This window comes from Gossypium hirsutum, chromosome A11, assembly GCF_007990345.1.
Source record: "Gossypium hirsutum isolate 1008001.06 chromosome A11, Gossypium_hirsutum_v2.1, whole genome shotgun sequence".
Classification (NCBI taxonomy): domain Eukaryota; kingdom Viridiplantae; phylum Streptophyta; class Magnoliopsida; order Malvales; family Malvaceae; genus Gossypium; species Gossypium hirsutum.
In genome coordinates this window covers 14168882-14240970 of record NC_053434.1, presented here as the reverse complement: position 1 = coordinate 14240970, position 72089 = coordinate 14168882, and the positions used below count along the sequence as shown (strand labels likewise).

At 34.5% G+C, this 72089-nt stretch overlaps 3 protein-coding genes, 1 long non-coding RNA gene and 1 other non-coding gene across 8 annotated transcripts; 3 read left to right on the top strand and 2 right to left on the bottom strand.

Annotated features, from left to right (window-relative positions):
- The first annotated feature begins 12861 nt into the window (after window positions 1–12861).
- LOC107923651 (sulfate transporter 3.1) lies at window positions 12862–18359 on the top strand. 2 transcript variants are annotated; one of them, XM_016853834.2, is made up of 12 exons: window positions 12862–13350; window positions 13470–13677; window positions 14199–14370; window positions 14786–14851; window positions 14997–15110; window positions 15649–15765; window positions 15885–16011; window positions 16100–16386; window positions 16477–16667; window positions 16794–16879; window positions 16978–17054; window positions 17136–18359. In XM_016853834.2, the coding sequence occupies exons 1-12, from the start codon at window positions 13008–13010 to the stop codon at window positions 17319–17321; spliced, it is 1974 nt and encodes a 657-aa protein (XP_016709323.1). In that variant the 5' UTR covers window positions 12862–13007; the 3' UTR covers window positions 17322–18359. The 2 variants fall into 2 exon arrangements, with proteins under 2 accessions (XP_016709323.1, XP_040937064.1); XM_041081130.1 differs by having other exon boundaries at window positions 16100–16667.
- A 175-nt stretch (window positions 18360–18534) lies between these two features.
- LOC107923649 (protein NETWORKED 1D) lies at window positions 18535–31323 on the bottom strand. 3 transcript variants are annotated; one of them, XM_041081127.1, is made up of 5 exons: window positions 30972–31323; window positions 30535–30614; window positions 30146–30422; window positions 25517–29757; window positions 18535–20026 (listed from the first exon to the last, which is right to left on the bottom strand). In XM_041081127.1, exons 3-5 carry the CDS (start codon window positions 30246–30248, stop codon window positions 18824–18826), a joined length of 5547 nt encoding a protein of 1848 aa, XP_040937061.1. In that variant the 5' UTR covers window positions 30249–30422; window positions 30535–30614; window positions 30972–31323; the 3' UTR covers window positions 18535–18823. The 3 variants fall into 3 exon arrangements, with proteins under 3 accessions (XP_040937061.1, XP_016709322.1, XP_040937062.1); XM_016853833.2 differs by having other exon boundaries at window positions 30918–31319; XM_041081128.1 differs by lacking the exon at window positions 18535–20026 and adding an exon at window positions 24528–24772 and having other exon boundaries at window positions 30918–31319.
- Window positions 31324–50304: 18981 nt separating this feature from the next.
- LOC121210655 (small nucleolar RNA R71) lies at window positions 50305–50411 on the top strand. The gene has a single exon (XR_005905769.1). It is a non-coding gene; the product is annotated as a small nucleolar RNA R71 (small nucleolar RNA).
- A 1927-nt stretch (window positions 50412–52338) lies between these two features.
- On the bottom strand, window positions 52339–54893 carry LOC107923081 (uncharacterized). The gene is made up of 3 exons (XR_005904876.1): window positions 54347–54893; window positions 53904–54264; window positions 52339–53807 (listed from the first exon to the last, which is right to left on the bottom strand). It is a non-coding gene; the product is annotated as an uncharacterized lncRNA (long non-coding RNA).
- Window positions 54894–68466: 13573 nt separating this feature from the next.
- On the top strand, window positions 68467–70670 carry LOC107923267 (type IV inositol polyphosphate 5-phosphatase 7). Its single transcript, XM_016853480.2, has 6 exons — window positions 68467–69007; window positions 69133–69241; window positions 69341–69489; window positions 69594–69936; window positions 70044–70113; window positions 70207–70670. The coding sequence occupies exons 1-4, from the start codon at window positions 68805–68807 to the stop codon at window positions 69817–69819; spliced, it is 687 nt and encodes a 228-aa protein (XP_016708969.1). The 5' UTR covers window positions 68467–68804; the 3' UTR covers window positions 69820–69936; window positions 70044–70113; window positions 70207–70670.
- Window positions 70671–72089: the final 1419 nt, after the last annotated feature.

The window sequence follows — 72089 nt, the reverse complement described above, 5'->3', positions numbered from 1 at the left end:
AAAGCTCATGTTAATTATTTATAGTGGGATTTGAATCAGGACCGAATTGAAATTAGAGGGAGTGTACTGTATATCGTTATATGGGAGAGGCCGGAACATATATAATAGTAGAGGAAAGACAGATTAGGTGCTGCCACTGCTGCTCTAAATAAGCTTTAAGTTGGGCCCACCAAAAATTGTATCGAACATAGAATATACTGTTAGAAAACAAAATTTTTGTTTAAAACATTTGGAAATTTTACGGAAATAATATTAAAATAATAATTTATTATAGGTCTAATTTTATGTATGTAATTGTGCCGATTTCGGCATTGGGAAACCAAAATAAAAATTTCTTTAAAATTTAAAAAATATAAAAATAAAATAAAATTTAATGTTATCTGAATTAGATACAACGTGCCTTAGACAATACCGATGATGTATGTGATCCCATAGGCTTTCATGTCGCTCAATTGCGGCTAGTATTCCAGTGCCCCGATTCGATATAATGCAAATATCAGGTTAGGGGCAGACATGCCTCCTCAACCTAAAAAGAAAGAAATTCTAGTCGTCACCTAACTCCCCTAGCGTTACTGCAAACGCAATTGGAAGGATTCTCCCATCGCCATCTTGTGTCACAGCTAGCAATAGCCGATGGATATATTTACCATATATAAAGGTACTGTCAATTTGTACCAATGGCTTGCAGTACACAAAAGCGTTCCAACATTGCTTAAAGCTCCAGAATAGATGTTTGAACACTTGGCATCCACGGAGCAAGTGGTCGTTGTAGTACGCAAGGCCCATTTCAAGGTCTATCACGCAACCTGAGACGTACCTCTCCAGCACCTGACACCACTTTCACACTTCATTATATGAAGCGTTCCATCCACTATGCATCTTTTTCAATGCTTTTTGCTTAGCTATCTAGTCCTTGCGGTAAGAGGGCGTGTACCTCAATTGGCTACAAATATTAGTAATTAAAATTGACACAGAAGTCTTAGGATCTGCCTTTACCATCAGTAGTATTAAGCCAACTATCATATCTGAATCCATATTGAGATGATCTTGTGAAACATCTGTCAACGAAGTACGTTAAATAATGCAACATTAAGTAATAATAGTATTATTCAAAAACCTTAAACACCTAGTGATACTGTACCGACAACACACGTATGTGAACCTTTGTACTTCTTTATCTCCCACAACCCTGTCTTTTTCCTAACTGAAGCCATGATTTTCCATTAACAAGTACCGTCTTGCACTGTACACTTGGCCTTGAACTTTTTAGACTTGAATTTAACCACGTGGTAGTTAACCCTGTTCATGATGCTATATTGTTTCAATGCACCAAGAAAATTATCCTTCCTGGAAAATTCTTTAACAACTTTCAATTCACCCGAATCCAACGACGAACTTGTACAGTCACGCCTTCTGTGTGGTAAATCTAGAAACTCCAACACATTATCTGCCGATAGATCGACATTATGCATGTAGGTTGGAGGCGAGTATGTTGTGAATCGCAAATCTTCTTATTCTTCATTTGAACCCCCTTCACCGTCTTCAGGTTCAGTTGGATCATTCTCCAGTTTAGAAAATAGTGCAACTTCTGCACCATCGGAGCCGGGCTCTCGAGGTGGATCCACATTAGACTCATTATCCAACCCTCTATCATCTACAACGTACGAGGTCCCCTCATCGGTGGACATCATAGGGAGTACATCATCCCTTCTTGTGGATGTTTCGTAACGTTCCCGATTAGATGTGGATTGCCAACCACTAGAAGTTGATGCCATTCCCTAGTATGCATTTTCAGCATCGAACATCGACCCACAGAGGTGCATGTCCCATCCACTAACCGAGTGTCATGTAGGAGTTGTGTATTTCATGCTGCCATTAAACACGGGCGCTTCCTTATTCTGCCTCTCACTAACGGAGTGTCAGATAAGGGTCGTGTATTCCTCTCAAACAGCAGTAGATGTTGAAGTCAGAAATGCTTCATTTGACAATGAAAATTGTACATATAACTCAAAAAAGGGTGATCCAATAGCGAGATGAGTCTAAACCATCGCCTCCAACTATGACCACCTTTGCTATCAAATGATTCATATGTCACGAGATTAATCGAAGCACAAAATCGATACTTAATAGACGAAACTCTCATTGGCATCATTTTAAAAATTTTGCGCATAATTCTTTTACGAAGTTTTGTCAAATCTATGTTTTGGTTAAAAACTAGTCGTGCTGTGTTCTCGGATAAAAAATAACATCGTTCTCGGTGTCACGAGCATCACCATCATAGTAAATAACAGTACTATTACATTCACTAATCTTCAATTTCTATTCTGCTTAGCCTCTCTAATTTTTCTTGCTGTAACTTATACAACATGAGAATGAAATTTGGCTCATTTATAGCCTAAGGCTAAGCAGGAGCTACTGTAGAAAAAGAGCGTCCATGTGGGAGTTTTTTTCAGTAATTTTGCTGATAGTGCATCCTGTTTAAAGCGTTTTTGATACCATTTTTTCAGAACTGTCTACTCAAAATTATTTTTTCAAGAACTACTATAGAAAAAGAGCGTCCACGTGGGAGATTTTTTCAGTAATTTTGTTGACAGTGCATCTGTTTGAAGCGTTTTTGACATTATTTTTTCAAAACCGTCTTCTCTAAATTATTTTTTTAGGAACAACTGTATAAAAAGAGCGTTCACGTGGGAGCTTTTTTAAGTACTTTTGCTGACAGTGCATCCTGCTTGAAGCGTTTTTGTTACTATCTTTTCAGAACCGTCTTCTCAAAATTAATTTTTCAAAAACGACTGTAGAAAAAAAAATCTTTCTTGTCAATATAATTTTTTCAAGACTCAACCCTAAACCCTCTTACAAAAACCCTAAAAGCAAAACACAAAATTATTTTTAAAAAATCTTAAACCCTAATTTAATTAATTTACTTTAAACCCCTAAAACCTAACTTAATTAATTTTATTAAAATTTTAAACCTTGATTTATTTTTTAAAATTTCTAAACCCTAAACAAATAAATTTCAAAATTATTTTAACAAAATACTAATCCTAAATCAATAAAACCCTAAACCCATAAATCCTAGGCACTAAACATACAAATAGCCCTAACCCTAAAAAAACACGGGCTAAAACACGTCTCTGAGGGAGCGCTTTTGCCATGTTAGCAAAGCGCATCTACATCAGCGCGTTTTTTACTGACATCGCAAAAGCACTCCTTCATAAATGCGTTTTGCTAGAATTTCTCCTTAAAACACTTCTACGTAGACGCGTTTTAATGTTTTCGACTCATTTTTATAAATAATAATAAATAAAGTGACTCATTTTCATAAATAAAGTAAGAAATGAGTAAAATGGTCACCAAAAAATTTATTGGCGTTTATTATTGGAAAAAGGTAAGACAAAATTCAAAATTCAAGGGGTGATTTAAGATTTTATCTCCCTAATGTCAATGCAAGTTTAGGTGGTGTCACTGCAATCGTGATGTTGACACGTGGGAGACTTCTAGGGTTATGACCCTCGATTCCATTTCATTAGGCCGGATAGCAAAGCAACCGCCAGTGTGCAGCAGCGTCAACAGTCAAGTGCCCTCCACCATGCATTTAATGTATGTTGTTAATCTCTTTTTTTTATTATAAAGAATTAATTTAATTTAGAGAAAATTTTTAAAATTATATATTAATTTTAATTTATGTATAATTTATTATATAAATTTTAATTTGGTGTAATTATATTTATAAAACTTTTATTATAATTCAAATAAATATCTGATATTTTAATTTTAATTCAATTATATGTATTTAAAAAAATAAATATACCAAATTATTTTATATTAGATAAATATAATTATTTATATATATAATATATAAACATAAAATTATTAATTTCTTATTATATATAAATTAATTGAATTATTAGTTTTTTTATTATTTCATATAAATTGTTAAATTATTAAATTTGAAGTCAACAATTCAATAATAAAATTTAACAACATTACTCAATTGAACTAACTTTTGAAGTTTGACTCAATTACAATTGAATGCATGTTGTTACTATAAACAAACAAAAACATCCACACACACATGTTGTTAGTATTTGTGTCTTTGCAACTTAAGCCGGGTTGACAAAATATAAACATACATTGTTTTCGTCCTTGAAATAATGGAAAAAGAGGAAACTTGTTCGAGATTAGAATTTGGTATTAGTTTTGGTCAATGTTATAGTATCTAAAAAAAGGAGCCATTCACATTAATAAGCAATAATTGTAGATCAAATGACAACGTGCACACCTAATAATGCGAACGTCACTTTTGGATTAACCCTAAAATTACAAGAGGCTAAGGTCAAACAATTCAAATTTGTGTTGGGTTTGGACTCTTTTTTAAGTTTACACAAAATAAAATACCTGGGCTATCTATTACCGACGTTGTTGTATGTCATGTCAGCCATCACTGTGACAAAATATTTTGGCTAATTTGACACCATCCAAGCGGGTGAATTATGCATTTTGATTATATATATTAATATAATGTTTAAAATTATTTATAATTTTTTAATTTATAAATAGATAATATATTTCAGCATATTTAATTTTACATTTTTATGTATTGATAATAATATTTATAAAAATTAAATTAAGATACAATCGATTTTTAATTTTTAAGAAAAGACTGAATTCATAATTTCTTATATTGGAGTTTTATTGCATGCGAGACGCTAGAACCAAAAAAAATTGCAGCAAAAGGATTAAAGTCTTGTAAGAAATAAATTAACTTTTGAAAGATAAAAGCATCTAGAAGGATTCAATTTTTAGTTAAATACATTAATCAGACGCCCAAAACAATCCAAGTTAGATGTAGTGTTATGTTTTTGAACAAAATTACATATACGAACACAAATTGGATCAAGCAAATGTTTGCCTTTTTTAAATGTTTAAATTCACGATTTTTTTTTATGGACCACGTTTTAATTTTTAAAGTACATTGTTTTCTTATTATAGTTTTTTTTTTGTGACTTTTATACCTAAAGTATTTTTTCCCTTATGATATTTACTCCAAACTTAATTCTCGTCCAAAAAAAACTGATCAATTAAATCATGTGATGTATCTTTAATTTTTCATTAAAATTTGGCTCTCTATTTTATTTGGTTAAATGACATGATTGGTTAAAGTTTTTTAAAAATATTAATTTCAAATATTACAGTTTTGAATATTATAAACACATATATAAATATATATGTATTTAGATTTATTGTTTATATAATTAATATTTTAATAATAAATATATGGTTCAAATTATAAATAAATAAATATGAATATTTTAATAATATAAATATTTGTTATTCTTTTTCATTTCATTTATCATTTTCTGCTCTCATATTTGTATCTCTATCTTTATCTGTACTTATATTAAGCTTTTAATTGAATTAGTGCCACGAGTTAATCGGAGACCAATTTAATTTAAAAATATAAAAATATCTTTCTATATAAAAAGTAATAAATATTAAGTATTACTATACCTTCCCTATTCATCGCGGGTTGGTTATTCGTCAGCACATGTTTAGCTTATGATGTGTTTGGAAGCCCTCATCCAAACGAGTATTTTGCAGAGAGCCAATAAAGAATTCCATTAATAATTGACCATTTTGATTCTTTGGAACAACTCGATGAATTTAGTAGATCTTTTTAGGAGGACCTAATGACCATGGATTAAACCTATCCAATTTTTACAGTGCTGATGGTTGGCTGTTTATAGACTAGTTGTACCTACCGTTTCTTTTTTGGGCTCAATATCAACAATGCAGTTCAACCAACGATAAACCTAATTCGAATTAATTATAGAGCTATGACACAATCAAACCCGAACAAACAAAATATTGAATTGAATCGTACCAGTTTCCACTTTGGGTTATTACTCATTTTTATACTTGCTATTTTGTTTTCCAATTATTTCTTCAATTAAGAAAAAAGAGAGTAGTAAAATACTAAATAATAGTAGGAATTCTCTTATCCTATTCAGACGGATTGTATCTCATAATTATCTATAATAATACAATCATTGGAGCTAACTTGAGAAACGAGTTAACCTTTTAGTTTAGCCATTGCAACCAAGACCACACATGGTTTTAATGTAATTTTTTTATAAATAGATTTTTTCTTACCTATATTATGGGTTTGTCATAATTTAGTTATTATTAAGAGTTTAACTGAGTTGATTTTACCCATCAACTCAGTTATGAGATTATCAAAATCTCATTCCTTTTACGAAGCAACAAATAATATTTTGAGGATATTTGTATATTTTTATACTTCAATAAATCTAGAAAGTACTCAAGTAATGAAAATCACAATATTTGAACCCAAACATTTTGATTTATACCGGTTCAACTTTATCATTTCAACTAAAACTATATTTTATTTTTATATAATTCTTTTATAAATTTGTTACATAAATATTTTCACTCATATAGCGGTGTGCCATAACTTAGTTCTTGTTGTTGTTGTTATTTAAGTATTTGACCAAGTTGGTGTCACCCATCAATTGAATCTCAACTCAGTTGCAAATTTACCCAAAACACATTTCGTTTACAGAATAAGAAATATTACAATGAGAGTATTTTTGCCTTTTTCTATTTTCTATAAAATTTATAGAAAATAACCATATGATGAGGTTTGAACCTAAAACATCTTAATCTTTAACATCTTATCTTTACTTAGTAGGTTTGAGTTTAAAAATAATAGTGAAATGTAAGGTTTGGAAATAATAAGAATAACAATACATATAATATATATGAAATAAAAATTAAAAAAATTAAATGGTAAATAAAAGGAAATTTAGATAGGTAAATACATGAAATTAAGAATATTAAATGTATTTCAATTGTTTATCATGGTATTGTCATTATTTTTAAATTGGTATGGAATTGACTTGTGACACTAACTCAATTAACGACATTATCAATATATATAAACAATGTATGAACCAATATATATATATATAAATAATGTGGGTCTTTTTATATATCAAAATAAAACATGAAGTGCTTAAAAAATATTATGCTAGTGGATTCAAACTTCAAACCTTAATATCCACAATTTTTTATTGATTTTTATTAAAAAAGAAAAAAATATAAATACTCTTGCAATTATATTATCACATCCCAAGATCGGGGCCGAAAGTTTTGGCCATGCGAAGTGAAGGTTCACTAGTGTTTCGACAAACTGGGATCATCAATCAGTTGGGCGAACTAGGGGTTTGTTAAGATTCAAGCAAGCTAGGTGTTTGCTAAGGAAGTTTCAACAAGGATGTTCGCTGAGCAGCAGAGTACGCCAAAAGAAGTGGTAAGGGGTTTGCTAGTCTCACTACGAGCCAAGTTCGCTAATATGTTGGCAAGCTAGGGGTTCACCAGTTTGTTTGACAAGCTGGGTTCGCCAATTTGTGTGGCAAACTGGATTCGCCGATCAAAGATACAATCAGACTCAAGTTAGGAAAAAATTGATTTTGTGAAACAAGGAATATTTTACGTGCAGGTAACGCATTTCCTAAATCAGATAAAGTATCTAAAGATATCTAGGACTCTTAGGTCTATAAATAAGACCCTTGATTCGGTGAAAATCTTCACTGAATATTCTGTTGTCAAGCCTCTATTCTGAACATTCTGCTCGTAGCAATCCGGGTAGGTTCTTGTCTTGTTAGGGTTGATTGTATTTAGAGCTAGGTTCGCATGCATGTGTGGATTTTGAATGTTCTGTTAGTAATATGTTTGTTCGTTGCAAACTAGTCTGACCATCTTCTAACAAAGTTAAAGGCAAAGCCAAAATCGTTTAAGTTCTTTGTTTTCGGTGAGTGGTCTGAGATTATTTCAATTATCTTCAGGTTATGATATTTTGTTATGATTCTCTAAAAAGAACTCTATTTTCGAAAAACAAGTTTCAAAGGTAAGTTTTCTAGAAGACCATTGATACTCTATTTTTAAGTTATGAACTCTATTTTCAAAATTATGATTTTAAAAAGATGATTTTAAAACACATTTTTATGCGAGTTTCTATAGCTTTTGATAATAAGAATGTTTTGAAAGAACGATTTTAAGATGTGTCTTTTTAAAGGCACTTAACGTGCGAGATTTTTATAAGCAAATGTTTTAGCTCTGCTTTATGCGAGCTCTTTGCTAAGTTCGCTCGGTGCAAGCTTTCTATTTTGTGAGCTCCTTAGTGAGCCTCCTAATTGGTATACCAATAGTGTGAGTATTCACCCATAAATAAGTCTCACTTTGTGTGCTCCTTTGGGAGCATGAGCTTTTGTAAGCCTCACTCTGTGTGCTCCTCGAGAGCATGGGCTTTTGTGAGTTTTGTGATATGTCTCATTGTACATGCTCTTTGTGAGCTAGGTTGGATATAACTTATTCAATGAGACATGTCTTCTATTTGACGAACCAGTTGTGTGACCTAAGACCAACTCTATTCATGAATTATGTTATGTGTGAGTTGGTCTCGCGACTTTATTTTAAACTCAAATTTAGTTTTGTTTTTGAAAAACAATATGGCCTCACAAGATTTTAATGTGAGTCTCTTTTGTAAAGCATGTTTTTAGAAGAAAGGATTTGTAAGCATTGTTTTTAAACTATTTTTACAAAATATGTTTTCAGATGCGAGCTGGGTCTCACATTCTCACCTGCAAACCTAGCACGCGAAACATGTCCAAACTAAAGTTTTCTATTGTTTTCAAATATTGCTTTAAGGCATGATCTAATGGTTTCCGATTATGCACTGAGTTCTCTCTGAACTTATCCACTCCTCTCTTACTTCTTAGGTAAGTAGATCGCAGATAACATAAACGAGATCGATGATCTAGTGAGACACCTGACTGATATAGACGAACCATAAAGATGGGCGATGGGCTTTTTTTTATGCTGTTTAAAACAATAAATTACATTGTTAGTTAATTTTCGAATTATTTTCTTGGTATAAAAGTACAATATGATATGCTATTAAGTTTACTCTATTTCTGTAAAACATGTTATGGATTTTTCCTTCTATTTCATAATTAATAAATCAATATTTTTCATTTATGTTTATTTTGTTACTTCACAATCCATGCATGTAAATTACTTGCGTACCCTTATGGTGTAGTATTATTTACATGCGAACTATTGGATATTGCAAACTATAATGGCTAGCATGCCCCTGTTGCAATAATTTTATGATATGCGAAACCCTAAGTATGTTCATCACAATAACTTGTTTACCCTTAACTTTGCGAACCCTTACATGTGTGTGAATGTAACACCCCTAACCCGTAACCAGCATCGGATTAGGGTTACGAGGCATTACCAGACAGACAGAACATTTCAGACCAATTCAATATCACAGATATTATTTAACATCATTTCATAAGCAATCATCTCCAAATATAGTCTACGATACCTAAAACATACATTTACGGAAAGGTCGGAACTAAACCGAACCTATTCAGAATTTTCTGAACTTAACCAAATATTTCAAAACTGTCAAATCCACAAGTCCGTGTGACTAGGCCGTGTGTCACACACGGGCACTAGACACGCCCATGTGAACCAGCCGTGCCAAAAATAGGTCTTATACTGACTTTTTCACACGGCCAATAGGCACGCCCGTGTACTATGGTTGTGTGATACTTAGCTAGCTACTGACTTTAGCCCACGGCCATATGACACGCTCGTGTCAAGGCCGTGTGATTTTTAGGTGAATACTATTTTTCTTACACGGCCACAAGGTACGCCAGTGTCCTTTGACCATGCGGCATAATGCAGGTTTGGTTTAAGCCAATTTGCCACTTCTCTTTGGGCCAAACCTACAAGCAATTCTAAGCAACATTCATACAACAAATTTTCAGCCAATTTCATGCTCCAAACATGCTTCATTACAACTATATCATCATCATTCAACAACCCATTCAAAACCATACCAAATCTTAACACAAACATACCATTTTCTAGCCAACTCTCATTGCTTAACATATAAACAATTCAAAACTTAATACATGGATATTCTAGCCTATACATGCCATACTTAAAAGTATTTATACTTTCAAAAGTACCAAACTGAGATCGATAGTGTGGTGACGATCCTCAACTATCCCCAAGCTTTCAGTAGCTACGATAACTGTAAAACAGACAGTAATCACATAGAGTAAGCTACAAAGAGCTTAGTAAGCCAAATACAATTATTCTAACTATTAAAGCATATAAATGGAAGTCAATAGCAAGAATTCATAGTCAATTCATAGCAACAGAGTCTTCTCTATTCAGAAATTCAGTACGATACAAACGTACCTGTAAAGATTATACATTTCATATATATATATATATACATTCTCATATCTTGTACTCTACCATCAGACGGTTCAGAAGTGATACAAATACTTATAATGGAGTACAATGCCTACGTCTCAGACGTGGTCTTACATGTAATTCAATATTGATGCCTCTGTCCCAGACAAGGTCTTACTCGAAATCAAATACGATGTCAATGTCCCAGACATGGTCTTACACGTAAATATCAAATCGAGGCCTGTGTCCCAGACACGGTCTTACACGATATTTTAGATCGAAGTCAGCGTTCCTTTAGAAGCATACAGATACTTTTCAGATACTAACATATTATCAGAATTTACCCAGAGTTCATTCATCAAGCTCTCAAAGCCATCCAATACAGATTATATTTTATATGCGCAAAATTTAGTCAATTTAACACGTAATTGTAATTTGACTTACCTCGTACGAATTTCTGATAAAATGAATCGTCTATTCAACTATTTTGGACTTCCCCCGATCTAAGTATGATTTTCTTTGTTTTTGATCTAATACAATTCAAATTAAACCATTCAATCATGCATTTCATTCAAAATAATCCATGAACACATATTTAGGGCACTTTACATTTTAGCCCTTATATTTTCACACTTTGACAATTTAGTTCATTTTTCACAAAATCACAAATATGCATAATTCATTAATATTATAGCTTGGCCAAATATACATGGCTTCCATACAAGCCCAAATAACACATTTAATACAAAATTTAGTCCTTCAAAACCTTATTTTCACAAATTAGCCCAGATAGTTCTATTTCATAAAAAATTCAAGTACAAAGCTTATAAATCATCTACTAAACCTTCATAATTCATCCAAGAACATTACAAAACTCATGATATCAACAATGGAATTTCATGAAATCTTTAACAGAAATAGAAATTCAAACATGGGCTTTGAAGAACACAAAGCAACGATCATAGAAACGTAAAAATTATCAAAAACAAACAAAAATTTGTATCTTAATCAAGGTGAATAAGAGCCAAACCCTAGGAAGCCCTTTTTCTTTCTTTTTCCTTTGATTTTTGGTAAAAACAATGTGTTTATGGCCATTTTCATGTTTTTTTTATATATATTAACTTAATATACCTTTTTACTATTTTACCCTTGTCTTTTAAACATTAATAAACTATTTACTAATGTCTAACAAGGTCATTTAATACATTACATGGTCAATTAACTACATAAGGACTTATTAGTCCAAAGCCATTTCAAAAACATACATTAAAATGTAGCATGCTAATTTTACCTTTTATGCGATTAAATCTTTTTTGTAAAATCGAGCACAGAAACAGACAAATTAAATCACAGAAATTTCACAAATACAAATTCATATATCACAGACATAGAAAATAATATTAAAATATTTTTCGGACTCAAATTTGTGGTCCTGAAACCACTATTCCGACTAGGGCCTAAACCGGACTGTTACAGTGAACCCATAAATTTATGCGAACCTTGTTTAAATATGATACTTTTTTGCATGCATGTTTCTCCTTTTTTTGTGAAGCATGTTATTTAGTGAAGCTATGATGTATGAGCTATTTAGGTGTTAAGTTAACTATTAATATTTTGTGAACTTAATATTCAAAATTACTGTATGCAATTTATCAAATCCTGCGAACTCATGTAATTTTGTGCGAACTTATATTTGTGTGTTGGTTTGCAATCTCTTGTGATGATAAGGCATGCGAGCTATGTCTAATTGTGATGCGAAGCCTTTAAGTGTGATGTGAATCTATAAATATTTTTTAAGTGTTGGAATTATTGTATTGCATAATAGTGAACTCTGATTTATTTTGCATGTGAACCCTTGTGTTTTATGAATATATGGTTTTTCGCTGCTTTGTTAAAGAGTAACACTATGTTTGCATGCTATGTATAAGTAGTGTCTTGGAGGTTAGGTTTGAAATTATCAGAGAGTCACTTTAGTTACTAATATGGCACGTCGGATTCGGGTCGAATCTTCCTGACGAGGTTTAGGGTGTTACATATATAATTTATTTAAAATATATAATATTATTTTATAAAAAAATATTTAACTGGGTTAATAACATTAATTCACTCGCATAGTTAAATATTAGCATGGATATTTAGTTTCTATATAAGGTAGGTTCGTAAGACAGAATCACCAGAAATTAACTGCAATTTTTCTACGTGGCAAGCGCAGACTTGTTTAGGTAGATTTGCAATGAAAGGTTAACACGTACCATGGCGTCGCCGTTAACGTAGTCTTCCTTCCAAAGTAGAAATTTGGAAACTAAAACAAACGTGAACTTCCAGGATTTTGCTCTCCATTCCATCTTTAGCTGGCTGAACAGACCTCCCCCTTAACACAAAAAATCTGCACGAGGTGGCCAACCCCAATATTTTTTATTATTAAAATATAATAAACTTTGAATGCTTGGTGAAGGAGAGAGGGACTTAACATTCAGGCGGGCCCCTTAACCCACTCACCCTACTGAATCCAATGAATCCTCTTCTTGCATCATTGCCCCTTCTATAAATACATCCACCTAAGGTATCCCATTTCACATCCCCCCAGCACTTACTCTCCCTTCCTCTTTCCATCTTCTTTCTTCTATTCAATCTCCTCCACACACACACACACACACACACACATATATCTCTGCTGCTAAACTCAATTAATAACAGCATATACTTTGATGGGCAACGCTGATTATCTGTACCCTTCCACCAATGAGTACCGTCAATGTGCTCACCCAGTGGCGGTTCCTCCGCCACAACCATTCTTCAAGTCATTCAAAAACTCTCTCAAGGAGACGTTTTTCCCAGATGACCCTCTTCGACAATTCAAGAACAAAACACCCTCTCGGAAGTTTTTTCTGGGACTGCAATATTTCTTGCCCATTCTTGAATGGGGTCCTCGTTACACCTTCCAGTTCTTGAAATCTGACCTTATTTCGGGGATCACCATAGCCAGTCTTGCTATCCCTCAGGGTATTAGCTATGCAAAGCTAGCTAACTTGCCGCCTATACTCGGCCTATGTAAGTTCCTAAATATTAAAAACCTAAATAGATTACTACACACAACTCTTTTGTTTCAGTGGGTTGACTCGTGAATAGTAATTTACTGATCAACTTTTTCTTCGGTGGGAAAAATAAAGATTCAAGCTTTATTCCACCACTGATTTATGCGATGATGGGAAGTTCAAGAGATTTGGCAGTAGGGACTGTTGCAGTTGCATCACTTCTCATAGGTTCTATGTTGGGGGACGAAGTAAACGCTACTGAGAATCCTACGCTTTATCTTCACCTTGCTTTCACAGCAACTTTTTTCGCCGGCCTTCTGCAAGCTTCCTTAGGCCTCTTAAGGTACATTAATTCAGCCACCCACTTACTCTCTTGTTTCCCGTTTTGGAGGACATTGGTTAATAATATAATGAAAATTACACTTAAAATATAAGTAAAGTATATGCCAATATGGGTTAAAAACAAGATCTAGAAAGGCGGCATTTTTTGTTATAGCGTCTTAAATTTGACAAAAAAACAGAAGGGATTACAGCACAACATACGTACTTTGTCTTCTCGCTGCTGGAATTATTGTCCTCTGCTGCTGGCTGGCTGGATATGTATTTTCTAAAAAATTTCATGTCCAGTAAGAATTTTAAAAAAATTAAGGAATTATTGCTATATATGTCATAGAGAATCTACACAGAATACGATTGAACCATTGTTTTCACAATCGCAATTGTCATTTATTGTTTGATACAACTAAAAAAGCCTAAAAAAAAAAGAAAATACATGGTAGAAATAATAATTAAATTAGCTGATATTCTATTTCTTCATGGTAAATTCTAAAATTTACTTAAAATTTTTTGTGGTGTTTTTTGCAGGGTAGGGTTTATAGTCGATTTCCTTTCACATGCGACGATAGTAGGGTTCATGGGAGGAGCAGCCACCGTAGTGATATTGCAACAGCTAAAGGGAATTCTAGGACTTCAACACTTCACTCAATCTACTGATATTATCTCCGTCTTGCGCTCTGTGTTTTCCCAGATTCATGAGGTCAACTTTTATTTTATTTCTCTATATATCTTTTATAATTTCATTCCATATAGAAATGAAATTGAAGAAACAATTTTTTTTTAAAAGGCCTGTTTTTATAATTTATTCGTATGGAAATATGCGTATATAACATTTTCCTTAAATCCAAAGTTCGAATATATCATTAGAAACCTATATGAATTGTGTTTATAAAAAATTAATATTTTTATTATATAGTATTTTTTTCTATAAATCTGAACTAAAAGTTTTATTATATGATATAATATATGGTATGGGTCACAGCTATATAGAATTAATTATAAACAAATTATTTTTTATGTGCTAACTATTATGACAGATGGTTTGCATGCGGTAGTTTTATTTGGTAAAAATATGATTGTCTGACTGACAGCCGTAATTTGTAATATCTATACAGTGGAGATGGGAGAGTGGTGTGCTGGGCGCTGTTTTCCTTTTCTTCCTCCTCCTCAGCAGATACTTCGTAAGTAAATCTTATGATTTATAGGGGTTGTTGAGTGGTGTAACTTTTAGCATCTAAAGCAGCTCCCTCTGAGAGGGATGGATATGTTTAATTAGCCTTTTTGTATGAAGAAATCTTATAACATATATTGGTGGATGACAAGCAGAGTAAAAGACGACCCAAATTCTTCTGGATATCAGCAATGGCACCTTTGACAACGGTCATTCTTGGAAGTCTACTCGTTTACTTGACCCATGCTGAAAAACACGGTGTTGATGTGGTAAGCCGCCTTTTGTCTTTTTCTTATTCTTTTATATTTAAACGATTCATTACACGACCCTTTTCTCTTATTTCACTTTTAAACTATGGATCTGTCTACTTTTAAGTTTTTATATCTATATAATGATGTACCTTTTGCAGACGAAAAGGGTCATTAGAATTTGTAATATATAATTTTATGTTACGAAACTTCCAATAAAAAAATAATTACCACAATGAACTGCAACAAAACAGTCCAATAAGAACCAACATACTGGACCACCAGAACAAGTAAAGTTATATCTTAAATGAATTTTGCTGCGTTCCATCAATTGATTTCCTGTTGTTTCTTGCTGTTTTGGTTAAATTATATGATCAAAATTCTCTATATTTCTTGTCTTAAAAGAAAGTACAAAAGGAAGTGGAAAATGTAACATTTTTATGATCAACTACAAAAATTATACTTGTCTATTTCGTACCATACAATTTAGTTCTTTTTTATTTGGTGAAAGATGAAGAGTTGTGACTTTGTTGCAACCTTGTTGATGTGACAATGACAGATTGGAAACTTGAAGAAAGGGTTGAATCCACCTTCTTTTGGGGATTTCGTATTTACCTCTCCCTATTTGACAACAGCTGTGAAGACTGGCATGATCACTGGCATCATTGCTCTTGCTGTAACCTAACCTTCTGACCTATAACTTTTATCTCTTCTTTAAATGTTACACATTTTCGTTTTCATTACTTTAACGACAAAACATGGACTAATTCTAGTTGTTGGTTATCGTTAATACAGGAAGGAATAGCAGTAGGGAGAAGTTTTGCAATGTTCAAGCACTACAACATTGATGGGAACAAAGAAATGGTAGCCATTGGGACCATGAACATTGTTGGTTCTTGCTTTTCTTGCTATCTCACAACTGGTAAATCCCATTTCCTTTCTTTTATAAGTTTTGAAGTTCATTCTGCTTTTAATTTGCTAATTATGGCATTGGTGTTGCATGTTTTCAGGGCCATTCTCTCGATCAGCTGTTAACTTCAATGCGGGATGTAAAACAGCAATGTCAAACGTTGTAATGGCCATTGCAGTTATGTTCACATTGCTGTTCTTAACACCATTGTTCCATTATACTCCCCTCGTAGTGTTGTCTGCAATTATAATCTCTGCAATGCTTGGCCTCATTGATTACGAGGCTGCAATTCATCTTTGGAAAGTCGATAAATTCGATTTCGTGGTGTGTATGGGTGCATATACCGGTGTTGTTTTCGCGAGTGTGGAGGTCGGATTAGTCATAGCGGTATATATCTACGAAAACACAAATGAAATGAACTTATTTCCTTCATCCAAACAACAAAATTCTGTAATAATCCTTTGGTGTAAAATGCAGGTTGCTATCTCTGTTCTGAGATTGCTGCTGTTTGTTGCGAGACCGAGGACCTTCGTTCTTGGAAACCTTCGGAATTCAACCATCTATAGGAGTGTTGAGCAATATCCAACTACAAACGATGTTCCTGGGATTCTTATACTTCAAATAGATGCTCCAATTTACTTTGCTAATTCAAGCTACTTAAGAGAAAGGTACTTGAATTTGATATCTTAAATACTATCTCAAAACGAGTACCAAATCAATTTCAAAGTTATAATCAGACATCATTATTTGATCAAATTGAAGTTACCCTTATCATGAGATTGCTGATCTATCAGGATCTCAAGGTGGATTGATGAAGAGGAAGACAAGTTGAAATCTACAGGGGAAACTAGCTTACAGTATGTTATATTTAATATGAGTGGTGAGTGATTTATAGATCCAGCAAGAACTGTGGCATGCTATTTGCAAATATTAAAGAAAAAGTTAATCTAACGGGGGTTTACATTTTTGGTTTCACAGCTGTTGGTAACATTGATACCAGTGGAATAAGCATGCTCGAAGAAGTGAAGAAAATAACTGATAGAAGGGGGCTCAAGGTATTCCCTCCTACAATTTACTGTAATATTGTGTAAAATTAATGGACAAACTTAACAAAATTTATCATTCTACTTCTGCAGCTTGTGTTGGCCAACCCTGGAGCTGAAGTGATGAAGAAACTGAACAAATCGAAGTTCATAGAGACAATAGGTAAAGAATGGATATACTTGACAGTAGGAGAAGCTGTTGAAGCCTGCAATTACAAGCTTCATACATGCAAACCAGACACCACCAATGAGGACTCGCAACCATGGAACAATGTCTAATCTTGATAGATTTTTTATGCACCAAAAACATAAATTTTCTTTTAAATTAAAGCCCAAGTGTGTACCGGTTAGTACTCGCTTCTGCATTAGAGAATCAGAATGTATGATGTTAGGCATTGCTGAATCAACAAGAAATAACCCAATTGTGAAGTTAGGCTTTTAGAGATGCTTCAATTGGAAGTGAAAGGGCTATTTTTCCTCTTCCAGGTATATGCAAGTTGTAGAGTGATACATATCATGGCAATGAAGGTTTTTAACAAAAAGAAAAAAAAGCATAAAGGAATGCTCAATGCTGTTGACAACAATACAATTAAGTAATTTGCTTTCTGAGCAAATTTCGCAACTCAAGCAATGGTTAGAACCATTTTGGCAGCAAATCAAGTGACAATATGATGCATGTTGAGAGATGGCACAGGTTGATATGGGGTCACCTACTTCTTGGCTGCAATTACTTAAAGAACCAGATGGCAAAATGTTTGGTCTTGGGTCCCACTATGTGTAGGAAAGTTCACTTAGCCCTCGTACTAGCTGGCTGACCATTATAGTATGTGTAGTAAACTTACTACTAGCTGGGTGACCACTGGGTCCCACTATGTGTAGGAAAGCTCACTATGTGTAGTAACTTTACTACTAGCTGGGTGACCATTGTAGTTCCACGGTGATTTGTTAGTCCCAACACAACGAAACAAAACTTTCATATAAGCAAGAAGTGGCTAACAGGAGCAGGGAACTACAGTGGGCTTATACATAGCAAACTTAATGGGAAAGATATGCTATATCCATCATTCTTCCCTTTACTTCATCATCTACTTAATTTGGAGGGGGAGAAACAACAAACTCAAGGGATCAGAGAGTCAGCTGCTTGATCAAGTCAACATGCATCTTTATGGTTTTTCAAACATTGTTTATGACACAGTAAATCTAAAACTTGTGAATGCTTGGAAACTTGACATTGATTTTGTATAATTGCTGTAATTTTGTAGCAACATTGATGCTTGCTTTGGATAATAAAATAAGACCAAACCCATCTGACATGTACCAATTTGAGCACAGCAATTGCAGCAACTTGGCCACAGTTCCAATTTCCAAGCGTGGTGTTTCCTAAATTTCCTTGTAAGTGAGCTAACATCACTTCAGAGTGAAACACTTAAATAAACAGCTCTTAGTGCAGTACACAAAAGATTAAAGCATACGAAAACAATATTTGTTGACCTTGAAGAAAACCATTTCCATTGAAATCCAAATTTTATGCCAAAGTAAACAAACATATACAGAAGGGAACTTTTAGGCTATAAAAGTGCATCTTCTTCCATGAGATCAGAGATATTGCCTGCCTTTAATATACAGCAGAAATGGATCTCTAAATTGAAAGAAGCAAGCCTGTATAAGAAAGTATATATGTGAAACACAACTAGTAAGGCAGATTTATAGACACGATGCAACTAAAGTCAAAATACTGGTAACTACTGAAAATGTAAATGTGCTGATGATGAGCAATTGCCTCAATCTCCGTTAGTTGGGGGATGCACGCATGCACAGAAGGGCAATTTCTTCTTCTTCTGGCTACTTTTTACCCCACCATATAGATAGTCCCGCAACAAAACTCTTTTTCTACGCTCAGTTATTCTGGTTTGTGCTTTGCTTTCTTTTTTATCATCAAGATTCAGTAAGAAAAACTGTATCTTCTGCACCTCCAACTGCAACCGGCCAATCTTTTCGGACGCTCTTCTTGCTTGTTCTGATACTCTTTGTCTCGTCACGCTCCCATTCTCATCTGGTTCTAGTGCAGATTTCCCATCAAGCGACCAGAAGCCATCTTCAACGTGTGTCATCAATTTGCGATTGACATCAAATAGCTTCGTGATGGCTTCTTCAGCTTCTTCTAGCTGCTCCTTAACTGTACCATATTCAATTCCTTTCCCCTTTTTGCCTGTCTCAATTATCTCTACCTTCTTCTTAAGGTCCTGCACAGTTATTTGAAGGTTAGCCAACTTTTGCACATCAGAATCAAGTCTTTCTAAACTCTTCCTCTTGCTTCCGTTATTGTTGGGCTCTGCAAATCTCTTAGAGCTCTCTTTATCTACACCCAACTCCTTCACAAGAGATTCTGTAGAGGGAGTTCTGCCCTTGCCTGTCGTCACAGTTCCAATCTGTCGGTAATCAGTTGGTGCAGTGGCCATCTTCTGGGCCTTGCTGACTTTCAGGTCGGCATTAGCATCATGGTCAGCAGTTTCCCACAACTCAAGCGTCTCAGTATCAACCTCTGCAGCAGTTCCTCTCCTGCTTAACCCATAAGACGAGCACTCAGATACCTGATCAAGTATAATGTCTTTTGTCATCATCTCATTTTCTTCAGATATTTCAGGTGTTGGTCTCTGCATGTTGACATTGTTACTGAGCCCATTGCCAAGTTCCTCCTCTTCTTGTCTAGCACTTACGTGCCTCTTTGCTCTAACACTTTCTCCACTAGAGCTGCTTCCATATCTTAATTCCTCAATCTGTCTTGTTGCAGTCTCTAGTTTGGAATTGAGATTTAAGTTCTCCAGCATTGCAAGCTTTTCCATTTCCAGAACTGCTTTTTCAATAGCTTTAATTCTCATATGGATACCCTGCAAGTCGGAAAAGGCATTTGGAACCAAGCCAATTTGACCTTCACTTGTTGGTTGACAGTTTTCAGCATGAAATTCAGTCCCCAGATTGGGGTCCTGGAAAACAAGACAATTGTAAGTCAAAGATTCAAAGTTCATAGCCATTCAAGATCCATGGCACTGTTAACATAGATGATAACTTACTGACAAAGTCCCATTTACATCCAACTTATTAAGATCTAAATAGAACTAGCTAGGCCTTGCACAAGTAAAACAAACCCAGAAACACACATATCCCAGTTAACACAAAGATTAAGAAAACAAATAGTTGGGGGAAAACAAGAAGAGGAATTTTTCTATATGGTGTTGAAGCCGTGGCCTGCATTGCAACAAAGAACCAACAGCAACAAATTGGTCAAAAGACCAGCAGCAGCAAATTGTACAATTTTAGCTGCTATACTGTTTTGTAGCAAAGAAATGGAGTTGGTTCAGTTATAAAATTACTTTTTGAATATTAGTTCCTATGGAACTTAGCCTAAATCTTTGTAATGAGTTAGCTAAGTTAGTAGGAAAGATTGACTGATGTAATAGCTGGTATGCCAGCTTTCTTTTGTATACAAGTTGCTATATTTTTAGTAAGTAAGAGTAGTTAAATTAGTAGGTAACTGTCAAATACTTTTGTAACCATCATATATTCAAAATTTGAATGAAATTATGATGACTTCTCAGTTACAAATTTTCTTGCTGAGTTCTTTTCTTTTGTTTTTCTTTCATTCGTTTTTGCTTTCTTTGCTACTGCCATTTATCCAACAAATGGAATCAAGAGCTTTCAGTCTTTGAGGGCCTTGGTTGTACACTGTCACTAAGCAAATTGTGTTTGAAACAAAAGAAGAAGAGGTTGTTTTGCTTGCTGAAAAATGAGTTTTACACCACCTCCTCCACCTGTCTTTGCTGGAGAAAATTACAACATCTGGGCAATGAAAATGAGAACATACCTGCAAGCACACGACCTGTGGAATGTTGTTCTCAATGACACTGAGCCACCACCATTAAGAGCCAACCCGACCATAGCCCAGATTAGGCAGCACAATGAAGACTGTGCCAAGAAGTATAAGGCTATGTCGTGCCTTCAAAGTGGAGTTTCTGATGTTATTTTCACAAGAATAATGGCTTGTGACACTCCAAAGCAGGCCTGGGACAAACTCAAAGAGGAGTTTCAGGGGTCTGACAAGACCAGACAACAGCAACTGATCAACATGAGAAGAGATTTTGAAAATCTCAAAATGAAGGACTCAGAAACCATCAAGCAGTATGCTGACAGAATCATGACTACTGTCAACAATATAAGGCTGCTTGGGGAGGAATTCAGTGACCAAAGAGTGGTTGAGAAGGTCATAACAACCTTGCCAGAGAAGTATGAAGCAAAAATTTCTTCTCTGGAAGATTCAAGGGACTTGTCAACAATCCCTTTGACAGAGCTTATAAATGCTCTTTATGCTCAAGAGCAGAGAAGGACAAATAGGCAGGAGGACCACTATGAAGGAGCTTTTCAGGCTAGAAGCAGAGAAAGCTCAAGTGCAAACTTAAATGCCAAAGGCAAGAAGCCCTGGACTGAGAAGAAGAAGAAAGAACCTGTCAAAAGGAAGTTCCCACCTTGTGTCCATTGCAAGAAGACTACTCATCTTGAGAAATACTGCTGGTACAGACCAGACATTCAATGTAGAGCCTGCAAGCAATTTGGCCACATTGAAAAGGTCTGTAAGAGCAAGCCAAAACCACAACCACAATTTCAAAACCAAGCTCAAGCTGCAGAAGAGGTTGAATCACCTGAAGAGCATGTCTTTTCAGCATCATGCTTTGCAAGCTCGAGCAAAGTTAGTAAAATATGGTTGATTGACAGTGGATGTACCCACCATATGGCTTCTGAGAAGAGTATATTTAAGGAGCTTGACACCACCTTCAAGTCCAAAGTTAAAATTGGCAATGGTGAGCTGCTAGAGGCAAAAGGGAAAGGCAAGGCCTTGATAAGCACCAAGTCAGGTATTAAAACCATTTCAGAGGTTCTCTATGTACCTGACATTGACCAAAATTTGCTAAGTGTTGGCCAGCTATTGGAGAAGGGTTACTCTCTGATTTTTGAAAGCAAAAACTGTTTGATCAAAAATGCTGCTGGTGAAGTGTTGACTACAGTGGCTATGCAAGACAGAACCTTCATTGTGGATGTGAATCAACTGCAAGCCAAGGCATATGCATCTCAGTCTGATGAGACAGACTTGTGGCACAGGAGGATGGGGCATGTGAACTACAATTCACTGAACATGCTGCACAAAATGGATTTGGTCAGTGATATGTCCAAAATTGAGCCAAAGGATGCTGTATGTGAGGTCTGTCAGCTAGGCAAACAGACCAGATTACCCTTTCCAGTCAACAAGGCATGGAGAGCACAAGGGAAGCTTCAGCTTATTCATACAGACATCTGTGGACCAATGAAGACTACCTCCTTAAATGGCAGCAGGTACTTTGTACTCTTCATTGATGATTATTCAAGGTTCTGTTGGGTAAATTTTTTGAAGCATAAGTCAGATGTTTATGACTCCTTCTGCAAATTTAAAGCCTTGGTTGAAAACCAAGCAAATTGCAAACTAAAATGTTTGAGGTCTGACAATGGTTCTGAGAATGTATCTCAGAAGTTTCAAAAATTGTGTGATGATGCTGGAATTCAACACCAATTGACTACTGTGTACACACCACAGCAAAATGGTGTTTGTGAAAGGAAAAACAGAACAGTCCTTGATATGGCTAGGTGTTTGTTATTTGAGGCTAAAATGCCTAATGTTTTTTGGGCTGAAGCTGTGAATACAGCTATTTACCTGTTGAATAGGTTGCCAACTAATGCAGTCAAAGGAAAAACTCCCTTTGAAGCCTGGTTTGCACAGAAACCATCTGTCTCTCATTTGAAGGTATTTGGCTGTCTATGTTATGTGTTGGTACCTGAGGAGAGAAGAACTAAGTTGGACAGGAGGTCCATGCCTGGGGTGTTTGTTGGCTACAGCAACGTGAAGAAAGGATACAGTCTTTGATCCACTGACCAAGAAGGTTGTAGTGAGCAGAGATGTAAAATTCAGTGAAGCAAGTAGCTGGAAATGGGATGGAATTGAAGCAAATTTGCCTGATGGAGAAGAGATTGATGTTGATCTACAGCAAGCTGAAAATGAAGAAGTAACTGAAAATGGCTATGATGATCAACCTGTTCGAGGCACCAGGACATTAACTGACATCTATGAGAGATGTGCAGTAACTATAGTAGAGCCTTCATATTTTGAAGAAGCTGCAAAAGAAAAATGTTGGCAGGATGCTATGGAAGCTGAATTTAAAATGATTCAGAAAAATGATACATGGGAGCTTGTAAACAGACCTGAAAACAGAAAAATTATAGGTGTAAAGTGGGTCTATAGAATTAAGAACAATGCAGATGGCTCTCTTAATAGACATAAGGCCAGACTGGTTGTTAAAGGTTATAGTCAGCAGCAAGGGGTTGATTTTTCTGAAACCTTTGCACCTGTTGCAAGGTTGGATACTATCAGATTGCTGCTAGCTTTGGCAGCTCAAAAGCATTTGAAAGTGCATCATCTGGATGTTAAGTCAGCCTTTCTAAATGGCTTTCTTAATGAAGAAATATTCATTGAGCAACCTGAGGGTTTTAAGGTCACTGGTGAAGAACAGAAAGTCTACAAGCTGAAAAAGGCTTTGTATGGTCTAAAACAGGCTCCAAGGGCCTAGTATGAGAGGATTGATGGCTACTTAGCAAGGCTCGGGTTCACAAAGAGTATCAGTGAGCCTACACTCTATGTTAAGAAGGACCAGGAGGAAACCTTGTTAATTGTTTCCTTGTATGTTGATGATCTGTTGGTTATTGGCTGCAAAGATGAACTTATTGAAGACTTCAAGAAACAGATGCAACATGTCTTTGAGATGACTGACCTTGGTCTGATGACCTACTTTCTTGGCATGGAGATAAAACAAGAAAGTGATGGCATTTTCATAAGTCAGCAAACATTTGCTTCCAAGGTGCTTGAAAAATTTTGCATGTTGAAATGCAAATCAGTCACTACACCAGTTGCATTGGGAGAAAAATTGTCAAGTGCCAGTGAACATGATCGAGTAGATGAGAAGACATATAGAAGCTTAATTGGTTGTTTGCTTTATTTAACAGCAACTAGACCAGACATTGTCTATGCTGTTAGTCTACTTTCAAGGTTTATGCACTGCAGTAATGTGGGACATCTGAAGGCAGCAAAAAGAGTGTTAAGGTATGTCAAAGGAACCATCGATACTGGTGTGAAGTTTTGGAGGGCAAAGGAGCTGAAACTCGTAGGCTATTCTGATAGCGATTGGGCAGGGTCAGTTGATGACATGAGGAGCACTTCAGGTTATTTTTTCACCTTAGGCTCGAGTGTTTTCAGCTGGAGTTCGAAGAAGCAACAAACTGTTGCACAATCTACAGCAGAGGCTGAGTATATCTCAGCTGCAGCAGCTGTGAACCAAGCCATTTGGCTTAGGAAGATTTTGGATGATTTGAATGAAAGTCAAGTTCAGCCTACTGAGATTAGAGTGGATAATCAATCAGCTGTGGCCATAGCCAAGAATCCAGTCTTCCATGGTAAGACTAAACACTTCAAAATCAAATTCCATTTTGTTAGAGAAGCTGAGCAACCTAGGGAGGTTAGCTTAGTTCATTGCAGCTCAGAAATTCAGCTAGCTGACATTTTAACTAAACCATTGGGAGCCAACCGATTTAATGCTTTGAAGGAAAGGATTGGTGTTTGTTGCATACAGACCAAGGAGGAGTGTTGAAGTCGTGGCCTGCATTGCAACAAAGAACCAACAACAACAAATTGGTCAAAAGACCAGCAGCAGCAAATTGTACAATTTTAGCTGCTATACTGTTTTGTAGCAAAGAAATGGAGTTGGTTCAGTTATAAAATTACTTTTTGAATATTTGTTCCTATGGAACTTAGCCTAAATCTTTGTAATGAGTTAGCTAAGTTAGTAGGAAAGATTGACTGATGTAATAGCTGGTATGCCAGCTTTCTTTTGTATACAAGTTGCTATATTTTTAGTAAGTAAGAGTAGTTAAATTAGTAGGTAACTGTCAAATACTTTTGTAACCATCATATATTCAAAATTTGAATGAAATTATGATGACTTCTCAGTTACAAATTTTCTTGCTGAGTTCTTTTCTTTTGTTTTTCTTTCATTCGTTTTTGCTTTCTTTGCTACTGCCATTTATCCAACATATGGTCACAGGCTAACCGCTAATATGGCCTCTAAAAGGTCATAGAAACAACGGTGCCAAACATTAATTCAACAAAAATACTAAATAAATTTCACCTTAGGAACAAGAAGTTTCAAAAAATATAGCTGGTAAACATATTCTGGTGCCAACTTGGAGAATTAGGGCAAAAATTGGCTAGTGTAATAAACCATTACATGCTCAAAGACAAGTGGTTAGCTTAGAACATAAGTTGTATATTCAACCAAATAGCATGAGGAGGTCCATATTGCTTTCACTTTATAAAATTTAAAATGCAATCAAACAGATATTACCTCTTCATTATAATCTGTAGGAAGTTTAGGATGCATAAGAGTTCGGCTCTCCAAAGATGTCACGCTATCCAAGAGAGAAACAATTGCAGGAACATATGCTGCCAACTGAGCTTTAAGTCCTCCATTCTCACATTCCAAGCTTCTAACACTTCTTTCCAGCTCTTCTACCTCCATGGCTTTGGAATTTCTTGTACTTTCAAGGAATTTGCATTCCTTACCGAGCTCATGAGCCTTCTCTTCAAAAATTACTTCACGTATAGCTGAAGTCTGTAGCTCATCAAACCATGCAGCAGCCTGAGTTTCCCAAATTTCAACTTTAATTCTTTCCTTCTGTAGTTCAAAGCTCAAACCCTCCTCCCTGTGTTTGTTTTCTTCAAGCTCCTCATTCAATTTCAACAATTCAACCTCAAGTTTCTGATTAGCCTGACTAATGCTTTCAGTCTCCTTAATTTGATGATCATAGTCCCCAGATAGTTTCAGAATTTGCCTCTTTTGATCTTCTCCTATCAGCTTGACCTCCTCAAATTTAGTCTGCAGATCCTCCAAAACTTTATGCAGTTGGGCTGTCTCCTCTTGACTCGCACTGAGCATTTTCTCTACTTCCAATAGTGCAATCTCCCTCTGGCACAACAGATCCTTCCCCCTTGCAACTTCATCATTTAGTTGATCACCAACAGATCTAACTGAAACCAGTTCATTCTCCAATTTTTTCATTGAATCCTTGAGATTTGAATTTTCCATTTGCAAATCTTCAAATTTCCTCTCCATCATCTTCAGTTTTCCCTCAAGATCATTATTCAGACATTTGAGTTTACCCAGATTGTCATTTAGATACTTTATTTCCTCAAAATTATCAGCAATAATATCCTTCAAAATAAGAGAAATGTTACTTTGAGATATTGCTTCACAAATTACAGCATGATTTTCATCTTCTAGATTACGTTTCCGCTTGCCCAAGTCCAAAACTTCCTTCATCAAAGATCTTTTCTCATCTAGCACCTTGCAGTTGTCTTCCAGTGAAGTCTGATATTGCCTTTGCAAGGCTAACAGTTGCCCACGAACACTTATCAATTCAGTCTGCAAAGCGTCTTCTCTTTGGTTTACCTCTACCACTTTTGATCTCAGTACTTCATTCATATCCGCAAGTTTTTCAGCTCTGATCAGCAGCTCCGAAAACTGCACAGACTGAACCTTCAACTCCTGCCGTACTGAGTTCTTCTCAGCAGCAAGAGTTTCTGCCTCTAGTTTCAGTTGCCCAAGCAGTGCAATAAGAACTGAATTCTCAATTATGAACCGCTGATTTTCATCCAGAGACTTCAAAAGTGAATTTTGCATCTCTTGTAGTCTGCCAAATACACAGTCAAGAACTAATTGGTCTTGTTTGATCTTATCATCACAACCATGGATATCATCAATCTCAAGAGTCCTTGACATCTGATAAAGCCCCATTCTCAGTATGGTAATTTGATCGAATAAGGCTTTGATCTCCACCTGCTTTTCACAATTGCCATGCTCCAATTCAGAGATAAGTTTTTCTGACAATTTGGAGGCTTCCAAGAGTTTCCCACGCTCAAGCAATAGGGACATATTCTTCTCTTCCAGATCTTGTGCACATTTCTGCAAGATGAAAATGTCTACCTGAGCATTCATGGCCTTGTCCAGTTCTTCTTCATATTCTTTCTTCCTGAGCAGACTTTCCCCTTGTAGGACATGGATCTGTGATTCCATAGCAGTTTCTCGGGTTCTACTCAACTGCACAAAACTGGCATGTTGCTGCATTTCAGCCTCTAGTGACTTTTGTAGCTCTTCCACTTCACGAAGTGTTGATTCTCTCTCTTTCTCCAGACCTACATGTTTTTCCTCTAGTCCCATATATCTTTTCTCTAAATCTTCCAGCCTTTTCTGATTGACATCCAACTGAGAAATCAAACCTTCTCTTTGTGTTATCAGGCCAGATTTCTCATCACCAAGCAACAAGAATGAGTTTTCTAGGCTCCTTATTTTTTCCCTCAATCCTTCAAGTTCAGCATTAGCATCAAAAAGGGAATTCTCCAGAAAGTTATTCTTCTCAGAAAGCTTCTCCATATTCTCAGTTGCGGTCTGTAACTGAGAAATGAGTGTGTCCTTCTCAGCAGCAAGAGTGGATTTCTCTCTCAAAAGCGATTGACAAGATTCTTCTAATGTCTTTACTCTCCCCCGAACACCTTCTAGCTCAACATTCAAAACTGAGAGTGAATTCTCTAAAAGGGCATTTTTCTCAATAAGTTTCTCCATGATTTTCAACTTCTCCAGGAGGGCCAGTTTTTCATCTCTTTCTCTTTCGCAGACATCTTTTAGCTCTGTGTTCTCATCCCACAATTCCTTCACAGATGATGCAAAGTTTTCAGGATCTAAGCAAACTGACTGAAGCTGCCCTGTCATATCCTGGTGTCTCTTGTTTAAGTCATTGAGCTCCTCTTTCAAACAGTAAATTTCTTGCTGAAGTGCATTTCTTTGGTCCACTCTAAGTTCAACATCTGCTTCAAGTTTTGCAATAGTCTCCCTTAAGCTTAATATCTCATCTTGCAAATTTTGTATGGACATTGCTGAACTTAAACTGAGTTTGTTCAGCCCTGTGTTTTCCTCCTTGACCCTCTGTAGCTCATCCTCTAAACTCTGATTACGAGTTTCAATGTCCTGCAAAATTTGAGCCCTATTCTGAAGCTCCATGGCCAGAGATCTGAGTTCTTCCTGAGACTGAGAGTGCAAATGCTGCAGAGTTTGAAATGCTGTTTCAGCCTCCATAAATCTCAGGTGTTCCTCTTGTATGGAGGCCCAAAGCCTCCCCAACTCCTTGTGCTTCTCCGTTAGTTCTTGGCTTTGATCCCCCATCTTCTGCACCAAAGACTCCACCTCAGTATGCAGACTCTGATTGGTTCTCTCCAACAGACTACACCTTTCTTCTGCACCTTTTAACTTTGCAGCCCCATCATCTATCTCACTTTTGAGCCTTTGAGCCTCCTCCTGGGCACATCGAAGTCTGTTTTCCAGGATAGATATTGTCTCCAAGCACTGCTGGTACTGAAGAGCAGCTGCTTCCTTATCTTTGGTCAGCTCAACAACTACTTGCTTTAAAGTTTCAACTTCACTTTCAGCTTTCTCAGCTCTTTCAGTCATTGTTCTGGCACTTTCTTGAGCATTTGACAATTTTTCTTCTAGATCGCTTATTGTCTCTGAACACTGCTTGTATCTAGCAAGAGCATCCTCCTTTTCAGCTTCTACTCTAGAAAGGTCCTGCTTTAATGCTTGAGCTTCTGTCTCGGCTTTACTAGCTCGCTCATTCAGTTCTCCAGCATCTTTTTGAGCATGAGAAATACTACTCTCAAAATTATTTATCTTCTCCAAGCACTGCTGGTATTGAACATGATTAGCTTCCCTTTCAGCCTGTAATTTGGTGAGGGCATCCTTCAAAGTCTGGACTTCAGCTTCAGCTTGACTTGCTCGTTCATTTAATCCCTTGGAATCCTCTTGTGCACGAGAGACTTCTCTCTCTAGGTTAGTTAATCTATCCAAGCTCTGCTGGTACTCAAGTAGGCCTGCTTCTTTTTCAGCTTCTAATCTCGCAAGAGCATTCTTCAAGGTTAAAATCTCCATCTCAGCTTTACTCGCACGTTCAGACTCAGATGGGACTCGAACCCTGAGATCAGAACCATCATCGTCTTGCTGACTTCTTTCTTTCTTCTCTACATCATGAAAGTTGAGGATTTTTCTAGCCCTTCCTTCCGCAAACTTGACATGATTTGTAGATTCTTCGGAACCTAATACATCATTGAAATGTTTCAGACCCTTTCTGCTCATTGGAGATTCAGATTCTTCTGAGAATGCTACATTCCTCTTGATAGCATGCGAAGAGATTCCCACAGCATCCTTCTGCGGCTCATCAGGCTCCAAATATGCTCGTACAAGTGGCGTCATCTCAGGTGTACAGGGATCAACCTCTGGAGCAAAACCTCCCGGTGAGTCATCTGCAAACACCATGGGAACTTGGTTCGGAAATACTTCAGCCATGGTCCGATGAGCCTGACGAAGCACCCCAGTTGCATGATCATATCTTTCAGCCAATGCACGGTATGCTCGATAAAACTCTTCAACTAATTTCATTAACTCTGGCCGTTTCTTGTAATACATCTCTGCTCGCCTGGCAAAGGAATCAGCATCTTCTTCAATGAGCTTGATCATTTGTTTGACTTTCGTATCCATATCTGTTCAAGCAGAATATATTCAACGGGTCAAAAACAGGCATACGGAGAAAGAATGAATATTTCAATACTGCAAACTGCACAAAATTATAAAACCAGAGAAAGTGCAATATCATTGCCCTTTAATTAATCAATTTAGCTGTTTCAAACTTGATTTGATTAATGAAAGCCACCAAGCAAAGATGATTATACGCTTTACCTTGTGGCCTAATACAGACTCACATAACATACCAAGCTTCTAAACAAAGCTCCGATACACATTTTAACTTAACTGTTTCCACTCAACTATTTATAGCTCTATCACATCATTACTTCTTACAACAATAAAATAATTGCAAGAATGGTAATGATTTATTTTGAATCTAGTGGCAACGATCATCGATCAGGGTACCTGTGAGATTCTCCTGTAGCCATTTAGAATTTTTCCGGCTTATGTGGCTGTTCCACCACCATGAGTACATGCCTTTAGAATCCGCGCGTTTCGCAGTTGCCATGGCTTCAGTCCTCAACAACACCACTTCCTGGTTCTGGCCACGGATTAGAATTCTCAATTGTGAGAACTAGGTGATGGATCAGCCAGGAGCAAGTTTTTTCGACTGCAAAGTAGCGAGTTCTAATATTGACAAATTAAATGAAGTCTTGAAATCTCTCAGCCCTTGTGCTTATTCCTGATAACCAACAAACAGAAAACCAAATAATTCAGGTTTGACATGAAGCAAAAGCATTACTTAACATGATCAGGAACTCCAAAAGATCAAGCAGAAATGGCAGAAAGATAACCTGATATAATCCAACAGTCCAAATATGTCAAGGAGCAACCTGGTAACCGGTAACTGTTGTATCCAAAAGCCACAAGTTACCTAATCAAGAAAACACATATTAGAACAGGTGGTTTGAAAAGGTAAGGTAGAATCTGATCAATCCAAAAAAAATGCTTAAACTTAAGCATAACATAGGGAACATCACAAACCATCTGATCGTCATGAAATTAGTTAAATTTTATTAACTTGAGCATAGTTCAACAGCTAAATTACCTGAGAAAGCTTGCATAACTAAAGAAAAATAAAGACTAACAAAAACCATCGATTACTATTATTGTTTTTAATATACAAAACCATTAAATGCAGCACACAGGAAACGTAGAGTAGAATTAAAAAGCTTACTATAATTTTTTTTGTCTTTTAAAAGAATGGTTTCTGGGTTTTGATCATAAGCACCTGTTAATGAACAAAAAATCAGCTTTTTCCTGTTTCAACCCATTTCCAAGTGACCTTCCTCTGCTACAACTCTCCCTTTCATTTTTTCTTTTTCTCTATCTAAGCTGATTTTGGCTGCTTTTTTACGCTGGGAATTTGGTGCTATTTGAGAAGGATGTCAAAGTGGAATAGAAAAAAAAAAAGGATGGCCAAGGACAAAAAAAACCCATTAAAAATAGTAAACCAAAAATAAATATTTATTAAGCAAATAAATAGAAATGGAAAAAGAATAGGTATCTATTCGATTTAGTTTTATTGCAGCCTTTTGAAGAAAGAGAAAAATTAACAGGGAAGAAAGAATCAAACGGCTTAATGGATAGCAAATGACGGTTTTGTCCCTTTGTGTTTAAGGTTTCGTAACTGCTGTTCCTCGTGTTTCTTTCTATGTTGGGTTTTGATAAAATTTCGTTTTAGGAAATTAAAGAAAAAAAAAAGACAAGAAGAAGGAGATTGTGTTACCATAACAGTCCATTTTATCCATTCTACTGTTAAACAATTTCAGTGTATCGATCATCTCTCCGAAACTCATTACAATGAGGAACGTGTATTCCTCAACACTGATGGAGCAATGTAAATGATGTCTGGACATGCTGCAGCTGGGGACGGTGTTTGTGATAAAGAAGGAAAGTAGATTGTTGGATTTTATCGATTTCCCGGTAAATATTTGGTTTTTGATGCAAAGCTTTGGGCATTCTCGACGGACTCAATCTTGTTCAATAAGGAGGATATGATCGAGTTATCATCCTTTCTGATAGTTTGGAAGCAGTTAAAGCCATTCTTAGAAGGTCATCACTGATTTTTAATTTCACTTTGATTAGGCGAATTCAGAATATTTTATCTCAAGAAAATCAGTGAACTTTACGATACATTCCGAGTGAACAAAATCAAGTCACGGATAGTCTAGCTAAGCAAGCTTTGTTAGAAAAGGCCAATATGCAAGTCCTTGAGGTGCCTCCGAAGAGGACTCGCAGCTTACTTGATAGGGATAAGTCTAGGAATGTAAATTCATTTAATGTTTGTTTTTGTAATTTTTTAAGTTTTCTATTATTTCACCAAAAAAAAATTTAGTGTATCTTTTCGAGGGATAATCAATTTTTTAAACATAAAATTAAGATTAATGTTTAAAATTAATGAAAAGCGAAAGCTATTGTCCTCTCTTATTTTTATTATAATTATATAATGATTTTGTAATTATATGTTTCGAAATATTTATTTGATTCAATTGTACATATTTAAATAAATAAATATATATTTTCTTTATATATCGTATAAATATATTTATTTGTATATGCGATATGTAAATGTAAAATTATGTTATATCAATAATTATGTTAGTGATATGTAAATTTTGGATCAAATCAACATTCAAGGTATAAAATTGTACAAAATAAAAAAAGAATTCATATATAATATTACTTGTTGAACAAAAATTCATGTATAATTTTGATTATTATCCTTTTTAATAACTATTCAAAATTTAATAGGATGATAATGATGAGCTTTTGTTATTAATCAACAAAATAATATAGTGTTAATTACTCGGTGATAGATTATATTATATTAATACAATATAAGAGGTAAGAGATTGGATAATATGGTCATGTATTATATGATATTGTATAATATATATTAGTTAAATTTGTGTATATAAAATTTAAAAATTTTATTTTATTGTAAAATAACAACTGGGTAACCGCTTTAACTAATGGTAATTAGAAACCTAATTACATCAATAAAATTTTTCACAAGTGTTGAATTAACTCAAAGATTCAATTTTTGTAATTAAAAAATATCAAGTTAATCCATGTCACATTTTTAATGTAAGACTTAAATCCAAATTTAAAAAAAAAAAAAAAACAAACACAACTATAAAAAAAATACCAAACCAAATTATTTTATAAAGTCAATTTAAATGTCAACAAAAGTATAACTCTATATGTAAAAGTTGTACCCTTTTCTATCAAAAATTAAATAAATAAGACGTTGCACCATTGATCTCTCCCTTCTTCTTTTTTTCTCTTATATATATAAACCATTAATCTCTCCTCGAATGTTAATAATTAAAATAATAATTACATTCCTTGGCCAACAAGTAATTGATTTAGGGATGTGTATGAAAAAAGAAAAAGTAGCATCATTCAAAGCTCTTTTCTAATTGTTGGTTAGTACGTAGCTAGCTAATTTCGTGAAAATGCTTTAAAACGGAAAAAGGTGGTTCACAATGCCACCTACAATTTCAATGTCTAATGACCAAGGCCAATGCGGAAAAAAAGAACAAGGAAAGAAAGGGTACTTCTGGTAAACGAGATTCTTGAATGGTAGGCAAGTATGACACGGTGTCGTTCTTATAAAATTTGGTTAAAGCGGCATTCCTGTGGCGGTGAGGACGGTCATCTTTCGTCACATTACTAAAAAAATGCTTTTGGAGAATTATGACCACGTGTACAAAGGTTAAAGCCTGACAAATGAGTCTACCGCTTTTATTATTTATTTTTTTTATTTTTTTCATTATTATAAAATTAACAAGACCAATCAGTTTTTAATTATTATTAGTGGAAAAAAATATAAAATCAGATCATTATTTAGTTTTTAAAGTTCAAGTCCGATTCAGCAGTCAGCAACTGATATGCGAGGGCCGCTACCACTACCAGCGGTGACATGGGTCCACTTTTATTCCATGGAAAAGGGTTGTTGGGCGGTGAAGATGGGTCAATTATGACAACAGGCTAGGCATCTTAAACAAAAGCTATCCTTCCCTAAATTATTGATTCATGTGTCTAATAATATCTATAATCCAATCAATTGCTTCATGCTTTCAGATTTATTCAATTCCAATTTCTTTTTCTTGTTGGAATCTTTAAAAAGGGTGAAAAAGAGATGGTTAGAAGTTGGCAAATAAAACTTAAAAAATGTATATTTGAGTGTAATTATTTGTAATTAGTGATATATTGACATAATTATTGTAATTGGTAATCTCATTATTTGGGTGTAATTGGAGCTCTCAATTTCAATTTTCAATTTTTAGGAAAAGAGAATGAGAATTGAAGTAATTACACAGCTAATTACAACCAAGTCTAGTTTAAAAAAATATTTTTATACAAGTTATAAATTTTTTATTATAAACATGAAAATTTATGAGTGTTTAAAATGATTATAGCAAAAAAAAATTGTATTACAAATCCTAAAAAATTATATTATAAACATATTTTGTGTATTTTATAAATTTATATAAAAAATTATATTACTTAAATCCTAAAAAAATTAAAGTTATAGCAAAAAGGCATATTATAAAAAATGATTTATATTTTACAAAAGTGTTATAATATATTTATTTATAAAAAGTTATGGCTAAGAAGTATAAACATGATTTATTTATGTATCCATATCAGTGGCGGATCTAGAAATATAACTTGGGGGCAGGGGCGAAGTTTTTTTTTTGGGGGGGAAGGGATAAAATTAAATTATATTTTTATGATAGTAAAAATACAATTTCTCTATTTTAATAACCTATATTTTATAATTTTTAAAAGATTAAATCAAATTTTTATCATTGTTGAGAGGGGCAAAATGCATTTTGATCATTATTAATTTAAATTTGTATAAATTATAAAATGCCTAAATGAAAAACTTTCCATTTTAAGGGGGTCAAAGCTCTGCTAGCCCCTCCCTAAATCCACCCTTAGTCCATACTATATATTATGAAAATAATTTACTTATTCATAAAAAAATGTTGTAGCATAACTTATATATAAAAAATAACTTTCTAAATTAATGATAAAAAAACATATTATTTATAAGTGTTATGAAAATTTTAGACAATTTATAAAACATTTTTTATAAAGGTTATATATATTATAAAATTTATATTAGTTTTTACTTAGTTTACATATTATAAAAAGATGTATAACTTAATATAAGTTTTTTTCCGAATTAAGTTTATATAAGTTTTTATAATTAAAGCTACAAATTACTTGGATTGTGAATCCAATTATTATAAGGTCGATGCTAATTATACAAATAAAAAAAATTCTTGCACCATATCATGGGGTATGATATCACTTGAGAGAATGATGCCAAACACAAGTACCATAGACAGCTCGTAAACTCTTTAATTTGATTCATTCAAAGTTTCGAAATGTGGATGACAAAAACATTTGTTGTTATAAAATGTAACACCCCCTAACCCTATACTGTCATTGGAACAGGGTTACGGAGCATTACCGGGCATATCGAACAAATTACGAATAATTCACAAATAATTAACATACAAAGTATAAATTTAATCCTTAAGTCCCTATAATGGACCCTCGAGGCCCAAAACACGTATTAGAAATGGATCGGGACTTATCCAAGTGCCCAAAAAAATTTTCGTAAATTTTTAATTTTTTTATTTAATCTTTCATTTATCAATTTAAACCATCACATATTATCCTTGCGATCTAAAACCACATTAACTCAAAATACAACTTAGGTACATGCCACATATACCAAAATAAAATATACATCACCAAGGTTGCTGAGATCGGGATTGGTTCGGATGCTGGACCCGATTTTGACTCCTACTGACCTGCGCACGGAAAATAACTGTACGCTGAGTATAGACATACTCAGTGGTATTACTATAATTCAAACTATAATAACAATAATGAAATATAAATATTAAACATATAACAATTGAATTTTCTCAAATATTAACTCATTATTAAACTTCATTCGTTAATAATAGTAACACAATTTCAACTATTTATAAATTTCAATCAAATATCATAGACTTCAATTTTATTCACTACATCAACGTTTGGTTCATGCCTTCCATTTCCAATCTCAATTTCAATCCACAATTTAAATTTCTCATTTCAGTTTTTCACTCTATTAACAAACCCAGACTTTGGTGGATACACGGATCCAACCAAACACACCAGAATGGCACCCAGTGCCTCATCAGATAGTTCGAAGCAAAGTTGATACCCAGTGTCTCATCGGCCTAGCCAAAGTAAAGTGGTACCCAGTACCTCATCGAATCTATCCGAAGTACAATAGTGACACCCAGTGTCTCATCGACTCAAGGTCGAAGTATCCCTGAACACTTCAAATCCTATGACATGCCAACTATATCTGACTTTGCCCAACTAGTTAATAAGGTATTTAATTCACTTTCTCTGTTTCAATCGATATTCACATCAATTCCACTTAAATCACAATTTCACTTTCATTTCAAAAATCCACTTTCAAAATCAAATACACTTTCCATTCACCAATCAAAATACAATTCAATACTAACACATATTTCTCATTCAATTCAACTTCACTTTAAATCCCAAATTCTCTTTCAATTCAACTATTCAATCATAATCCAATACTAAAATTTATTTAACAACCATTTCAATTATCATTCAATTCCATAGCAACGTTTACCTCATAATTTATTTACCAAATACATAATTTAATTTAACATTTAATGAATAAATAAATAATTTGAATTATAGTAATACAAACTCGGATTTGTTTGATTACTCATCGATAACTTTTCCTTTTCTTTCGATACCGATGCCTCGGGTTCTTTGCTAGCTACGAAATAATAATAATTTTCACTATTAATTACAGCATTAAATTATGATAAATAATTGAATTTTATTCAATTCCTACTTATTCTCAATTTAATCCTAACTAAGTTTACTTACTTTTCTAACTTAATTCATACTTCTTTTCTACTTAATTTCTTGCCATATGAAACCCAACTATTCAATATTCATAACAAAACCCTAATTTAAAATTTCTTTCAATTTAATCCCTCTATCACAAAACTTATAGCTTCTTTTACAATTTAATCCATTTATCAATTCTAACTTGAAATTCATTCAATTAAATCCCTAATTCACTATTTTGTTCAACATGAACTATATTCAAAAACCTTAAAAATTCCAAAACCTCAACTTAATTTCATCAAAACTTTATTCCAAAGCTTTTAAAACATCAAATTTAAGAGGAAATGGCTTAATTGACTTATCAAATTAAACTTCAAGCTTTAAAACCTCAGTTTCTCCTTTTCTTTTCTTTCTTTCTTTCCTTTCCCACTTTCGAATGGCTTTCTCTGTTTCTTTCTATGTTTTATTTCCTTTCTTTTTCTTACTTACTTTATAATTATAACTTAATATATATATTAACTACTTAATTTATAAATATCTATTTGATAGCAAATATATATGTTACAATTGTACATTATCTCCACTCTACATTTGTCTTGATCTAATCTATTTCATAATATAATAATATAATATTAATAAATAATAATTATCTATTTACTTAAATAAAAAGTAATTAAATAAAAAATATTACAATTGTATGTACATGATTTATCACACTTGTATTTTACTATCACCTTACATTTATCAACTTATTAATTTATTCATTAATTTAATAATATAATATCAATTAAATAATAATAAATATAATAAGTATCTATTTAATACACAAATAAATATGTTACAAATGTACATTTATACATTGTTACATTTGTATATTATCATCACTATCCACTTGTCATGAATTTAATTTATTTATCATATAAAAATCTTTTAATATAATTAATAATCATAAAATATCTTTATACTTAAATTATGAGTAAATTATGTATTTAAATTACAATTGTACAAATATAATTTTTACACATGTATATTTTTATTACCATACATTTGTATTTATTTAATTTGTTTCATAATATATAATATAATTATAATATAATCAATTAATAATAATATATAATATATACCTAACAAAAATCTTAGATTTTTCAATCTAATTGCCACCTTAATTATATCAAATGACATATTTGCCATTTTGGTCCCCCTTTCTTTTTATTAATCTATAATTTAACTTTTACCCCTTATTCAATTTAGTATTTTTTCCTAATTACTCTTAATTAAGCTACCTAATTAAAACCTAATTAGACATACTACTAGACTCATAGGTATTTCTAATAATTATTTACAGGTTTGGTTTACTGAGACGGAGGCCCTATAATGTACTTTTTTCGATGCCCGTGAATTTTGGGTCATTACATAAAAAAATATTTTCCTTATTAACAACATCGCTTTAGTATAATATAAAAAAAGGTTGGATCATACTAGCATGTTGCATATTTCTTAACTTCAAATCATAGGTGGAATTTAGATGATCCATACTTCAAAGAATACATGGAAAAAGATATCTTGATAATCTTAATGATTCATATTCAAATTCATATGATAATAAACTCGGTAATGCTAAGAAGCGTATGTTAAGTTTTAAAGATGGAATAACCCAACAAATATGCACTAGAACAATTAGATTAAACTACATATGATATGTTGCTACCCTAGCACGAAATAGTCTGCCTTCTCTGGCACGTTTTTCTTAGGTTTTTTCTTTCTCTTGTCCTTGCTAATAGTTTGTGTGATGGCGGCGAACTCTAAAAAATTTCGTGTTCTTGCACAGCAAAGCAGTATTCAAGATCGAGACTTTCTCCTGAAATTAATGGAAACTGAATTAACGGGATTAACACTTAATGAAGAAGAAGAAGCAGTCCTATAGATTCAAAAGAAGTCGAATATAGAACGAGAAGCGGAGGTTTTCAGGTTAGTGGATTGTTTCTTAACAGCTAGTATTATTCACTTCCCAACAATGAAAAATACTATGGCAAACCTTTGGCACCTTGTTCGGGGTGTTCATATTCGAGATCTGGGAGAAAAACAAATTTTGTTCCAATTTTATCATGTTATAGATCTGGATAGGGTTTTAAAAGGGTCTCCATGGACATTTAATCATCATTCACTAGTGTTACATAAGTTACAATGGGGGAGGATCCATTCAAAATCCTATTATTCCTGACGCCTTTTTGGGTATAGATCCATGATGTTCCTATTGGCTTTTTTTCTCAAAATTTGGTAGTGCAACTGGGCAACTTTATAGGGAAATTTATAGAATATGATAGATCGAATCTGGGGAAAGAAAATAGAAATTATATGCGAATAAGAGTGCAGATTGACGTACGATGTCCGTTAAAAAGAAAAAAGTAGATTATGTATTATGGAAATTGCACATATGTGAGGTTTAAGTATGAAAGATTGTCACTATTCTATTTTTACTGTGGTCGCTTGGGCTATAATAACTCTTTTTAAGAAGTAAAGATGGCGCTAGGTGTGGAAATTGCTAAAATGGGCTGGGATCTATCGCTGTGAGCTCAATCTCGAAGGGCTTTAGCGATAAATAGTGTGTGGTTGAGAGAAGAAGGCGATAGGGAATTGAATGGTAACAGAGAGGATAATTTTATGAAAAGAAATAATTTATGGGCCGTTGAAAATAGAAAAGCATGGTATGGACAACTCTTTGATCTAGTATTGGGATTCAGTCTAGAAGACAGGCAGGCTTTATGGAGTCACTCGAGGGAAAAACTATTTACAGATCAAGCTTTAACTGATATGGAGTATGATCTGGAAGATGGTGTCCTAATTGGAGATGAAGGGAAGAAGAGGGCTAGAGAGGAGATGGAGGATTCAATAGCAATGGGAGAGAACTAAGAAACAGGAGATTATTGGAGACTAATCACTTTTTATCGGCAGCTGCCAAGAGGTAAGCCTACCAGACGCAATAAAAATCTTAAACTGGAATGTTCGTGGGTTGGGAAGTCCATGGATAGTTCGAAGACTTCGGCATATGCTGAAGACACAAAATCCCCAAATGGTCTTCTTTGTGGAGACAAAATTAAATAAAAGTCAAATAAAAAGAGTTTAATACAGTTGTGGTTATACAAATGGGAATGAAGTTGATCCAGAGGGTACTAGAGAAGGATTATGTTTGGCGTGGAGAAATGAGATCTGTGTCACGCTTCAAAACTATTCAAAAAGACATATTGATGTGGTGGTTGACAATAATGAAGTAAGAGGAAAATAGAGATTCACTGGTTTCTACGGGTCCCCTTATGTACAAGATAGAGATAATTCCTGGGCTGTGTTGAGGAATTTATACACTGGTGAGAGGATTCTTTAGTTTGTTTGTGGGGACTTTAACGAAATCATGTATGGATTTGAAAAAAAATGGAGGGTTACCTTGAGATGAAAGGAGAATGGAATTATTCCTCAATGTTTTGGCGAATTGTCATTTAACGGATGTGGGGTTTTCTGGAAATTGGTTCACATGGGAGAGAGGAAATTTACCTGAGACAAATATTAGAGAGAGGCTTGATAGAGGAGTTGCAAATGAAGAATGGATGGTCATGTTTCCTGAAGTAACTATTCTACATCTAACCCATTCTTTTTCTGATCATTGTTCCCTTTTGATTAATACGAGAAAGGATGAGAAATGGCCGACTGAGAAAGCATTTAAGTTTGAAGCCTGGTGGATACTGGAGGAATCATTTGGTGAAGAGGTTAGAAGTATTTGGGGGACATCATTAGGGAATTTGTTGCAGAAATTAGATAATTTAAAGTACGATTTGAGAAGTTGGGCTGTTCGGATCTAAACTGATAAGCAGAGGCGAAAGAAATTTCTTACAGCCAAATTATCGAAACTTAAAGAAGCTAAAAGAGATTACTCCAATTTTGCTAAAATGATTGATACGAAGATTCAACTAAAATTTGAAATTAACAAGGATGAGCGCTACTAGGAACAAAGAGCTCGAATAAACTGGTTAAAATTTGGAGATAGGAACACTGCTTTCTTTTATAGTCAAGCAATGCAGCGTTGAAGAAGAAACTTTATTCATAAATTACAAGATGAGGAAGTGAAATAAATGGAGCTCATTCAGGAAATGGAAGGCATCGTGAGATCCTATTTTTAAAATTTATTTATGTCAAAAGAAAGAGGAAGCCATGATCATTTGCTGCCGAGAATTGTTAGATGTATCTCTGAGAAGGATAATCAAATACTTATGGCACCATACACAAAGGAAATTATTAGAGAAGCAGTGTTCGAGATATGTCCCATAAAAGCCCCAGGGGAAGATGGATTTTCGGTTTTATTTTATCAAAAGTGCTGGCACATTATTGGGGATGATGTCATTAAATTTTGCTTACAAATCCTTAATGAAGGTAAGGAGTTTAAACATATCAACTCTACTCATATAGTTGATCGCGTGATTCGTAACAAGTAATAAATATTTATAATGAAGATCAAACCTAGACTAACTATTATCATGACGAAAAGGCAAGTGCACCTATCGAACAACAGTATAGTAATGGCAAGACCGGGATATCGTACCCAAGGGAACCAAAAGTACTAGTAATAACTGTCTTTTTATTATCTAGCCTAAGAATAATGGGGTTTTGTTTTAATTTAACTAATTATCTAAACTAAGAACGCACAGAGAAAAGAGTTGGGGAATTGCTTTTGGGAAAATCGATTGACTTGAGACAATACCTAAGGAAAAATCCATCTAGACTTTACTTGTTATTCAGGCTCCGAATCGGATGATTTATTCATTCAACTTGTTTCGTAGGGATCCCTAAGTTATGTTATTATCCCTATTCAAGACTAATAACGTCTAATCTCTAAATTGAATAACCGAGACTTTTCTCTAATTAACACTCTAGGGTTGCATTAACTCGATCTATGGATCCCCTTATTAGGTTTCACCCTAATCCGGCAAAATCATGTCACCCTATTTTTAGGCGCGCAATCAACTCCGCTTAATTATGACAAAAGTACTCTTAGATAGGGTCTATTCCTCCTCTGAATAAGAGCATGTTTTGAATTAGTATCCTGGGATATCAAAACAAGAATTAAGAACACATAATTAAGAATAAGTTAAATATTTATCATACGATTCAGAAAATAATAACAAGATTCGTATTAGGTTTTATTCCCCTTAGGTATTTAGGGGATTTAGTTCATAACTAAATAAGAAAACATCTCTGAAGAATAAAGAATACAAAACATAAACAAAACTCAAAACTCCTAAAGGGAAATTGAGGAGAAATCTTCAGTCTTGATGATGAATCCGGCTTGTGAGATAGATCAATCGACTTCCTTGAGGTAATTCCTTACCCCCTTCTCCGTCTCCCTTTTTCTCCTCTTCTAGGGTGTATTTATAGGCTTTGGAATGCCTAGAAGCCCTCAAAAATGGCCTTTTCTGAATTGGACATAACTTGGGCTCGGCAGGGACATGCCCGTATGAGTCGTGCTCCAATTCTGCCAGATTGACACGACTGTGTGGCTATCCGTGTGAAGAGGTCCATGCCGTGTTGATTTCGTACTTTGGCCCATTTTCTCCATTTTTGGCCCGTTTCACGTTCCTTTCGCTCTCCTATGCTCTCCTAAGTGTAAAACATGAAATTAAAGCATTAGGAGCATCGAATTCACCAATTCTAATAGAAAATCATCCATAAAATGCGTTAAACATGGGGGAAAATATGTATAAATTACGGTTTATCAAATACCCCCACACTTAAGCATTTGCTTGTCCTTAAGCAAAATTCTCAACTCATAATCAAAATAAATCCTTCTCAACTTATAATTTCTATCAATAATATCTCAAATTGATCCATAGGTAATCACACATTGAGAATTTAACTAAAAGAACATAAAAGTTTCAATCTTTCCAAGTTGAGTATTTTATTCCGAAAACATAGGTGTCTTCCCTCATCTAAGTAATTACTTTTAATTCAGAATATCACAGAGTTTTACATCCTTACTAAAGATTCACTATTATTACTCGAGGTGTTTTAAGGACAATAAAAGAAGCACTCAATAGTCAATAATGGAAAGTCATTACCATAGGCTTGCATGAAAATGAAATCTCCACCACTTTAATTTTAGATGATACATCAATCAAAAGGTCTTTAGAGGGTTGTAATGAGACTTGGTTAGGGGGTGTGGTCACAAGCTGAAAGAAAGGATTAGAATCGAGATTGAATTGAAAAGTTGCCTAACTAGAAAAAGAGTTAATCTTCACTTACGTACAACAGAGCTTCTCTCAGAATATGGAATTACAGATATGCATACATAGTTTTTTTTTAAGAACAAGTTAAATAATATAGACTAAATATCAAGAAAAAAAACATAGCTAGGCAATCCATTCAACTCAAATCTCGACAAAAATATGGATTAATTTAGGGGATTTCAACAATAATGGGTTAAAGGTTAATATTAAGGGTAATACAAGAAATGGTTTGTTAGGCTCAAGGGGGTTTACTAGGGGTTAATCGTGGAGGTAGGCTTTTCATGGCATGAGTGGGTTAATCCTAAGTGCCTTAATCATTTTGATATATCAAATCAAATGGTGTGGTCTCGACATACATAATCAAGCAAGTTCTAGAATAACAGTTCAATACTGACGCACTCAAAGCAATAATAAAAGTGAGCATGAAATGATGAATAGATGGTCAAAAGCCTCAAAAATCTCCCAAAAATTATGAATTCCAATTCAAAGTAATACCTAGACTTGGGAAAATAGCCTAAAATTTTGAATTCTTAAAAATCAACTCATCATGCTTGACTCTCTATTGTCTTAAAGTTTAAATAATCAATGCATAAATCCCTATGTTTTAATTCAAGATATATCAATCAAAATCATAAATTAATTACAATTTATCCTAAATATGATATGAATTTTTTCAAGAGAAGAAGATGATTATTCAGGGATTTTTCTGATAATGAAATAAATACCCCCTACACTTAAGATGTACATTGCCCTCAATGTACAAAGATAGATGTTAGAGTATAAAAATAAGATAGGGAGAGAAGTAAATCTTCTTGTATGATGAATTCCTCGAACTAGAGTTTTGGAGAGTGATCGGTTTGAGAGTGAAGGAAGATACTCCGGCGGTCGTAGAGGTTCATTAGGGCATAAGTCCTGTGCCAAAAGAATATTATATCTAGTGGTAGCTATGGTCGTGGTCGAGCAGGACATGGCAGTCGTGGAGAACCTTTCCCGGTGGAGTTGTAGTTCCTATGTGATGATGAGCTTAAGAGCTCTATATAACTGTGATAAAATTAGGAACTTCTTAGGAGATATTAGGAAGAATAAGTACTCGAAAAGAAATAACCGAAATTAATAAAAAAATAAAATTCTAAAATCTAACAAAAATAAAAAATAGTTTTAATAAAAATTAAAAACATAAAATAATAAATAAATATTTCTAAACATCTTCATCGCTAGATGGTTCGTGAGGTGGGACTGGCGATGAGATGTGGATGTGCTGACAAATCTGCTATAGAGTAGCATCAATGTTGTCAAATCGTTGAAAATACTGCTATTCGAATCAGATGAGGAGCTCAAAGATGTCAGCATATGAAGCCGCCGCATGAACTGGACAAAAGGGTGGTGTTGGCTGAGTCGGTGGGTCCTCGTGCTGTGGGGGGACATCATTAGGAATGTCTTTGTAGGCCTTTTCCTCGGTAGATTGGGCGAGATGATACTGGGGAGGGGAGGTTCCTCGGCTTCTCTCGATCATCCTCATGTTAAGCATACTCTAGATGCCTTATGGAGACATCTGCCCTTTCGATGCAGTGGCCTGCTGCTAAAGGTCGGGCCCGAAGTATTTGGAAGAACTATTCTTGGGGCCCTTGTGGAAACTGTAGGAGAGGGAAAAGAGATGGAGAAGTGAGGATTAATGCAGGGGAAGTGGATTTTAAGATGGTTTGGGGGTTGGGGAAATGAAAAGCTTGGAAATGGTGGCCGGGATAGGGATTAGAGAGTGGAGAAGGGAAGATTTCGGCTAGGGTTTTGAAAGAGGAAAAAGATGAACAATGGTTTGCTTATATAGGGGAGGGCCACACGGCCTAGGGCCATGCCCGTGTACTCTGAATGTGAGCCCGTGTTTTTTGAATTTTGTAATTTAGGCCGTGCCTAGCTACTATCCACGCCCATGTGTCTCGGCCGTGTGTGGCACACGTCATGTCGTACGGTCATGCCTAGCTTTGTTCGCTTCTCCCACGCCCGTGTGTTAGGGTACAACGCCCGTGTATTGTTGTCCACGGCTTCACTGCACGAGCGTGTCTCACACTCGTGTCGAAGAAACAGAATAGAGCCTTGCCCCTGGCACGCCCGTGTTTTTCTATTCCCACGCCCGTGTTCACCAATCAAGTTTACCCACTGCTATGTTGCACGGCCGTGGGGATTTATCGCATCCCGTATTTTGGGGAGATCATATCTTGCTTCCACACGGTCGTATCGCACGACCGTGTTTCTTCTCTTACTTGGCCATGGTTTTAGGCACGCCCGTATGCATGTCCGTGTGTGCTAAGAAATTTTGCAATTCAAAGATAAAGTTAATGATTTAAAGTGTTAGAAATTGAAAATAAAGAAATCAGAATATGTTAGTGCTCGGGTTGCCTCCCGAGAAGCGCTTATTTATAGTCTAAGCTCAACTTACCTCTCCGGTGAATGGTCAGAGTGGTTCGAAGAGTTTATACTCTTTATTCATGCTATCAATCTCATCAAAATAGGGTTTTAATCGGGTGTTGTTTACCTTAAAAGTGCTGAACTTGGGGTGACTCACCTCCACCGTACCGAATGGAAAAATACTGAGTACCGTAAGAGGGATTTCCTCCTTCAGTGTGGTAGTGACAATTTGAGGATTTACGGTATCTAGTAAGACTTTATCGCCAACCTTAAGTTGATTAGGAGAGGTATCAGGCTTGTTTTGGCTTATTTTCGGTTTATCATGTGTTCTCGCCATTCATCTAGCTCCTCTATCCGTAGCCTTTATTTTTCATGAATGTGTCCTCTATCATTTCTGGAACATGGCTCGTGAACTTCTTTGAAGCTTAATTTCTGCAAAGTTATATTGTTAGTTTTAGTAAATTGGTGTGGACTATTACCTTCAATGTTCAATGTGATGCCAGAATTACGAGCTTGAAGGGTGATCATTTCGTCTCCCACACGAAGTGTAAGCTCTCATGTGCCAACATCAATAATTGTTTTAGCAGTTGCTAAAAAAGGCCTTCCTAAAATAAAAGGGGTGTTATTATCCTCCTCTATGTCTAGAACAACGAAATCAACGGGGAATATGAACTTATCTACTTTTACGAGTACATCTTCAATAATAACCCTAGGAAATCTTATAGTTTTATCTGCCAATTGAATGCTCATCCTAGTTTGTTTAGGTTTCCCAAGACCTAGTTGCTTAAACATTTTGTAAGGCATTACGTTAATACTAGCCCCTAAATCAGCTAATGCATGACGTATATCTAAACTACCAATTAAGCAAGGAATTGTAAAACTCCCTAGATCTTTGCTTATTTTGTAGAATAGCTGAGCAGACTGCATTTAGCTCCATATGCGACGCTTCGTCCAACTTATGCTTATTTACTAAAATCTCTTTTAAAAATTTCATTGCATTTGGCATCTGCGACAAAGCTTCAATAAACGGTATGTAATTTTTTCAAAAGTTTAAGGAATTTACCGAATTGTTCGTCTGAGCAGTCTTTCCTTGTCGCGTTAGGGTATGGCACATGAGGTTTATATTCAACAGTCATTGGTTTGTTTGTATTTTGACCTACCTCATCTCTCCATTTGCTTACACAGTTTCTTGCCTCGGTTCTGGTTCAGGCTCTTGAATATTAATTGCATTGAGTTGTTCCCTTGGGTTAGGTTCTGTATTACTTGGCAAACTACCTTGGGGTCGTTCGGAGATCAGTTTGGAAAGCTGGCCTATCTGAGTTTCGAGTCTTTGGATTGGTGCTTATTGATTTTTAAGTGCAGTCTCGGTATTTTGGAAACGGGTTTCTGACACTGATATGAACTTTGAGAGCATCTCCTTAAGGTTTGGTTTCTTCTCTTGTTGATAAGATGGCTGTTGAAAACCCTGAGAATTTTGTGGCTTTTGATTCCTTTGACCACCCTAGGAGAAATTTGGGTGGTTCATCCAACCTGCATTATAAGTATTACTGTATGGGTTATGTTGAGATCTAAAGTTATTGTTACCCATATAGTTGACTTGTTCCTCTTCGGTTGTGGGATTGAAGGGTTGATACTCTATATGCACACCTCCTCCACTTGCGTTACACCTCATTACTGGATGTACCTATGTAATGCCCCGATTTTTAGGCCTGGAAGTATTGGGCCTTGAATCTGAGTTCGAGTGGAAAACAGCCCGAATAATTTTGATGTTATTATTATTATTTCGTATGTTTAGTTTAGTAATTAAATAAATTACGAAGGGTTTATGGTGTGGGAAAAAAAAGGCCCAAGAGTAAATTTAATTCGAGGCAATTCCTGAATTTTAATTTTGGGAGAGAGGGTTCTGGCGATATGGGCTTTTAAAGTTGAGTTGGTAAAATAGGACACAAAAAGATCTGTGGTAAAGTGGCATGTGGCACCACCTAGGTGTTTGGGGAGTGACGTGTGGATGTTTAGGGTGAGCCAGAGTTCAAGTCACAACGTAAGCGTGTTGTTACTTTTATTTTTTGTGTGCATGTGCCGGGCATGTGATAGAGTTTAAGTGGAAATTCGGGCAAGCTTGATTTTCTTTTTGTTTTGTCGAATTAGGGCAAGCTTGATTTTCTTTTTGTTTTGTCGAATTAGGGTTAGCCATCTAGAGCCTTCCCTTTCATTCTATTCTCTTCTCAGTATCTCAAAAAGCTGAAAACGCAAAGTTAGATCTCCTGAGTGTCGAATTCTTTCTTCTCTTCTCCTCTCTTCTTCTATTTTATTTTTCTCTTTCTTTTCTTCTCTAGCCAGAACATTCCTACCATTCTACTCATCTCATCTTTCATTCCCATTATTTTCTAAACCTCTATAGCCGATTGCCATAAAAGCCGAAATCCCAAAAGTTGTTTCTTGTGCCGATTTCTTCTGGCCAAAATCCTCCTATTTTCTTCATCTCTTTTGGTCGATTTTCATATTCTCTAAACCTCAACCATTGTCGGCAATACCACTACAAAAACCACCATACCAAATCATCTTCCTCTTCACAGTTCCAAAAGCCGAAAACACTATAGTTTTTAGGGACATATAGCCGAATCTTTAGATCTCTAAGATTCGATTTCTGCAAGTATTTAAGGGTTGGATCTGCATCAGATTTGAGTAGAAACTGAAGTGGAATCGTTTTGGTTGAAAGAACCTGTGGTAAGTATTCAGATCTATTCTTTATTTCGGGTTTTAGAAAAGCCGAAATCCCTAAAGGCATAGGGAGGTTGTCAAATGGAGCTTAAGGCTCTAAGGGTTGTAACAATTGATTTGTTTTGGTGTTAGTGTGATCTAAAAGCTGCTGATCGAAGGCTTGTACAAGTGAAACTACTAGATCGAGATCTAGTCACTAGTTTTGCAAAGGTAGGATCTCAAGGGCCATATGTATTGATGGCCGATTATGGTAAATAAGTTTATGATGGTTGCAATTATATTTTGGATCTGATATGTTTAGTGACTGATTTTAGGATATCATGGGAGATTTCGGTAGCAGTTGTCGCAAATCAAGTGTGTAAACGACACCTACTAGTAGACTAGATCGGCAAAAGCTGAAATGTCGAAATACCGAAAAGTCGGTATTTCGAGAACTTGCAAGTGTGCGAACGCTCGTGGGATTGTTTGTATTGATAATTTTGTAACTTCAACAGTAAGATTGCAAAGTGCACAATTTCGTGCACCTCGGTGAATTTGGGCTATGATGGGCCGAAATTGGGTAATGGGCTAACGGGCCCATTTTGGTAAAAACGTCCAGTAAGTATTCTGAAGACACGTTAATAATTGTAATGAGCATGAAACCGTAAAAAGACTGATAAAATCACTGAAATACCTCTATAAGGTAAAATTATCGTAATACCACTAAAGGGGTAAGTTTACGATTACGCCCCTCGAGGATAAATAGCTGTTCTTACGCTATAATCTGACTGTCTTTCTGAAGCATGCCTTGTTAATGATATATATTCTGCATACATGTCACACTGCATGGGGTTGGGTTTTGTTATGAAGGAAGAACCCGTTCTGGTGGTTGTGCCATATATTCTGATATAAGCAGCTTTGCTACGGATTATAGTTAGTGCCACAACTAGTGCTAACACTGTAAGTGTAGGGATGGCATGGGTGATTTATTCCCCACAGGAAGTATAGGGATGGACGGAGGCAAGTACAGGGTTGGATGGGGTTATCATGCATTAATCATATGAGACTGTTTTGTTATGGGCCAACTGTATTGAAATGGGCCCAACTGTGTTAATATGGGCAAAGCGTAATATATCTCGACTTGTAATAGGGCTACGGCTCAGATTGATACTGACATGGGCTAGGCCTAGTATACTCTGATACTGTAGGGGGCTATGGCCCAGATTAATATTGATATGGGCTAAAGCCTGGGCTAAGGTCCAGTTAACTCTGATTTCTGAATAGGGCTTAGGCCCAGTAAAGCTTGAACTGATTTGGGCTCTGGTTGGGATACTTTACATACTGAGTTTTCCAAACTCACCCCCTTTTTCCCATCTTTGCAGGTGAGCCTTAGATCGGTGGACTTGGAGCTGGAAGGATTCAGAATGGCCATGTGGACTGTTTAAAATAAGTGTTTATACCTTCACTTTTATTTTATATTATTTCCTTTATGTTTTCGAGTTTTAATTTGTAATAAGGCCGCTTTAATTATTTTTAGTTGTTTTTAGTATGTTTTGTTAGCTTAGATATGATATTGTTTTAACTGTTTGAAATTGAATAGCTCTAGGGCGCGTTTCAAAAAGGTTACTTGATTTCAAAATATCGCGATAACAAAGCAAGGCTTCCGCAACGAAAACGTTTTCAAAATTAATAACCTTTTCAAATGGTTTTAAACGAATTGGTTTTCCCTGAATAATCACTCAGTTAAAGTGTGGCAATGGTTGTGTGCATGCCTAGGATTGGATCCGTGAAGAGCTGGGTACTTAAGTAGTCTAATTGACTCACCTCCTCTTTTCTGGCATCCTACCTGATGCACAGCTTCTATTCACTTTAATCTTTAATGAAGATATTCTTTAAACACTAAGAAAGACTTTAGATAAAACATGACCTATACAGTAACGCTTTAATGTGACACGCCAGATTCCGCCGTAACGTCTGGGCCAGGTTTGGGGTGTTACAACCTGCGTAGAGTTAAGTAAACCATCAATCTTTTTATTAAGAAGTTCTACCTAATTTGACAACATAGTAACTGAGTCGATGTTATAAACGCCAGTCATTTTTGTTGGCTTAGTCCTCATGACTTGCCACTGATAATTATTCAGTGACATTTCTTCAATAAATTCATAAGCCTCTTCAGGTGTTTTGTTGTTGATAGTTCCTCCAGCAACTGCGTCAACCATTTACTGAGTCAAGGGATTCAGACCATTGTGGAATGTTTGTACTTGAAGCCAAAGCGGTAACCCATGGTGAGGGCACCTTCTCAGTAAGTCATTGTATCTCTCCCATGCATCGTAAAGTGTTTCTAAATCCATCTGCACAAAAAAAGAGATATCATCACGTAACTTAGTTGTTTTAGCCGACGGAAAATATTTTAGTAAAAATTTCTCGGTCATTTGTTCCCAAGTAGTAATAGACCCTCGTGGTAACGAGTTCAACCACTGTTTAGCTTTGTTTCTCAGTGAAAAGGGAAATAACCGAAGACGAATGGCATCATCAGAAACGCCATTGATTTTAAATGTATCGCAAAATTCCAGAAAATTTGCTAAGTGAGCGTTAGGATCTTCATCCTGCAAACCATCAAACTGAATAAACTGCTTTATCATCTGAATAGTGTTAGGTTTTAATTCAAAAGTATTTGCAGCTACAGCAGGTCTAACTATGCTAGATTCAGTTCCTATTAGAGAAGGTTTAGCATAATCATACATAGTACGTGGAGCAGGATTTTGATTAGCTGCAATTGCAGGAGGTAGCTGATTGCCTTGGTTTTCAACCATCTCGTCAGTTGGGAGTTGAGTATCGTCTTCTTGCTCGTTCTCCGTGTATCGTAAGCTGCGCCTTATCTCTCTTTGATTTCTATGAACTGTACGATCGATTTTTCGTCAAAAAGTAATGGTCCCGACGGGTTTCTTCTAGTCATAAACTATAAAAACCTGCCAAGAAAAGTAAAAAGTAAATTAATAAATAACAAAAATAATAAAATTAAATTAAATTGCAAGGAAAATAAATGGCTAAAGTAATAAAAATTTAGCGTTCCTAATATTTTAGTTCCCCGGCAACGGCGCTAAAAACTTGATCGCGTGATTCGTAACAAGTAATAAATATTTATAATGAAGATCAAACCTAGACTAACTATTATCACGACGAAAAGGCAAGCGCACCTATCGAACAACAGTATAGTAATGGCAAGACCAAGATATTGTACCCAAGGAAACCAAAAGTACTAGTAATAACTGTCTTTTTATTATCTAGCCTAAGAATAATGGGGTTTTGTTTTAATTTAACTAATTATCTAAACTAAGAACGCACAGAGAAAAGAGTTGGGGAATTGCTTTTGGGAAAATCGATTGACTTGAGACAATACCTAAGGAAAAATCCACCTAGACTTTACTTGTTATTCTGGCTCCAAATCGGACAATTTATTCATTCAACTTATTCTGTAGGGATTCCTAAGTTATGTTATTATCTCTATTCAAGACTAATAACGTCTAATCCCTAGATTGAATAACCGAGACTTTTCTCTAATTAACACTCTAGGGTTGCATTAACTCGATCTATGGATCCCCTTATTAGGTTTCACCATAATCCGACAAAATCATGTCACCCTATTTCTAGGCGCGCAATCAACTCCGTTTAATTATGACAAAAGTACTTTTAGATAGGGTCTATTCCTCCTCTGAATAAGAGCATGTCTTGAATCAGTATCTTGGGATATCAAAATAAGAATTAAGAACACCTAATTAAGAACAAGTTAAATATTTATCATACGATTCAGAAAATAATAACAAGATTCGTCTTAGGTTTCATTCCCCTTAGGTATTTAGGGGATTTAGTTCATTATTAAATAAGAAAATATCTTCGAGGAATAAAGAATACAAAACATAAAGAAAACCCAAAACTCCTAAAGGGAAATTGAGGAGAGATCTTCAGTCTTGATGATGAATCCGACTTCTGAGATGGATCAATCGGATTCCTTGGGGTAATTCCTTACCCCCTTCTCCGTCTCCCTTTTTCTCCTCTTCTAGGATGTATTTATAAGCTTTGGAATGCCTAGAAGCCCTCAAAAGTGGCTTTTTCCGAATTGGACTTAACTTGGGCTCGGCAGGGACACGCCCGTGTGAGTCGTACTTCAATTCTGCCAGATTGACACGGCCGTGTGGCTGCCCGTGTGAGGAGGTTATGGCCGTGTTGATTTCATACTTTGGCTCATTTTATCTGTTTTTGGCCCGTTTCTCGTTCCCTTCGCTCTCCTATGCTCTCCTAAGTGTAAAACATGAAATTAAAGCATTAGGAACATCGAATTCACCAATTCTAATGGAAAATCATCCATAAAATGCGTTAAACATGGGGGAAAATATGTATAAATTACGATTTATCAATAGTACTCATTCCAGAAATTTCCAACCCCTCTAATATGAAGCAGTTCGGGCCTATCAACTTATGCAACGTGATCTATAAAATTTTGCAAAAGCTATTGCAAATTGGTTTAAAGGAGTTATCGAGAAATGTATTGATTTGGCTCAGAGCACCTTCATACTAGGGAGATTAATTTCAGGTAATGTATTACTAGCTTATGAAATCCTTCATACATTGAACCAAAAGAGGCTGGGGAAAAAAAGATTTATGGCAGTGAAATTAGATATGAGTAAAGCATATGATAGAGTTAAATGGAATTTTATAAAAGAAATAATGGTTCGAATGGGCTTTGCTATAAACTGGACAGAAACTATTATGAAATGCGTAACCTCTGTCTCTTATTTGGTAATAGCTAATGGATTCACAAAAGAAAAATTTCGACCAACAAGGGGACTTCGTCAAAGAGATCCAGTAAGTCCGTTTTTATTTCTTATTTGTGGGGAATGTTTATCTAGCTTAATATGACTTGCAACTAGAGAAGGGCTATTGAAAGCAGTAAAAGCCAGCAGAAGTGGTTCGCAGGTATCGCACTTATTATTTTCAGATGACTGCATTTTATTTAGTGAGGTAACTAGTAGAGGAACTACTCTTTTGAAAGGAAATCTCAGAGAATATAGAACTTGTTCAGGACAATACTTCAATAAATCAACCGTCTTTTTTAGCAAGAATACATCAGAGGACGACAAAATAGTGGTTGTCAACATTTTGGGAGTGCAAAGTTCAAATGACCGGAGCCTTACCTTGGATTGCCTAACATGGTTGGAAGAAAGAAAAGAGAGTCGTTTCAAAATTTAAAAGATCGGATTAAGAAGCTTATTGATAATTAGAGCACTAGATATCTATCCCAAGGTGTGAATGAAGTATTCATTAAGGCTATTTTACAAGCAATTCCAACTTATACAATGGTCTATTTCCTTTTACCTAAATCGTTGTGTGTTGAGATAGAGGGCATTATTACTAAATTTTGGTCACAGAAGGGACAAGGCAAAAAGGGAATACACTGGTGTGCATGGAGGAACCTTTGTACTTTAAAGGAGAATGGAGGTCTCGGTTTTTAAAATATTAGCCAGTTTAATATTACATTATTAGCCAAGCAAGGTTGGCGTCTCATTAATCATCCGAATTCCTTATTAGCGAGAGTTCTTAAAGCTAAATATTACCCACATTCAGACTTTCTTAATGCACAATTAGGGAACCTACATTCACTTACCTAGAAAAGTGTCTGGGCTGCAAAAGGCTTGTTATAGAACGGGCTATGTTAGAGAGTAAGGGGGAACTGGAATATCCGTTTGGGATGACCGTTGGATCCCAGGTAAGGATACAGATGACTGGAGTAACAGAAACGACAATGAAGGAGTAAAGTTAGTCTCTGATTTAATTGATGCTACAAATAAAACTTGGAAAACAGATCTAGTTAACAGTACCTTTCAAGCAAATATCGCTCAAAAGATTTTGCAATTCCTCTTGCGAAAACTCACCATGATGATTTTTAAGTGTGGAAGGGAGAACCATCGGGTGAATTTTCAGTCAGAAATGTCTACAAACTATTACAAGATGCTAGTTCGGATCCTAATAACTTTTTAATATAGGCCAATTTAAAGGATTTCTACAAAAAGCTCCGGAATCTACAGCTACCCTAAAAAATTACAATTACAATTTGGAGAATTTCCTGGAATTTTATCCCGACTCTAGTCAATCTAAAGTATAAACGAGTGGCTTATAATGCAGTATGTCCTCATTACAGTCTTGGGGAAGAAGACAACTCTCACGTCTTTCGGCACTATCCTACAACATCAGAGGTATGGCGAATGTTAGACCTCTCTTGGGTTAGCAACACTATGATTCAAAGTTTCTAGGATTGGATTACCTGGATTTTTAAGAGGAGCACTTCCAAACAGTGTCGAATGTTCTGCTGCGGATTGTGGTTCATCTGGGGCTCGAGAAACAAACTCATTCATGAAAGAAAATCTTAGACAGGAAGAGAGTTATCACAAAAAGTTTAAAGTTATATGCCGAACTTGACGGTTTGACAGAATGAAAGCGTACCTTGAACACAAATAGAAGCCATTGTCAGCCAGATGCTAATACCAGGGTGACGGTTCAATTTGACACGACTTTTGACAAAAAAATTTCAAATCGGCAACGAGTTTGGTGGTTTGGAATCGGACGAGGGAAGTCCTAACAACGAAGACTATTTTAAATACAAATGTTCTATCTCCATTTGCAGCAGAAGCTTATGCAGGACTTCAAGCTATAAAGCTAGGAATCTCGATGGGCTTTCTTTTAGTAATGATAATGGGGCATTCTGTAACAGCCTAATTTTCAGTGGTGTCGGAACAGTGATTCGAGATCACTAAATCTGGAAAATGAGTAGGAAATATTATTAATTTAGTGAGTATAAGTTAAATGTGAAGTTAGGAAAATTTTTGAAATAGTGAATAGCGTACTAAAAAAATATATATATATATTAAAATAATTAGAATAAAAAACGAGGTATCGAGACCTCGGGAATTTTAAATCGAGCCAAAAATATTTTTATAAATATTTATGTAGTGTTAATAAGTTAGTATTAAAGTTTCGTCAAGAAATTTTAAAGTACTGATAGCTAATTGAACAAAAAGGACTAAATTGTATCAAATGCAAAATTGTGGGAAATGATTAAATAACTTAAATGATAAAAGAAAGAGGGTTTAAAAGGTAGGTCTATTTGGGCTGGACGGCAAGGGCATGAAATCAACACGAAAATAAGGGGAATTAAAGGCAAAATTGGAAAATTACAAAATTTACTTAATAAAGCTAAGACTAAAGTGGAATTATCTAGATTTTTCTTTATTTTTCTGCATTCTCATCAGCAAAAACACCATGGAAGAGTTTCCTTAAGCTGGTTTTTCATATTTTTACTGCAAGTAAGTTCAATTCTTGATTATTTCTTGAAATTTTTGTGTTTTTGTGACTTTTACAACTAGGTCCACTTGTTGAATTCATTAGTTCTTGATTCTATGAAAGAAATTGAAAGTTTCTATAAATATGTGCTGGAATTATATGATGATTTGGCATGTAATTAGAGCTTAAAATTATTTATATGCTAATTTTATTGAAAGAATTGAATAGAAAGTGAATGTTTGGGACCTAAATTGTAAAAGAGTTTGAAGTTAGAGTTTTATGTGGAAATTCTGAATTTCAATAGTTATGAAATAACTTATAATGTATAGGAAAAGTATTAATTTCGACAATTAACTTAATTGAGGGGTTAATTAAGTAAGGACTGAATTGTATGAACTGTAAAATTTGGGGCAAAATGAAAATCAACATTTTGCACTAAAACAAATTTGGACAGCAGTAATAGTCTAACTTTGAAAAATCACAAAAAATTTTAGAAATCGAATTAGAGGATGAATAAAATATGAAATTAAAGCTTATTGAGTCTAGTTTCTTAGAAGAAACGGTGTAAGCAATGGAATTGTAAATCATGAGATATAATAAGTTTTGTGAGACAATGTCAGAATGATTTCGGGTTCCCCTGTTCTGACTTTGGAAAATCATCAAAAATTAGAGAAAAATAATTAAGGGATTAAATTTATATGTTTAAAATCCTTAAAGAGTCTATTTTCAATATAAATAAGTGGGAACATATCCGAATCTCGTACGATGAGATAATTAATTCTTAGTGAAGAAGGGTCGGAACTATCAGACAGCAGAAAATGGGTAACTTTAAAGAATAAACTGTACTTATTGGCTAAACAAAAAATAATGAAATTTTTATGGTAATAAGATATGTAAGTCTAGTTTCAGGGAAAATTAGCGGATCTTAATTTCGAGTTCTGTAGCTTAAGATATAAATAATTTAGTGACTATGATGCAAATAGACAGTTTTAAATATACATATAAGTAAATAGTGAAATTATTGATAATGTTACTTGTTGCATGTTATATAAATTAAGGATGTGGAATGGAGAGGAGGAGGAGGTATTTGGCATGAGAATTTAGGATATGTGTAATCAGATGAGGTTTATGGTGAAGTTTATGACGTCTGTATATGGTGTTGTACTTGGGTGATAATGTTGGAATTTTTTTTTTTTTTAATATGTTCATGTTTAAAATAAAAATTATGTGGTATTATGTCTTTGTTGAAACGTTTAATTTCGACAAGTGACTTAAGTGAGTCTTAATTACGTAAGACTCGATATGTATAACTAGTACATTTGATAGGGAAAGAAAATACATAAACATTATAAGCAAATCAATAAACAAGAAGCCTATAATGAAAACTACGTGAAAAATCCAAAAAATTAAAGAAGAATATAGAGGATGATATTACAAATTGATGTTTTTATAAGCAAAGTGATCTATTGCTTAGAATTAAATGTGTTTTGAATGATTTGTAAAGTTGAGATGTAAATAAGTTTTGTGAACTAATGTATTATTTTGATTTGTTCCCTAGTTTGATTTTTGTGAATAATCATTAATAAATGGAATGAAACATTAATTGATGATATGTAATGTTCGAGGCACATTAATTATTTATGATTATATATTTTAATTATATTTTGAAAAATTATAAAGCATGTTAATGATTTTGAATTTTAATTTAGATGAAATTTATAACTCAGTAAATACGTTTACAAGTGTATTCTTTTGTAATGTCGTACCTATATCCTAGTTGGATACTAAGGGGTGTTACAGCCTGTGATGCAATAAAATGTACTAGTATTAGAGAGAAGTCATTTCAAAAGCTAATCGAACCCCAGCATGGTGGCATCAATGATGTGTAGGCAGCAGGAGCAGCGAATGACAACGGCTTTCACGGCAATGGGCGTTGTGGATGAGAACTTTTACGGATAGGAACAAGACCCTTTTGGCTTAATAACATTTCTGGATGGATCTTTTTGGAGTGTTTGGTTTGGTTGGCATTGTTTTTATTAGTTCAGTCTTGAAGGGATGAGATTCTGGATTGTGCTTGATGAATTATGTATGATATTGCTCATGGTTTTTACTTTCCGCCATTTCTTACTAAATTAACCTTTATTTTATTGATGTAATTTTGAAATTTATCAGAAAGCATATGGATTAAAAGATGATATTGTGGAGACAGCTTGAATAAGCGTCGGATAAGTACTAAATTATATTTTCAATATTTATAAATTATGAAACCATGTTTAACACATTCGACTTACTAATTTTAAAAGATATAAATAATATAAAAGTACAACAATTCATTCTATCATTTATGAAGCCTAACACTCAAAATACTCCATTTTGTCAAAAAAAAAAACAAGGCCTTTTTTCTTTCTAGACAAGAAATAGTTGAATTATTTAATTTTCTTAATTACATCTAGAAACAAAATAAAATAGGGATCATTCTCATATGGTTGACAAACTATAGGTCACCATAAGGTAATATTTTGTTATGGTAATCATATACCGGCCCGTTACCTGGTACTCATTTAGGTCCTGACTCATATCTACATAGTTAACTTATGAGTTGATTGTGAGGTTTAGCATCCTTTATGAGACAGCACGATTGGGTTCGAAACCACCAGAAGGCCAACGACATTAGGAAAACATTGGTTAACCCTGAATGGGGTGTGTTGGGAATGCATTGGGACCCTACTATGAGTCTTCCATGTTGAACAGTAATCGTATCTTATAATAAGAATCTAACCCTTTTGAGGGGGTACAACACAAAAACCTAATAATTTCTCTTGTTTGGTGAGTGTTTTGACAGATTTTCACAATTCAGAAAACAAGAAACTATGATGAATCACCAATAAGAATTTCAAATTTCCATCGTGCCAGGCAGGATTCAAGCATTGGCAATCAACCAGTAAGATAGACCTTTTTCTGTTGTTTATCTGACGACAAAATTTGGGCAATTAGCCAAGCAGTGTATTCCAACTCTTTCGATCTCAATACTCCCTTAGTCATTGGACGTCATTTCTTTATGATAGGAGCAATCACCGCAACAACTATATGGTTTAATAGGAATAACTGAGTTGATGAAATGAAAAATGACTAAAAAATAATTTTAACAACAAACAATTATGTCCAATAGAATACTAAGAGGGATGAGAACTATAAAGAAGATGCTAGTCGACCATTCTGATCTTCAGACATTTTGGAGAATAAGTTTCATGGTCAAAACTTTTAGTATGAAGATTAATTTCCTACTAGTTGTCATAGGCGGCAGGTTTCAAAGCCCGTGACAATCACATAAATGTATAATAGAGGTCTATTGTGTAGGATGTGGATCATTAGCCCACAAAAAACTGGCCATTCTGGTTACTATTGGAGAAGCTTGTCAAAATTAAAGCTTGTTGGCTATAATGAAATTTACAACTATTATGTGGTAACTAATTTTAGAAGATTGATAGAATATATCTTGTAAGTTTGATTGATTTGATATGAATATCTTTAAATTCATTATTTAAGATAGGATGAATCTGTTGTAAGTATGTAATCTTATGTATTTAAGCTCACTATAAATTAAGACTTTATTTGTATTACTGCATCATTGTTTCATTATTATTTTAATAAAGATATAAGATTTACTCAAAAACCTTGTGGCACCAAATTTTTTTTGCATCTTTTAGCCATAATTGCTTGGCTAACAATTTATTGAGGATCAAATCCTCCTTAATAAAAGACTACAGTTTGGACAAACGGATCTAACACCATTGGATTGCAAGACGAAAGATCTACCGTCACATGATAATTTCATAATTCTAAAGTATAACCAAAAGGCTCATTAAGCAAAAGTGGGCAAATGCTATTACAGTAGAGATGATATCAGGTATAACACTACCCGTCTCCGTCGCCGAATCAGTAAACATACAAACCAACTCACATCTATTTATATCTAATCCAAACTCCAATTCATGAAATATGTTATAATCAAACAAGCATGGAGTTAAAACTCTTTTGATTGCTATTTACACATAGGATTCATAATTATCCAAACATTACAAGGCGATACATGCCATAGATCGGTCAAATATTAACAAAATCTAAAGAAGTCGAAGTTGATTGGAGGTGCGATGATCCCCACTGTAACGCTGTCTTCTATAAAAATATGAACGAAAGCAAAAAAGTAAGCTTTAGCATTAAGTTCAGCATATCAAATACATATAAAAGAATATATAATCTTTTAGTAAATTTATTGAATTATCATTAGATTTATACTAATAAAAATTTATTGGTCATTTTGTTTAAGTCTAAATAATTTATTTTATCTATTACACATAAAAGACAGTATATACATTTTGCATATATCGTTACTAGCTAATTTAACAGAAATACTGATTTTAGGCTTATTGTTCTGCACTTCATCGAATCCATTTAATACACATTCAACTACATAATCAAAACCAATTTTACTTATATCATAATTAAGAATGACATATGCCCTGTACCCTCTTCAAGCATAGATAATACACTTATTCACCTATGCCGAATGATACTACATAAATATATCACCTATCGAATGCTTATATATTTTACATATCTATTCAATTGCTTAAAAAATATATGTAATTATTAATGCTATCAAGTTAATAGACTAAAATATGTGATTGAAACATTTATGATACACATTTATATAATCCAAATCATAGAGGTATCAATTGTATATTATCACATGCTATTAACGATTCACGGCATTTAGCTCTGCTAGGTTTTAAACCTGATCAATAACCACTCTTAGCCTGCTAGACTTATAGTGAAATTGTCACCGGCATTAACCTGCAGATTATAGTTAATGTTCACCGCATTAAGCCTGCTTATTATTTGAAATGTGTCATGGCATAAGCCTGCTGGCTATAGTCTGATAATTTACCCATTAAGATTGCTAACAAAGTCTGAAAATTCACTAACGATAACCACGAATGATACTAAGCTTAACAAAAGAATCTCAATTCATAGATTGTATATCATAATTATATAGAATTCAACAAAAAAATTCAGCTATAATTTATAAACTATATCCTTAACCCAATCGGTATAAAAAAGTTCATCATAAATTAACTAATATCTATTATACATCGATATATTATAACTTAACACATTAAGATATATAATATGTACTTCGAACACATTAGATTCCAACTATAATTGTTCTCTTCAACACGTTCAAGAACCTTACAAGAACTACATACTAATCGAATCTCCCTTTTTCTATATAAGTCATACTTAAATTATCACAAAACATATATCATATTTGGCATAGTCGAACCCCTATAAACTTGTATAAATGTATACCTAAGTTCAATCGGAACATATAGATGTGATTTGCATAATATATAATTACTCATTATTTAATTATTTCAAATCATATTTTAATTATAATTATCAAAAACACTCATATACTATTATATATGATTTTATGACATAATAGCTAATAGACTACCTCGATATCACAAACACATCGATTTCGATATTGATTCCCAATCAAAAAAAATTAAATTTCATAAAATTAAAAAAAAAGTATGTTTGGAATTTTAGGTTTTTTTTTAGAAAACCTTACATTTTGTGAAATTAAAAAAAAGTATCGTATTTTTTACTAAAAAAACTTAAAACTCATTTTAAATATAAAATTTTCATAAAAAACCAAAAAGGAAATCTCTAAAATTTTCAAAAAAAACCATATAATCATTTAAATTTTCATAAAATTATAAGATTTTCTAAAAACATAATTCCAAAAAAATTATTTTTTAAATAATTTTATGATTTTAAATTTTGTTTTGAATTTCCACATATTTATAATTTTAAAATATCTTTTTATTATTTAAAAATATCGATAATTATTTTTAAATTTTTATAATTTTCTAATTTCTTAGATTTTTTTCAAGATTTTTTCATTTTTATGGATTTTTTTATTTTAATGATTTTTTAAAACGAGCATAAAGAATGAAAGTATAAGGGCCAAACTAATAAAAAATAGTAGAAATATCAAAATGATAATTTAGTTATAGTTCAAGGCCAAAAAGGTTTTAATAATAATAAGGAGGACGAAGAGAAAGAGAACAAACTAACATTTAAGGTCACTAAATTATTAGTAAATTTATATTTTCGTTATTTAACTTTAAAAATTTACCAAAATATTGTTATTGAATTATTTAAAAGTTTTTATTTAAGTCACTAAATTATCTGAAAGTTTTTATTTAAGTCACGTGACTATTAGTTTTTCTTTTAAATCCAACTAGCGAGCTCCAAGTGACGATTTGACAATCGATACAATGGATCAGTACCCATCGATAATAAAAACATACCTTAGATCATGTCGATTTGACGGTCAATGTTAGAGATTGGAGAAAAAAGATGTTCGGATTTTGGTTCTTAGATTCCTGACGTTCAAAGCTGTTTCATAAAAAAATTAAACTGGGAAAGGGAAGATGGATGTGAGCTTTTGATTAGTGCATTCGGTATGAACAAAAAAAATCATACAACAATAATTTTAATAGTCCAACTTAAATGAAAATTTTCGAATAATTTAATAACTATTTTATAACTTTTTAGAATTGATTAACCAAAATATAAACTTACTAAACTAAAATTTGAATATACTTTACTACGTGTATAATATAAAAAATTTTAACCCTAAAGCTAAATCCCAATTCCATAGAATGGTTGTACTATTGAACAAAATGGGGAAGCTTCCTTCACATGACTGGAAGTCCAGAACACTTGATTAGTGAAACAGAAATTCTCTTTTGACAGCAACTTTGCCACCAGTAGTGATGATTAATTTTTTTTCAATTTTAATTTCTCAATGGTTAAAAGAGTTGTAAATTTATTGTGTAAAAATGCAATAGAGATTCCTGTATAGTTCATATTCCAAGTTCAAACTCACAAAGTGTCATCTGGTTCCTCAGATCCCACATAGAAATTCATTAGAGGACCTACCTAATAAATCCAATTGTCGTTCCAAAAATTTTTCAAGGCTCCATCCCCAATAGTCTAATAAACATTTTTCACCACATCCTGCTAAACCCGCATCAAAGATTTCTATGTGTAGGAACAATTACTCTTATCAATAGAATTCGGTAGCACTCCACAAATCTTATTCTTATTCTTCACAATTTGACCCATAAGTCATCAGTATTGGTTAACAAAAGAAAACCAAATTTTAAAAGGAATAACTTGTTCTGAACAACTAAACTTCTTATACCCAAGTAGACCTGTCTGAAGGCTCGCCCGAAATGTGAGAGGGTTTGAGAAAAAATATAGACCCGAAAATTGGGCTTGGACAAAAAAAATAAGGCCTGTTTAAAAAATAAGTTGGACCTCGGGTAAGGCATTTTTGGCCCGAGCCCGGGCCGGCCTGGCCTAAATTCATTAAAGGACAAAAAAATCTACTCTTTTTTTTTGTTTTGTTTTTGAATGTTATTTTCTTGTTGTTTTTTCCCTATTTTGATAATCATTTTACTATTATGTTGCTACTATTTTATTGTTTTTGCTTGGATAATGTATAAAAACTTAATTTATTATTAATTTTGTTATTATTTTAAATGCATTTGTTAATTTATTTATTATTTTAGAGGCATTTGCTTGTTAAGTTGTATTTATCTTAGTGCTATTTAAGTCTACATATTTTTTAAAATTTATTTTCAATTTGCTGGGAAATATTTATTTTGATGTTTAGTATTTTTTATGTATTATATATATTTAAAATTTATATAAAAATAATATAAAAAAATAATATAGGTGGGCCGGGTTGGACCTGAGTTTTAGTATCTGGGTTGGGTTTGGGCAAAATTTTAGGCCCATTTTTTGGGCTAGGCCGGCCCCAATAATGGGGTTGATTTTTTAATTGAGACTAGCCCGAACCCGGCCCGGCCTGACCCATGAGCACCCTTATACCTAAGCCCCCAACCTCAATCGGACGGTAACAATTATCCTATTTTATGAGGGCCGATTCCCTATCCTCAGAAGAGGATCCCCAAACAAAGTTGTAGGCCAACGTTTCAATCTCGAATCACTGTTCCGACACCACTGAAAATTAGGCTGTTACAATAACTAAAAAGGAAAACATGAGAAGAATAATGAATACAAAACATAAAGAAAACTCAAAACTCCTGGAGAGAATTTGAGGGGAGATCTTTAATCTTGATGGTGAATCCGGCTTCTGAGATGGATCAATCGGCTTCCCTTGAGTAGTTCCCTGCCTCATTTTCTCTGTGTCCGCTTTCCTCTTCCTTCAGGGTGTATTTATAGGCTTTAGAATGCCTAAAAGCCTTCAAAATTAGCTTTTTCCGAATTGGACTCAACTTGGGCTCGGCAGGGACACGCCCGTGTGCGATTACTTCAGGCCGTGCTCGAGCCTGTTAGAATTGCACAGGCTTGTGTTCTACTCGTGTGAGTCGTGCTTCGATTCTGCCAAATTGACACAGCCGTGTGGTCTGCTTGTGTGAGGAAGTCAAGGCCGTGATGATTTCGTATGTTGGCCTATTTTCTCCGTTTTTGGCCTGTTTCTCGTTCCTTTCGCTCTCCTATGCTCTCCTAAGTATAAAACATGAAATTAAGGCATTAGGTGCATCAAATTCACCAATTCTAGGGAAAAATCATCCATAAAATGCGTTAAGCATGGGGTAAAAATATGTATAAATGGCGGTTTATCAATCGACTTTCCCCATTCCAAGGATTACATCTGAATTCAGGGCAGTTTCGCTCCTTCCTCTCTTTTGTTATGCTTATATTATTATTATCTATCTTCGTACATTGAGGACAATGTACATCTTAAGTGTGGGGAGGTTATTTATATATTTATTAGAAAATCCCTGAATTTTCATTTCAATCTCAAATAATTTCCTCATATTATTATTAGAATGAATTTTGATTGATTTATAACTTTAAGACATTAGAGAATCAAGCATGATAAGTTAACTTTTGAGAATTAAAATTGCTAGGTTGTTTCCCTTAATTGAGGTATTATCTTAAAATTTTGAATTCACAGGATTGACATCAAAAGCCATAATTCTCGTGAGAACTTGAGCCTTTAGAGCATAAATCATTTCTTGCTCACTTTTATTGTTGCTTATGAGTGTGTCAATATTGATTTGTTATTCTAGAACTTGCTTCGATTTTACATGTCGAGACTACACCATCGATTTGATATACCGAGATGATAAAGGCACTTAGGTTTTAACCCACTCACTCCCTCAAAAGCCTACCTACATAATTAACCCTTAGTGAACACCTTTGAGCCTTAAACACCATTTCTTGATATTTTCCCACTAAAAGTTAACTCACAACTTAACCATTTTTGATTCATCAAGAATTTCTCCCTTTTGATTGACTCCCTTTTTATCGAGATTTGATTTGATTAGTTACTTAACGATTTTCGTCCATCTCAACTGCTGAATTATTTCTTATTATGTAATCTCTACTTTTCCTTATTCTTAAAAAAAATAAAAACATAAAACACGTATATTCTACTCATAAAATTTCATATTGTTACAAAGAGCTGCGATGAGTTAAAGTTTATTATCAAGAAAAACCTCACGTCATTAGTTATGGATAGTTTTATTCTGACACTTGTTTGTAATTCAGTAATTGGTTTTATTTTCTAAGGTTGGTAATTTATTAAATTAGTCTCGATTTTAACCCTCTTTTTTTAGCCTTTATCTGCACCTTTAACCCAACCCCCATTACAACCCTGCTAAAAACCTTTTGGTTTGTGTATCATCTCATTTATAGTGGTGGAGATTTGATTTTCACGCAAGCCTATGGTAATAACTTTTCATGTTTGACTATTGAGTGCCTGATTATTGAACCTTAAACGCTTTGAGCGATTTGAGTGAATCTTTAGTGAGGATGTCAACTTGTGTCGATTTAGAATTAAAGGTAATTATTTAGATAATGGGGGATACCTATAATTTTATGATTAAAATGCTCAGCTTGGATTATTTGAAACTTTAATGTTCTTTTAGTTGAATTCTCAATGTATGACTACTTGTGGATTATTTCAAACATATTATTGATGAGAATTATAAGTTGAGAAGAATTTATTTTAATTGTGAGTTGAGGATTTTTGCTTGAGGACAAGTAAATGCTTAAGTGTGGGGATATTTGATAAACCATAAGTTATACATATTTTTACCCCATGCTTGGCATATTTATGGATGATTTTTTCCTTGGATTTATTGAATTCGATGCTCCTAATCCTTTAATTTCATGTTTTATACTCAAGAGAGCATAGGATAGTGAAAAGAGCAAGAAACGGACCAAAAACGGACAAAATAGGCTAAAATCAATGTTTCACACAGCCTAGGCACTCCCACACGGGTAATCCACACGCCTATGTGTGACACACGGGCTGGTCACACGCCCGTGTGTCATGGCTGTGTCGACATTATACCACGTCAGAATTGCACACGGCCTAAGCACCTTCACACGGGTGTGGCACACGGCCGTGTCCCTGTCGAGCCCAAGTTTAATTCTATTCGGAAAAGGCTAATTTTGGGCTATTTTGGGCATTCCAAAGTCTATAAAAACACCCTAGAAGAGGATCAAAGAGGATACGGAGAGCAGAGAGCAGAAAATACTAGAAGACAGCCATTGGAATCAGCTCTGAAGCAGGAATTACTTCATGATTGAAGATCTCCATTCAATTTCTACCGAATTTTTTGGGTTTCTTATGTTTTGTTATTTTCCTAATTTTGAGACGTTGTCCCCTATCGTTATGAACTAAACTCCCTAAATACCTAAGGGAGATGAAACCTAAGATAGATCTTATTATTATTTGAATTATTTGATAAATACTTTTCTTATTCTTAGTTATGAGTTTTAATCCTTGCTTTAATATTCCAGGATATTAATTCAGGTTTTGATGTGCTTATTCAGTGGAGCAAAAGTCCCTGTTTAAGAGTAGATCTTCCATAATTAAGCGGAGTTACATGCAATCCTAGAGATAGGACGACATAAATCTACCAGATTAGAGTCAAATCTAATAAGGAAGTCCATAGACTGAGTTAATGCGACAATAGGGGTTTTAATTAAAAAGAGATTTCGATTAATCAACCTAGAGTCAGTTGTTTTTAGTCTCGAAAGACATATTAACATAAGTTAGGGATTTTCACGGATTAAGTCAAGTGAATAAATTGTCTAATTCAAAAGTATAAGTGAAGTCTAGGTGAATTCTTCTTTGGGTATTGTAATCTCTATCAGTTTTCCAAAATTATTTTCCAACTTTAATCTTTGTCGTGTTCTTAGTTAATTAGTAATGGCCAAGTTTTGTCAGGTTTTTTTGTTCGGCTATTTATGCTAGTCCCCGGAGGAATAATATGCGTATGTTGTGGGATTATTTGAATTCTATCATTGAATCATATGTTGAGCGTTGGTTCATTATTGGTGATTTTAATTTGATCCTAGATGTGTCTAAAATAAGAGGTGGCATGTACATCTAAGAATGGATATGCTCATTTTCAAGAATTTCTATTCAATAATAAACTTCGGGATTTAGGTTGTTATGGGTCTCGGTTTACATGGAGTAAGGAAGGTTATCTCAACGTTTAGATTGAGCTATTGGGAATTATAGTTTTGATATGTTTGCGCCTGATTGTTTGATTCAGAATCTATATTGGTTAAAATTTGGTCACCATCCAATTTTAGTGTCCCTTAAACCTCAACGGGTGGGGGGATAAGACCTTTTTGGTGTCTTGAAAATTGGATGCTTCACTCTGTGTTTAGGATGTTAGTTAGTAATAATTGGAATTCTGAAGATTCTATGGTGAATATGCTAGAGCAATTTTGGGTTAAGGTCCAAGATCGGAACAAGCATGTCTACGGTAACATCTTTAGCCGAAAAAGACAATTAATTTATGAGCTAAAGAAAAAAGTACAGAGCTTGTTGGAGTTAAGGTTGAATGAGAGATTTCGTATTCGAGAGATTGATTTGAGACAAGCTTTGGAGAAAGTCTTAAAGCATAATGGGCTTTTATGGTTCTAGAAATCTTAGTCAATTTGGCTTATGAATGGAGATATAAATATCAAATACTTCCATAGAATAACTCTTGCCAGATGTAGAAGGAACAAAATTGAAGGCCTTAAGGTAGATGGGGTTGATTAGTTCTGATCCTGTTATTCTGGAACAGCATGTTGTGGATTTTTATAAGAGTCTTTTTGCCTTGGATTATTCAATTGATGTGTTACTGCCTTGCAGAGGTCATTTCCAAGACTTATCACTAGTGGAAAAGGGTAGTCTTAAGATGTAGATCACAAATTTAGAGATCCATAATGCATTCTTTGGTATGGCTTCCCTTAAAGCTTCAGGTGTTGGTGGTTTCCACTTTAAGTTTTTTCAAACTCAGTGGGATACTATTAGACCTTCAGCTTGTTTGATGATGTGACTAGTGCTTGGGGGTTGTCCAGTGGACCATAAAATTAATAAAACTCTATTTATTCTAATCCTTAAGGTTAATAGTCCGGAAAGTATCATTCAATTTCGTCCAATTAGCCTTTGTACTGTTTTATATAAGATAATCACCAAGTCATTTGATAATAGATTACAACTATTAATGTTGAGGCTTACTAAACAAAATCAAGCTAGCTTTATGATGGGTAGAAGCATTTTAGACAATATTATTATTGCTTAAAATGTGATACATTCTCTAAGGAATTTTAAAGGCAAAAAATCAGGGATGATTTTAAAAATTGATCTCGAAAAGGCATATGATAGAGTTCGTTGGGACTTATTAAGGGATACACTTTCAGAAGCAGGACTACCACCCATGTTGATCATGATGATAATGAATTGTGTACCTTTGGCTACGTTTTAGGTCCTTTGGAATGGTATGATCACTGATGAATTTAGACCTTTTAGGAGGTTACGACAAGGAGACCCATTATCTCCTCAGTTATTTGTTTTATGTATGGAGAGATTGAGGCATTTAATTAATGAAACAGTGAACAACTGGAGGTGGAAGCCTTTGGTTCTATCTAGGAGAGGTCCAACTTGATCACATTTATTTTTTGCTAATAATCTACTGTTATTTGGTGAAGCAGATCTGAAGTAAGCTGAAGTGATAAATGATATTTTGAATACCTTTTATCATTTCTCAGGAAAAAAAGTGAATAAGAATAAATCTCTATTTTTTTCTCGTCTAATGTTCTAGAAACTATTACTTTAGATATATACATGAAGGTGGGATATGGATGTGTAGATGATTCGGGGATGTACCTTGGTCTTTCGATTATTCATAAGAGAGTCGAAGTTGGCACTTTTGAGTTTTTGGTGAATAAGATCCGTAGTAGACTTAATAGGTGGAAGACTAAAAAAACTATCACTGGCAGGTAGAATTACGTTAGAATAAGTGAGGCATACTCATTCTCGGATGTTCCAGGGTTCCATTTCTATTAGCATGTGTTTGCATCAAACCAGCTTTTGCTTCATCTGTAGTCATTTAACCTCTGGGCAAAAGGAAGGTGATGAACTGCGAAGAAACTCTGATGTTATGGAGATCCTCAGAAAGACGAGATTTCCCAGGGTTCATGGAATGGGGGATGACAATTCTCCCCAAATGATTCTGGAACACGAGTAAGCCTTTATATGTTAAATTTGGACTCTATTCATGCTTGTCAGATTAAGATACTGCATTGTTTTGCCAGAAATTTAGTCTTAGCCTTTGGTATAAATTGCAAGTTTTAAATGTCTTGGCATAGTCGCATCATATGGCTTGGGGATTTGAATTATCGGATTGCTCTGTCATACCGTTTTGCGAAGGCTCTAGTTGAGATGTGCAATTGGAAAGCCCTGTTAGAGAATGACCAGGCATGTTATACTTGATACATTTTCATGTCCAATTCTCAAGGAGCTTTGCACTGCTCTCAATTTAATTCCTATGAGACTTACACATTGATGGTTTTCCAGCTTCGTATAGAGCAAAGACGGGGCCATGTTTTCAAACGATGGAGTGAAGGAAGAATATATTTCCCTCCCACATACAAGTATTCAAATAATTCAGACAGATATGCTGGGGAGGACCAGCACCTAAGGGAGAAGAGAAGAACTCCCGCATGGTAATCTCCCTATTTACCTTCTTTTAAGCAATTGGAGGAACTTTTATGTTTATGAGAAGAAATTCACATAAATTTGCTTTTATAAAGAACTGATATTTGTGAAGGTGTGACCGTATACTGTGGTATGGAAGAGGCCTCTGTCAGTTATCTTATGTTCGTGGGGAGTCAAAGTTCTCAGATCATAGGCCTGTTTATAGTGTATTTTCAGCAGAGGTTGTGTCTATTAACCATAGCCGAATCTGGAAAAACTCGAGTTGTTCCAGTGCCAGGATCGAGGTTGAAGAGCTGCTGCCACTGTCACATGGATACACAGAACTCAGCTTCTTTTGACATAATTTCTCCCAATCCATATTCTATGATACATGCTTGAGGAAAATGAGACAGGACATGTTAGTAATACATAAAAGGTTTCATGAACAAAGTATAATTCTCTCCTCAATTAGCCAGGTACTGCAGCTGTAAATAATGCCTTTTTACCCTGTTAAAAGTGTTTTGATCAACTTGAGAATATCTGCTGCTTTTTCTAATCCGTTGATTACTCCTTCATTTTACAGGTGGGATGCCCTGTGGAATCTGTACCTCGGTGGCAATAACAACGAACTCGTGGCTGCAGTCCAGAGGAAGGTTGGTCCGTCCTTTTTATAGTTTGTATCTAATTTCTTATCCTAAATTCATTTGTCTGATTACTTTGTACATGACTTCTCCCCATTGCAACAGGTACAAATTGTATATTGTCATTCCAGATGTTCGCGGCATATCATTGCCTCACCTCAAATTAAATGCCTAGCTGCTAAAATGAAAAAAGTCCAGCTTCGAAAAGGCATCCATGACCTAGTTGTTACTGTGTCCTTTTCCAAATTCCATCGGGAAAACATTTCGAAAATAAAATACAAGGTAATAATGGATTACTTTACCATCATACTTGGTAATTGACATGTCTCAACGTGAAGTTTTTTTACTTGTGAGATCAGTTTATGAGTGTAGAACTAGAAGTTTCATTGCTCCTAGGCTACACCTGAGAGTCCCTTTTGTAAATTGCAGCAAAACTAGGAGTTCCAAATAAATAAATAAATAAAAGAAAAGGAAGAAATTGCATTATCAGTTTGTCATTTCCATTTTGTAGAAGATAAAATTCCTTGTAATGTGATGGGTGCTAGTTTGTTTGATTATTCTGTGCAATGAAAATCGCCCCTTCGGGTAATATATATGTATATATTACCGAATGTAAATTCGAATTTTAATTAACAAATTACTTAATTCACAAGTAACCATGCCATTTCCAAAAGACCGATCTAATCTACTAATGTCTTTTTTTAAGACAAATGAATCCCAATAAAAACCCGAAACCTACTCTCATTCAAGAGGCAAATTTATGGTTTCAAATTTCAAGAGATCCCTCCTTCAGCTATTATCATCACCAAGCATTGAAGACATTCAACTGTGAATGCTAATTTTGAAGTAATGTGTGGTGCTTAGCTTTGGTAATTATTTTTTGTGCAGAGGTTAGGTTGGGCGTAACTTTTAGACTAAACCAACCCTTAGGAAACTGTCAGAAGCAAAAAATATATATAGATATATAAAACTGAAGGTGTAATAATTTCTTCCTTATTTATTTGTATTATAATTTTTCTAATACAAACATTTATTTTTTTACATTTAAAATATTTGTATTAATTTTTTTTTTACAAAATAGTTACATTAAAATTCAAATTTTCGATAATGGAATTTCAAATGTAAATCAAAAGCATGAATAAAAGTTCTTGTGATAATATAAAGAGAAAAATTCATAGAAGAAAATCGGCATTCCTTGCTAATATTTCTAGCTTATTTTCTATGATTCTCACTTCAATGCTATCCACGTAATGATTAATGTGATCGGGGTGGCTCAACAAACTGCTCTAAATGTATAGCATTTAACCACTCGGAAATAATTAATGAGGATGAAATTTGGTATCGCAAAATTCAATTATGACTTTAAGCCTTTAACTAATCTCTCAAATTAGATCGATCTGGTTCTTACTAAGTCCTGAAATATGTTGGAACTTCAAACTTCTAAATCCGCAACATCGTTGAGTGCTTGAGCAATCTCTTCACATTCAACAGGTTTGAATTTATAATAACAATAATAATTGCCGTAAAGTCCTTGAATATGGTAGCTAAGATATCTACTCCAAGGGAGCCAGTTTGGGTTAGGTGCTAAAGAAGGGGGGACCCCTATACCCTTTCTTTTTCTTCTCCTCAAATTGAGGATTCCGATTCTGGAACATGGACTTGTCAACAAACATAGTTAGTGAAAACTAGATTACAAGCATTTGTTGCTTTCAAATGGGGGGATGAATTCCAGCTTCAACTTGGGTGTTACGTATAAAGCCAAAACTGCCGACTCATAGAAACAGGCAACAATTAGGTGTGACGTGAGTACTGTCAAAACTGTAATTCAACAGTCAAACAAAATGAAAACAAAGAGTTTATTTTGGGTGGGGTGCATGCAGGGCAGGCAAAAACAATGCAATGGTGGGGGCCCTGCGGGGGCGTGTGAGCTTCTTATTGATTGTGTGATGAAACTGAAACGACTACTAATTTTTTGAAATAGTCACATA

Bases quoted from the DNA above. Each gene is read 5' to 3' on its own strand.
- LOC107923649 (XM_041081127.1), bottom strand. From the start codon at position 30,248: ATGGCAACTGCGAAACGCGCGGATTCTAAAGGCATGTACTCATGGTGG. The intron at 29,758-30,145 runs GTACCCTGATCG...CTGCTTGAACAG, and splicing joins GCTACAGGAGAATCTCACAG to ATATGGATACGAAAGTCAAA. The intron at 20,027-25,516 runs GTAATATCTGTT...CTTGTTTTCCAG, and splicing joins CTACAGATTATAATGAAGAG to GACCCCAATCTGGGGACTGA.
- LOC107923651 (XM_041081130.1), top strand. From the start codon at position 13,008: ATGGGCAACGCTGATTATCTGTACCCTTCCACCAATGAGTACCGTCAA. The intron at 16,668-16,793 runs GTACTTGAATTT...CTGATCTATCAG, and splicing joins TCAAGCTACTTAAGAGAAAG to GATCTCAAGGTGGATTGATG. The intron at 16,880-16,977 runs GTGAGTGATTTA...TTGGTTTCACAG, and splicing joins TGTTATATTTAATATGAGTG to CTGTTGGTAACATTGATACC.
- LOC107923267 (XM_016853480.2), top strand. From the start codon at position 68,805: ATGTTCCAGGGTTCCATTTCTATTAGCATGTGTTTGCATCAAACCAGC. The intron at 69,008-69,132 runs GTAAGCCTTTAT...GTCTTGGCATAG, and splicing joins CAAATGATTCTGGAACACGA to TCGCATCATATGGCTTGGGG. The intron at 69,242-69,340 runs GCATGTTATACT...ATGGTTTTCCAG, and splicing joins CCCTGTTAGAGAATGACCAG to CTTCGTATAGAGCAAAGACG.